We start from the raw sequence: 72089 nt of genomic DNA, 5'->3' as shown, positions 1-72089 counted from the left end.
AAGTCAGTTTTATTCGGTTTTAACCGCAGTTCAATAGTTGCACTGCTCCAGTTAGCCTGTCTGGCTAAAAGTGCACCAGTTCTTCTTCTGGGAAGCCGGGATCAGCTGCAGAGTTTGGCTACTAGAAGTTTGAAGGCTGGACATTTACCTGCTCCCTTGGACTTCCAGCAAGTTTGGGCATAGGACCCCCCCCCCCCCCTTTGTATTGAGTGCCCTTGCAGTATAGAAGGGAGAAGGCATTCATTCATTATATAGCATATCTGACCACTGGCACCAAGTTTAGCAACAGTGTTTGAATGACTGTCAGTCAAGAGCACTTGACCACTACTGCGGGCACGTGCACTTTAAAGAAGCAAGTGCTGGGAAGCGAGATTGCGGGTCACTGGAGAAGGAATGTTCTTTAAAGAAGCAACTGATCACCGAGAAGTCGCTGACTAGTTATGAAGTTTTAATTTCAAACCGGCGTCACCAAGGGTTACTTTTCTGGCCTGGTGCATTTTGTAATGTTTGCCATATGAAAAGATCCTCCAGAGGGTTTTGCTGCTGACGTGTTCCCACCTCACACGTGTGTGCACTTAAGGCTCTTGTGCACCCTGGAGCTGGGCGAGTAAGATGGTGTTTAACCGGTTACCGCAGAGGGGTTCCCCTCCAGTTGCTGTCTTCATGCAGTGAGATTTCTTTAATTTCTGCTGTAATGTTACCATTCGAGTACATTCAACGCTGGATGTTTTTACACGGATGCGAAGGCTAAAACTGTTTTGTAGGGAAAACGTTCATCTGTTGGGTAAATGTTGATTAAATTCTAGGCCATGTTTTTGGATCTAGTCAATTTCCACAGTAACCAGTACATCATAGTCCCTTTCTGGCTGCATCTACCTGGTGCACGTTGTGCAAGTTTGTCACTTGGTGTGAATTTTAAAAACGTTTCTATCCCGGCTCGTCTCCTCCCTTAGGTGCGAGTTCGTGCAGCATGTCCTGGGGGAGTCTTACATCGCCGGCGTCCAATATCAGTACTTCGGAACACAGGAAGATGAGGTAAGGTGCATGGTCAGTTGGGGAGCTTGTTTATTGTGCAAAGGTGGGGTGGGCTCGCCCTTCAGAGTACAAGGGACAGAGGGAGAAGGGCACCTGGGTACTCTGAGTAGAATCTGGTTCAAACTGGTACCATTTGAGGGTGACTCCTTTGACAATGCTGGATCCCTGCCTTTTGCACCTGAGATGGTGATACTCACCTCACTCGCCCCCTGCACCTTGCTGCCATTGGCATTACATTTGAAAGTGGTCACATGGCACACTATTGGGAACTGTCCTTTTTTGTGAACTGTTGTGCCAAGTAACCAATGCCTAAATCCTCAAAGGCAGTCTTGTGACGCCAGAAGGTTTTCTTTTATTTTTTGCCAGGATTGCTAGTGGGATGAGGGTAAGTAAGTTGGTTTGTCCAAACCTACTTACCCTCTGGAGATAAGGAGGGTTGGATTAAAGAAGTGCAGGTAAAGCCTGGGAGGAGGCCTTGGCAGTAGCTGCTCTGTTGAACTGCCCTGGGTGCCACACATTCACATCTGTCTGGGCAGCTGGTTCAAGATGCACTCTGTCTAGTGACTATCTTGTCTCTTTCAGCAGGTTGTGCAGGAGAGCGAGACCAGCCCCGCACAGCACCGAGGTGAGTCCATGGCCTGCGCAGCAGTGTTGGCGTGTCTCATCCTGCTTGTTCCTTGGTAGCCCTGACTGTGGCCCTGTCCTGGGCTCGCTATGAGGCCAGCAGGTTGACCCGCTGAGGTGTCTCCAACCAGTTCACGCAGTGTTGATCCAGAGCTAATTGGTGTTCCATCCGTACAAATGTTAAACAGAAGTCCTTTTACTAGATTCACTCTAACAGGAGGTGAGCTGTCTCTTTAAATGACCTCTGGGTGCCCGTCGGGCAGTTACCCGTGGACCATCTGATTGCCCATTGTGTGGAATTAGTCGTATGGGAGAAGGAACCCCCTCTGATGACTTAACACTTTACTTTTAAGACCCAGCCTGGACCAGTTCCCACCAGAAACACCTGTAGGTCTGTCTTGAGAGAGCAGTAGACCGCCTGACTAAGTTTTAATCAGTGAAGTGACCGACTTCTGACCATGTTGAACTGTAGTCGGCGGTCCTTTTCCTTCTCCCCTGTGAGAGGAGAGAGCAGATTGCAGAGATGGGATGAGTGGAGACACAGGGCGTCAGGACTGTCCCTCTGGGTATAATCCTTGAAAACCAATCTGTTTCCAATCCATAGGAATCCGGTGTAGATTGTGTAGGTTTATCGCTTTACTCTGCTTTTTGCAGCATTGCGTAGAGTCCTAGGTTTCGCTGAAACGAGTACAAGTATCTACACCAGAAATACTCCAAGTCCCACCTACCTCTGGTGCTGGATGGACCCCAGGCCTTCTTTAAATGTTTGTTTTTCAAGCTTTAACGTTCACAGAATTAAACAAGCGGATTATTTGGTGAGTGCTCGACTGAGAGTCTTCTGGGACACTTGTCTCCTTCGATGGACGTTCTTGTGAACTTGTCTGGAGGCCCTCACAAGCTGTAGATGTGCTTTCCATCACCCATGCTAGGTTTCAGGATTCTGCTGGTGCTGCCAACTCTGCACTGGTCTTAAACCCGTTTCACCCACAGACCGGTGGTGCACCCACAGACCGGGAGACAGACTCATTTACTATGAGCGAGAATCTGCTGGAACTTGGTCTGCTGCTGCGTTGGTAACCGCTTCCTCTTTACTGGACCACCTCGCGTGGTCAGTTGATGTCTGTTGGGGAGTGTGCTTCACCTTGTGGGTTATTCACTGTAGTGATTGTCGTGTTTGCCCACAGCTGAAAATCACGAATAGCAGTTTCTAACCATAAATTGATGCTCTGAAAGGACTTGTAGGCCCTGATATTAGATGACCATGACCCAGAATCTGAAGACGCCAAGCCAGGTACTGGTGCTCCATGGGCGAGGTGCACTTGGCCCCCAAACACCTTGCATCTCATTCTCCCACTGATGCTTGGTGCAGCGTCTGTTCCATACACCTTAGACCGGGCTTTAGAAGGTCTTTGATCAGCACAAACACATAGGACTTAACCTTTGCCCCGCTGCGCAGCGCACCGCTGATCCACCAATCACCTATGCGTTTGATTTAGAATCATCCAGCTTCAGTAATTCTCTCCTCTGATAGACCAGATGACTTGTAAGTGGCTCTTCACACACCCCACACTGCCCTGAACCCTTCTGTTAAACTTCCAAGCAGCACTTAAGACCACGCCTCTTTGTGCGCCATGTGCTGTGGCCATAGACCTGCCGCACTGGCTTCTTCCGGGTCACTTCCAGGTTGTGGTTCCTTATCCACCCGGTTGTAGCTTGAATAGTTTGTATCTTTGCCTTTCAGAGACCCCCGAGGAGCAGCTGCACCGGTTGCAGGAAGAGCGCATGTGCAAGGTTTGCATGGACAACCAGGTGTCAATAGTCTTTGTTCCTTGCGGCCATCTCGTGGTGTGTCTGGAATGTGCTCCCAGCCTCGCAGAGTGCCCAATCTGCCGAACCCCTATCGGGGGCACCGTCCGCACGTTCATGTCCTAGCTGCCTGGTGAGTTTTGACCTTTTTTCTCCCTCAAATACTGTGCAGTCTCAATGTATACTGGCTGAAGTACTTTCCTCTGTCCCTTGTTCACCCCAATGGTGGTGGCAAAGACCATGTGAGCTTTGCCTAATGTTGGTCTGTGTAGATCCTGCATGTTTATGCTTGGCGCCGCCACAGTGAAAGTGCCTTAGAATACGAGCCGCAGTGTTCATTGTGAGTGGAGTGATGAAGGGTGGAGGGAAAAGAAGGGAGCGCTATTCCAGTGCTCGGAGAGCTTGTCATATGCTCCTCAAATGTCCTCACTTATGGCTAGAGTTTGTATGGAACTGAAGGCAGAGTATGTAATTTCCTTAATTTTCTGTTTCTTCTCGCTCTAGGTAGCCTCAACCAACTCTGGTTCTGTGCAGAGAAGAGGTTTCATTTTCCCTCTTTTTGGCAAATCCGCGTGGACTTCCCAGGAGAAGCATCAGACCATCAGGAACCACCGTCTCTTCCTGCCCAGTCACCTCTGCTTAACTGGGACTATAAATCTGTGTGTTTTGTTCCCAAGTTTGAACCCTTTAATTTATATTGAAATTATTCTGTTAAATATTGCAGAGTATATCTTATTTATTTAAAAAAAATTATAAACTTTATTAAACTTGCTTGGGCGTATGCGATTTTAGAACTGTTGTGCAATAAAGATTTTCTATTTTGAGTGGCTGATGGAGTCTTGTCCCCGTTCTTTATGTGAAAATGAAGATTCACAAACTGCAGAACATATCAATTCAGTAAAATAGGTGATTAGATTATAATCAAAGTATACTGAAGACTATAGATATTACATTAGAAAATTGATAACCCTAACCTCCAATAGAATTGCTCCTCCTGGAAGAGACATGGAGACGGTTTCAGTGAATGTCCAACCTCTGGGAATCAAAAGGAGACCAGAAAAAACAAAGGTGCATTGAGGGAGATGGTAGAGTGCGAACTAATGTGAAAGTTGGAGAACACGACAAGACACAAGTTTGCTGCTCAATGAGTTTTTGCACTTTGCTGCCTTTATAGTGCCTAAAATGACCGTTATGAGCGATCATAGCCGGTAGAGGTGGGCGCCATTTTTGATTGGTACTAGTGTGGGATCTGTCACTGACTCTAAGTTGGCCCCACCATCTTGGATTGGGAATCCAACAAACTCAGTCCCCAGTCTACCCTAGCTTTCAATTTCACTGAAACCTGTCCACCTCTAGCTAAGGTCTGATGTAATGTGTGGACCCCTACCCTGCCGGTAAGTCATGACCAGTCTTCAGAGAAAAGGGACGGTCTTTGAGGCATAGATTTGAAGGCTAGTATTAGCAATTCACATGGTTAAAGAAACCATATTTTCAAATAGTAATGTCAAACTATATAATTACATTTTTTTTTAATAAAAACTCAAAGTACAAATATATTATCTCGGTAGTCATTTTTGAGTGACTGTGTTCTGGTAGTGTAGCTAAACTGGTGCAGTCAACCAGGTCGATCGGCAAGCTCCAGCCTCGTCCCAAATCTGGCTGAGCAGACGGCGGAGACTTTAACACAAATATCTGGGCCAGAGGGCACAAAACTGATCAATGTGGTGTTTTTGAAGGAAAAACCTTGGCAATGCGAGCCTTGCTTTCAGCTAAGCCATGCAGGCTTGAGTTGGGTGTATCTGGAAATACTTACTAATAGGGCAAGAAAGATGCTTGTGATCTTGGACACGCCACAGCCTAAAGAGTTGATTCAGCTAGAATTAGTGAGTGAGGTTGATGGTAAACCATAATCTTACTGCAGAGTGGGCATTATTGCAACATCTGGCAAAACTATTGAGGCAAAGGTTTACATATCTGAAGGGTACGGCTCATCTACTTATAAAAGGGTAAAGTTAGAAAAATCATGTATGTGAAAAAAATACTTTGTTCTTGCTGGCATGGCTCTCGTCTGGAATACAGCTTTATTTAAATGCTTCTCTAAATCCTATTGTGTGTGTGTGTGTGTGTGTGTGTATGTATGAGTGTGTGTGTATATATGTTAATCGGAGACATGGCCTGACAAACTGAAGAGGGCAGGGCCCTGATAATAAAAAATATATAGGGCCCTGGCATCTTCTGTTTCCCTTTGTCAGCCATGTCTGTGATATAGGTTTCAAAAAGCAACCTATATAAATTGTGATTACAATGTCCTTCACAGAACAAAGCACTCCTGCAGAGATGGGGTTCCCGGTTCATCTGAGCACCCACTGTTCTGTCCCCTACTTTGGGTGGACAATTGGCGGGAAAGCCAAGCTAGGAGGAGAGGTGTTTCCACCAATAGATTGTGGCGTAACAAATTGTGAGGGGGCCTCCCCTGCAAGAAATGCTGAAGGGGTACCCAACACATGGAGGAGGGAGGGGCTTTGTTATGCGCCTGGTTGCTAAGAGTAGCATACACATCTGCCAAGCAAATGATGGCAACACGTACCAACGTTCAGTCTGCACCAAACCCCACATCCTTGTATAGGATTATTTTTTGTGTTAAATGTCTTGTAATTAGAGGAGCACTTTTCTGCATGCTATTTATTTATATTTGTGTTACAAAAACACAAGGGAACCCTCAAGGTAATTAAGGACCTTGGGTAACAGTTATGTAAGTGCACAGTGTTAAACACGTGATCAAAACAATACGATAAATATAGATTCGAATCAATACTATATTTTGGATGTCCAGCCGGACAAACCATTTAATAATGTAATCAAACCAATAGCTTAGATAAAATGCAACATTTAAGTGGGAGACAGTCCTGCATCCTACAGAGAACAAAACATTAACAGTTCTATGCAACACACAAGGACATTTCAAGCAAGGCAAATATAGCTTGTGAGATGTAGATCAAGTCAAGCTTAGTGAAGAGACAATACACTTTTTTACACAGTGGATTAACGTGCAAGCTGTTACATGGGGGTCGACGACGTTTCGATCCTATTCAACAATATTCGGATCCTCATCAGGACAATGAATAGTGCATGCCAGATATTGGAAATTGCCTGTGGAAAAGGAGGAAGGGAGGTATAGGGAAAAAATGGGGGGTAAAGTAATCTGCATTAGATTGGCATCATGGTGACAAACATCCATGCCATGCTCCGCGTCATGCGTGAGGACTCCCAATATCTAGGTGAGTGTAAAACTGAGTGCTTTAAGTAAAGCAAGGCTGTAAAAAAGTGAAGACCGTAATTAACTAGCCGCTGCGAGTGGTGAAGGGATGGTGTTTTAATACTTGCTCAATGGTGTCTTGAAGTAACGTCAATAGGGGAGTTGGCGAGAGAATGTGTAAATGGTGCATGATCCGGGGCAGTAGAAGGATAAGACAGTGCTAATGGAAGGCAACCATGCATAAACGGTAATTGCGGAGGAACCACAAACCTCGAAGGGTATGGGGAGGGTTGCAATTCTGTAAGGACCGGAGGTGAAGACCGGTTCGCGGTTAACCTTAGGAATCCAATGAAAGTGGCGGGAGTTATTGTCCACACTCTTCACTCAGTGCTGTGCCACATTAACAGTGAAAACTTGTCCGGGCACTAAAAGGGGTAAAAGATCTGCGTTAGGCGCATTTTGTTTAAGCTATGTGCACAAGTGCAGAACGTGAATAACTGCGGGTAGGAGCTCACCTTAAGTCAAAAATTACTTCTAGTAAAAGTACATGTGCTCAATGGAACCACATATAATTGCCATTCCGAAATGGAAGCATCTTGTTCGGTAGATGGGACAAAAGTCACAAGCGGTGTGCCGATACACTGTGGAAACAAACTTAAAATTATAAGGAAAAGGCCACCAACTGGATTAATGTTGAAGACAGCCTTGGGATTCGAAAACCACAGAGACTCTTACCAGATATGCCGCAGTGTGCCTCACGGGATCAAGCCGAGTGAAAATGTGCGTGCCCTATAAACAATTGTATGTATAAACTGGAACGTGAACAATGTGTCAAGGGTGCCATCTTGGGTGAGGGAAAAGTGACTGAGGAAGAGCTGGGAAACCAGTGACTGGGGAGACTGGAGGTAGAGCTGGGGGAAAAAAGTGTATTGTGGAGACTGGAGGAAGAGCTGGGAAAAAAGTGTCTTGTGGAGACAGGAGGAAGAGCTGGGAAAACAGTGACTCTGGGAGACTGGAGGAAGAGCTGGGAAAACAGTGACTCTGGGAGACCAAAGGAAGAGCTGGGAAAACCCTAACAGAGGAGACTGGAGGAAGAGCTGGGAAAACAGTGACTCTGGGAGACCGGAGGAAGAGCTGGGAAAACTGACTCTGGGAGACTGGCGGAAGAGTGGGGATAACCGTGCCCCTGGGAGACCAAAGGAAGAGCTGGGAAAACATTGACTCGGGGAGACTGGAGGAAGAGCTGGTAAAACAGTGACTCGGTGAGACTGGAGGAAGAGCTGGTAAAACAGTGACTCTGGGAGACCGGAGGAAGAGCTGGGAAAACCGTGACTCTGGGAGACCAAAGGAAGAGCGGGAAAACAGTGACTGGGGAGACTGAAGGAAGAGCTGGGAAAACAGTGACTCTGGGAGACTGGAGGAAGAGCTGGGAAAACCGTGACTCTGGGGGATTGGAGGAAGAGCTGGTAAAACAGTGACTCTGGGAGACCGGAGGAAGAGCTGGAAAACAGTGACCCTGGGAGACCAAAGGAAGAGCTGGTAAAACAGACTCGGGGAGACTGGAGGAAGAGCTGGGAAAACCGTGACTCTGGGAGACCAAAGGAAGAGCGGGAAAACAGTGACTCTGGGAGACCAAAGGAAGAGCGGGAAAACAGTGACTGGGGAGACTGGACGAATAGCTGGGAAAACAGTAACTGGGAGACTGGAGGAAGAGCTGGGAAAACAGTGATTCAGGGAGACTGGAGGAAGAACGGGGAAAACAGTGACTCTGGGAGACTGGAGGAAGAGCTGGGAAAACAGTGACTCGGGGAGACTGGAGGAAGAGCTGGGAAAACAGTGATTCAGGGAGACTGGAGGAAGAACGGGGAAAACAGTGACTCTGGGAGACTGGAGGAAGAGCTGGGAAAACAGTGACTCGGGGAGACTGGAGGAAGAGCTGGGAAAACAGTGACTCTGGGAGACTGGAGGAAGAGCTGGGAAAACAGTAACGGAGGAGACCGGAGGAAGAGCGGGAAAACAGTGACTCTGGAGGAAGAGCTGGGAAAAGAGTGACTGTAAGGTAGGTCAAGTAAGGAGTCCGTATCTTGACTCTGCCAGTTGGGGTGAGTAAGGCAACTCCGTCAACTGTCGTGCCCAGGAGTTAGGCAACTCTGTCAACTGTCGTGCCCAGGAGTTAGGCAACTCTGTATCTTGTCTTTGCCAGTTGGGGCGAGTAAGGTGATGTCTTGGCTTGCCAGTTGGAGCGAGTAAGGCGACTCTGCGTCTTGGGTCTGTCAAGGAGGAGTAAGGCGACTCTGCGTCTTGGGTCTGTCAGTAGGGATGAGTAAGGCGACTGTCTTAGCTGCGTCAGTTGGGGCCAGTAAGGCGCCCCTGCATCTTGGCTGTGCCAGCAGGGCTTAGTTTAAGGTGACTTCATCTTGGCTCTGCCGGCTTTTTGTCTCGTCAATAACACAGGCATTGTGATTGCCGGTGACAGTAATTTTGCTCTGGATGACACAGGGCCTCACCTGCTCCTGTGGGGCATCACCTCACCTGTCACGTATTTGGTGCTAGATTTCCGGGTCCCTGTGGAAGTAGCTGGGGTAAGTTCTCTGCTGCAAAGCTTGAATGGTGACTGCACAGGGCACACTGGCCTGTTCCCCTCTGTCTAGTGGCCTGTTCCCCTCTGTCTAGTGGCCTGCCCCCCTCTGTCTAGTGGCCTGCCCCCCTCTGTCTAGTGGCCTGTCACCCTCTGTCTGGAGGCCTGTCCCGCCCCCCCTCTGTCCCCTCTATCTGGTGGCCTGTCGCTCCATCTCTGTGGCTGCCTGAGGCCACCGCAGGAGTCCACTCAAGAGGGCGGCCCTCTAGTGCCATCGGGCACCCCACACATCCCCTCCTCCTGAGGGGACGGTCTCTGGTGGAGTCCCCCCTCCTGGGTGTGGGCAGTGCCGCGTGATGTCTGGTGCGCGGGTGGGGTGAGGGGTATATATGTCCCCCTCACCATGCTGACGACCACTTTGTCGTCGCACCGGACACGCCGCGGCCGCTGCCTCGCGGGGGACGCCGTCTCCCACCCTACCACTTACCCGGCGTGGATGGAGGTAGGAAGTATGGTGAGAACGTTGTAATCTTGTACGTTTTTCGTTGCAGGCGGAGTTACAGGGCGAGCTGGAAGCAAATGGGTACAGAAGGGTACCTCTGCACGGCACATAGGGGTGCCAGAGCCAGAGCCCAGGAGCCTCATGGGAGGTTCTTGGAAACCACGTCGGCCCCCCGTTAGTCCTTTGGGCAGTTATGGGCCTGAACAACCGGGGGCTTGCCTTGCTACGCGCCGCCCTCAAAGGGGCGTGAGTATAGTGTCACGTGATCCGGGAGGAGGATCACCAGAAGGGGCAGCATAGATGGTGTTCACCCCAGTGCTGCTCGGCTCATCAGGCGGGCAAGTGGCGAGAACGCTGCCTGCCCTTGGATCGCCCGTGAGATAACCCACCATATTACATAACGTTGTATGTAATAAACCTGCAGCAGTTTTTCCCCATAACAAAATCGGTGTGGTGTGTACTTATTTGCATGCATGCTGGGTGCTGGGGGGTGGGGAGTGTCCCCATGATGGTACTATGTCCCCCTCTGACTGAGCCTGTCCCTCTGTCTGGCGGCCTGTCCCTCTGTCTGGTGGCCTGTCCCTCTGTCTGGCGGCCTGTCCCTCTGTCCGTCCCCCTCATCCTCCTCCCCCCCCCCACACCCCCCCCTGTCTGTTAGCATTATCTGCTGCTCTTGTTGCGAGGCCGGAGGGCCGTGGTGGCCCCGGTTCCCGCTGCTGCCCCAGTCCCGCCAACCCACTGATCTGAAACGAAGACACTTATTCTAGTAACCCGAAGGATTGTTGGTTTTCCTTTCACTTGGTGCATTTTGGCCAGAAATAAACATGCTGCCCCACCTCCCAGGGAGAGCGAGCGTGACATGGACCGGCCAAGAGGGGGCTTTAAACCGGGGCCTGCAGCGGGGAGGGGGGGGCGCCCAGGGCAACCTGCCGGTGTGACCCCCCCCCCAATTTGAAAAGGTGAGCCAGTCCGGGCACTGACCCTGAGCCCCTCCTGCTGTAGGGCCAGTCTGTTTATTTTTAATGTTTAAACCAGTTTGGTTCAATATATTTTGATACAGAAAAGCAGAAGCGCCTTGAAGAGCCCTCGTGGCCATATGGACACCGACCTCTCTATATCAAGCCTTCCCTTCTGCCTTCCCCTCCCCCCGTCCCCTCCCCTGATCCCCTCATCCTGAACCCCAACACACTTGCCGATACCCTAGATACCCCCAACCCCTCCCTCAACTCCGTGTCACAACGCCTCTCGGCCTTCGAGAACCAGATTGCCACAATCTCCCATGGCCTATTGGAGATCCTCTCCAACCTAGGTATAGCCCGCAGACCCTCCAAATGCCCTCCGCCGACGGCCAACTCCGTCAACGCTAATAGCTCTCCTAGGCCCTCAGAAATGCCTAGTACCCAGCTTCACGATCCCCCCCACAAGATCTTGGAACCCTGTCCACAGCAGAATGCTAAAACCGGAGTCCCCTTCCCTAGGTCCAAGACCCATACTCTCTCTCATAATCCTCCTAAGCCCTTATCAGACACAAAACTCTTGACCTCAAGGCCTTTAAGAACAGTAGCACCCATGTCAGCCAGTGAAGCAACCCTGCTAGCCACCGCATACAACATCCCCGCCTCTGATTCTCCCAAATCCAAAATCCAAGTAATCACAGGTCACCGGAAAGACCCACCTAGCACCAAACCTCAGAGGCACCCGGTCCTCACCGCCATACCAAGGGAGACTATAGATAATTCGGCCAGTAATCGGGAGCAATTCTCCCAACTGCTTGTAGATCAGCCTCACTGCACGCAACTGAACTAGCTGAAACCATCCTCACCCACGATATTGACATTGCGTTCCTCACAGAGACCTGGCTAAATAAGATTCCCCTCCCTGCCTTGACTTGCTGGTACCACCCGGCTTCTCCCTCATTACCAAAGACAGGTTAAAGCAGCGGGGAGGAGGGGTAGCTATCATCCACAAGGACAGCCTGGACATCTCGGAAACCACCTCTTTTGATTACGACTCATTTGAGTGCTTATCCACCATCATCAAGACCAAAGATAAGGATTCCCTACTGTGTCACCTGCTCTACCACCCCCCAGGTAAAAACAACTCTTTTGGAGAACAACTTTCCGACCTGATTGCACAAGACTCACTCGGCGACTCCAACAACCTAATTCTTGGCGATCTGAATCTTCGCTGGAACGAGACCCACAATCCCCTAATCCAATCGCTATCCAGCCTCCTCCATAACAACCTGCAACAACATTGCACCAAGGAGACTCATTACAAAGGAGCCACATTGGATGCTATCATCTCAAAAAAGAATTCAATCATGGTCAATCACATCCTCCCCGTCGACTGGTCAGACCACCACTTGATCCTCTTTCATATTAACCACCCCGTTACCTCACACAAACCTCCCCCGGACCCCCCCCCAATGGACTATAAACCTCTCACAAATACCCCTGGATATCCTGGATGGTCAGTTAAGCTCTCTTCTTCTGGCCAACAAAGCGCACCTTTCCACCAATGAGCTCACCGACTGCTACAATTCCGAGCTAGTGTCCATACTCGACAAAGTAGCGCCACTAAAGCTCAAAAGACGTAGAGCTATCCCTTCCAGAACTTGGTTCAACGCTGATCTCAATGCAGAAAGGAGAACCCTAAGAGCCAAGGAGAGAAAATGGAGAAATAACCCAACGGCCATCCTCCGTGATCAACTGAAAGCAGCCCGCAGGAAATACAACAACCACATCAAAAACAAAAAATCCAGCTTCTTCCGCGAGGCACTGGACAAAGCCAAAAACAGACCGAAGGAGCTTTACAGCATCATCAGACAACAAACCTCCAAACCACTGTCCTCTTCTGTACAGGCGTCCAAAGAACTATGCGACAATTTCGGCCACTTCTTCGACAACAAGATCACAAGAATTGAACTTTCACTCGACCTCAACAATTCACACCCCAAGAAGACCAGCTCGGCCGTCCCTCAGGCCATCTCTCCCGGCGCATTGAGCACCCCCTGGCTTAGCTTTCGCCCTGTTCCAGATGCAGAGATGATCTCACTGATCGCGTCCTCCAAACCAGCATCACATATCTCTGACCCCATTCCTCCCTCACTAATCATGAAAATGAAACACTCTCTTGCACCTATATGGGGCAAAATCATTAACAGCTCCCTAAAAAGTGGAGTGGTCCCTGACTGCCTAAAAATGGGACAAGTTACCCCCCTGCTGAAAAAAACAGGCCTTGACTCAACAGACCTGAACAATTTCAGACCAATATCTAACCTCCCTCTACTAGCCAAAACATTGGAACGCTGGGCACTCCTGCAACTGACTCAACATCTGGACAACATCAATCTCCTAGACCCCCTCCAGTCTGGCTTCAGACAAGGATGCAGCACAGAAACAGCGATGCTGAACATCATAGACGATATCCACGGATCTCTGGATTCAGACAAATGCTGCCTCCTCATTCTCCTTGACCTTTCTGCAGCATTCGATACGGTGGATCACAAACTCCTCACCAAGGCTCTTCAAGAGAGAGCTGGCCTCGGCAAAGTAGTTCTCAAATGGTTCTCCTCATTCATACACAACCGAACACAAATAATAAAAATCAAGAATTTCACCTCCGAAACCCAGCAGGTCAATAAGGGTGTCCCCCAAGGTTCGGTGCTCTCGCCTCAGCTCTTTAACATCTATATGGAACCACTTTCCAAGCTACTCAGGAAAGCCAACATCCGCTTTCACCTCTATGCGGACGATACACAAATCTATCTGGAAACTTCCTCTCTCACTGACATCCAAAACTAAACAATGTCCTGAAAGATGTTCAACAATGACTGACCAACAATCACCTGAAACTGTATCCAGACAAAACTGAGACACTCCTCATCTCGAACAAGGATGACAACCCTCAAATCACCGAATGGCTAAAAGCAATTGATGCCCTCAAAGGAAATCTTACTCTAGCCGACTCTGTCAAATCTCTTGGCATCGTCATAGACCCCAAATTAAACATGACAAAACACATCAAGAACGCGGCCAGAGGTGCAATCTCTAACCTCAGACTTTTGAAGAAGATCAAACCCTACATCCCGAACAAGGATCTCAAAATTGCCACGCAATCTCGGGTACTGTCAAGACTGGACTATGGGAACGCAGTCCTAACAGGTATCCCTAAATCGAGATTGGCTCCGATCAAAACAACATTACATGCTGCAGCTAGAATGATTACCGGCATCAAAAAATCAGATCACATCTCCCCAGCACTCAAGGAACTCAAATGGCTCCCAGTGGAAATGCGAAGCAACTTCAGAACGGCCTGCCTAACCCACAAAGCTCTCCATACAGGCAAACCCGAATACCTGGCAAAAAAAACTCAAAAAAGCAGGCCAAGCCAGGAATCTGAGAAGCTCTAACTCCCTCCTGGTCATCCTACCTAAAACCAGAAAGAAAAGAACAGCGGACTGCTCTTTCACGGGAAACGCCCCTAAAATGTGGAACTCCATCCCCCCCCCCCCCGCACATCAGAACTATTCCTTCTTTTGTGGCATTCAAAAGGCAACTCAAATCCTTGTTCCTGATCCGCTCCCTCGGTTGCGGATAACCGGGGCCAGCAAGCAACCCCTGAACTATTGTGACTACAACTAATCTTGTAACCAAAGAAGTTCGGCAGCACAATCATGTTCCGCTTACTATGTTACTCCTTGAATGCTAATACCTTTCATAGGTCATGTTTATGCAGATCTCTGTCTTTCTCTTACTGTAAAGCGCTCTGTTACCTCCGGGTCTTGACAGCGCTATAGAAAACTACCTAAATAAATAAATAAATAAATATCCCCCCCACGTGATCCTGCGGGCTGCCCCCCCCTCGAACCCGGACGGACATGGTCCTGCTGTCTGTCCCAATCAGTCACCCCCCCCACCCACCCCCCCCCCCCAGGGGCTGCCAGCTGTGGTCAGAGCCTGCAAAGGCCGGGCTGCTCTGGTCCATCACAGGACTTTGTGCGCGTGGTCTGGGCCAGGAGTGTTCTTCTCTCCCTCCCCCCCCCCCCCCCCGGCCTCCTTTAAAGCGCCTCTGCTCTGCTCATCGCCCTTTGACCTGTGCGGAGCTGGGATACAAAGCACTATGGGGGGGTCCTGTTTTTTGGACCGTCCCGACATCGGTAGAAGCCGGGCCCCCAGAAGCCAGCGGTATTAAAGAAATTTGGGGGGCACCTCCATTAAGGACCCCCCCGCGCGCTTCGGATGGTCCTGACCTCTCAAGCCACGTGCAGCGCCGGGGGTGGGGGCCCTGGAGCGCAACCCCCCCACCCCACCCCCCCGCGCGGTGGCTATTGTTACGCCACTGCCCCCAGCCGAGGCCCCCCCCCCGTATGAGCTCCGTTCAGGGGGGCCGCGGGCACCGACCCAGGGAGGGCTCTGCCAAAGCTGATGGGGTGAGTGGCGGGTGCCAGGACCCCCAGGGTGGCAGGGCCCCAGGGTGCCAGGACCCCCAGGGTGGCAGGGCCCCAGGGTGGCAGGGCCCCCAGGGTGGCAGGGCCCCAGGGTGGCGGGGCCCCCAGGGTGGCAGGGCCCCAGGGTGGCAGGGCCCCCAGGGTGGCAGGGCCCCAGGGTGCCAGGACCCCCAGGGTGCCGTGACCCCCAGGGTGGCAGGGCCCCGGGGCCCCAGGGTGCCAGGACCCCAGGGGTGCACTGCCCCCCTCCCTGTCTAACCTCTACCCCCTGAAGCATCTGTGCCCTCGGCACTCCCACCGCGCCCAGGACTATGACCTCCTGTCCCGAGGGGCATCACTGACTCCGCCCCGGCCCCAGCAGCCCCCAGCGCAGCCCCCAGCTCCTTCCAGCTTGTTTGAGCTCCAGGCCACGGTGGCCCCCTCCTCCCGAGGCCCAGTGTCTGCCTTTGTTTGCCCTGCACGTGGCCCTCCCTCCCTCCCCTCTTGTGTGCACATGACCCCCCTTTGTGTGCACATGACCCCCCTTTGTGCGCACGTGACCCCTCTTTTGTGCGCACGTGCCCCCCCTTGTGCGCACATGACCCCCCTCTTTTATGCGCACGTGACACCCTCTTTTGTGCGCACGTGCCTCCTCTTTTGTGCGCACGTGGCCCCCCTGCTCCAAACATTGTCTGTTCGCTTCCAGTTTTCACTGCAATAACCTTTGTTTTCCTTCCTGTCCTTTTAGGCTGTGGCCAGAGGCGGTCAGCTGCGGCAGCCAGTGCTGGGACCTCGGTGACCAGGCCGTGGCGACCAGAAGCGCCTGCGGGCCACCTCAGCGCACACTGTCCGCGGGTTGTCCGTGGTGGTTGGAAGTCTCCCTTGGACTCTCCCTGACTGACCATCAGCTGCTGGCCTTCAGTCCTCTGCTGGCCTTCAGTCCTCTGCTGGCCTTCAGATCTCCAGCAGGATGAGCTACTACGAGAAGCGTCGACTATCCCTTCCGCGTGATGGCCTGCACGGCTCGTCCAGCTCGGACAGCCTAGCTCAGCAAACTGTGGACTCTGTGCTCAATAACCTGGTCCCAGGATGGGACGCCTCGGATTGTAGACGAGCCTCCATGTCTAGTGAGGAGGACCGGCTGTGGACATTCCAGAACTGGCCGCCCTCTGCACCGGTCTCGCCGCTAGATCTGGCTCGCTCTGGCTTCTTCTACCTGGGGCCTGACGACCGGGTCCAGTGCTTCTCCTGCAGAGGGATTCTGAAGTGCTGGGCCGCAGGGGAGAGCGCCATGTCTGAACACCGGAAGTTCTTCCCAGACTGTCCCTTTGTGCTGGAACGGGAGGTATGCAACCGACCGAGGGCCCAGCCCAGACGCAGGTGTCCAGACTGCACGGATGGGCAAATCATGGGTCACCTGCAAAATATGTACACTCAGGACTCCCCCGCCATGGACCACCCAGCCCACCCCGATATGGTTCGGGAATGGGCACGCCTCGCCTCCTTCCGATACTGGCCCCTACATGCAGTGGTACAGCCACAGAAGCTGGCCGAAGCCGGCTTCTTCTACGTAGGTAAGTGGCACCTGCCGGCATTGACACCTTGGTTGGGGTATAGTTCAACGTTATTGCACCACAATCCCTATACACTGCCTTCCCACTAGTTGCATTGACCCCATTCTGCACCTCGTCCTCCGCGCTATCAATTTTATACATGATCCGTCATCTGCTCCCGTTCTTTGTTACTTTGAGTCTTTGTAAAGCGCACAGTCCCCCATGAGGAGATTTGGGGGCGAGTAGGGGCTTTGGGTATACAAAAGAGAATTACTCAGGCGATCCATTAAGAAAGCACGCAATCTACCAATGATGGTGGCGCCATGTCGTACAGTTTCCACTTTCTCGGTAGCAACTGTTCATTTGTTGGACAACATAAACGTTGAGATGATGCCAGATTGATTCTATGCCCCTCTCTCGAGATGTCAGCCTGCAGACCGGCTAGCTCAGTGCCACCATATGTACCCCTAAACCGAGTAAGGTAACAAATGGTTTGGGCAACCTCTACATGACAACCCTGACTCCCCAAGGAATCATGGTAACCGATCTAGATCCTTTTCACTCGGTCACTCGTGCATACCAAGAAAGATGCACCAGGAATACTCGGAGGTACTGCAATATTTATTGAATGAACCTTTGTGATTCTTGTATCGAATATATTCACTGGGATGATCAGTAGACCGAAGCAGATACGTGACTAGCACTGTAAGCTCAGTGAAAAGAATAAACAATTCCACCATTGTGCTGAAACCATGTGAATATACTGGCAGAGGTGTGGTGTATGGTGTATTCCTCCTACGATGCGCTCCCTAACCTAGTTGTCTAGGGCGAGTGTTCTGTCAAGAATCCCCTACTGGACGATCGAAGTCCCCATTACCTGAAGGTGAGTGTTTGCAGGTCCCCGTCTTGGTCACGTGTTGGACATCATAGGGGTAAACGGAAACAGCTGGGCTGGGATTGCGAAGACCTCGCAGTGATAGCAGACTGCGCCTCCGATTTGAACACAGAAATGCCTGTGTGTGTATATATAATCCATGCTTCCGTGTTGAAGCCCCAGCCTGCTGTGATTGTTTACCCTCCTCTGATGGCTATGGACGAATAACAAATGTTTGAAAAATTTACGATCCAGTCTTGTACTAAATGTTCATACTTACGAAGTGGAAATGTAAGCGATAAGGTGTCACACAGGCAAATGGTTCGATTCATTGTGTAGGAAAGAATGTAACTTAAACATGCATGTAAAATGGCAGTGATTCTTCCCCCTCCTCTGGAGTCTGGCTGCGGTTATGCACGGTTTGCACTCTTCTGGTGAGTTGCTTGGTGATTTCCGGTGAATGTGTTCCCGTAGTCCAACTTGCTGGTGACCTTGTCATGAGTGATGGTTTTCTAGTGTTGCTTGGGACCCCTTTGAAGATGCCTGGACGGTGTAGATTTGTGTGCAGCCCTGGTCCGTTTCCTATTGATTATTCCAGGGTTCCGGGCTTGTGTGCTGGCAGTCGGTCGGACTTCAGCAGGCCGCCATTTGGAGTCCCGTGGTGAGGTGTTCTTGCTGAAGAGCACTACTTCGGTCTTGTCTGTGCTGAGCTTGAGAGCGGTTCATCCAGTTAGTGACTTCAGTTGTGCAGGTGGTGTTGGTGGTCCTATCCGAGAGGGCGCGTGTGAGTTGCATGTCATTGGAGAAGGAGAGTATGTTGGTGGGCACAGATTGCATTGGTCAGAGGGATCTTGTATGCGTTGATGAGGGTGGGGCTGAGCACTGAACCTTGAGGCACTCCACAGATGAGTTTGCGGGCTTCCGAGGAGTAAGGTGCCAGGCTGACATCTTATGCTCTATCCGTTAGAAAGGAGCAGATCCAGCGGAGAGTAGGTCCTTCGTGCCAGTCTCATGCAGGTGCCGGATGAGGGTGGGAAGTGGGACTGTCGAAAGCTCCCTTCGCCCTTTCCTCACACTTCACTCGCTCCCCTTACCGTTCTTCCCCATCTCTATAGCACAACTTTTGTCCTTTCCTGAGGGCTGAACTACCCACCTAGTGACAAATTTGAAGTGTTTGTAAGCGCTAACATGTAATCCCTACCAAGACTTGCCCAGGGTCATGGCAGCCTGTGACCTTTGGAGAGGGTGGGCCGGATTGTCGCTATTAACTGTACCTTTGACATTGTCAATACCATTCTCACCTTCTTTGATCACCTGCATATTCGTATCCTGTAAATTTACTATGGAATGCTCTGTCTCTGTCCCTACATTTTTGTCAATACGTAAACGTTTGCGCCTCACCTATGTTTTCAATGGTATCTGTTTCGAGGGCCGTTCTTTTCTTCATCGCCTTTTGGGGTTTCAAACGCCATCTGCCATGAACGCCTGTGTTCTTTTTCCTTTGAAAAATAAGTTCTGGAGACAGAACCCACTCCCACCCCCCCCTCACCTGTTTAAACTGGTCTCCTGCCTCATCTATTTCCCCTTCCTCCAAAGATTCAGACCCTTCTTCGGCCCAACTGCTGCCTACCACCCCTGTAACTTGTTCTCTTCCTACTCTTTTGCTCCCACTCGGAAGCTCCCCATCACAAACATTCCAATTAATAGCTTTAGCATAATATGCTGCTCTTTTTTTGATCCAACGGAGCGGGAAATTTCGCTTGAAAGTTTTGCCCGTATTGACCTCGTGCGTTGCAAGCCGCCAAAGACCTGTTCACCACTGCTTTACTGCCCTTTATTGTGTTTGGCCCCATCTCTCCCTCGTGGGGTTGCAAAGCTCTAGGCTTTGTAACCTCTGGACTTCCTGCGGTTTTTAAATTAAGTAATCTACTCTCGTTATGTATTTCCTTAGGAATCCATACCCATTGACCCTCCGTCACTAAATTAGTATCATTTCCTATACTTGTATTTTTAGAGCTGAGTGCATTCATCTCATTATCCACTCACCTTGACTTATTTGCATTCACCTCCACTTTTTGTTTGCGCACATTTACAGCCACTTTTTTCCGTAATGGTGTAGTTTTATTTTTTAATATTCTGTCACCAGACTCACTTGACACTATTGGTGACCAACACGTTTCAGCCTTAGACTCCTCTTGTTCGTACATTGATTTAAATTGTCTCTTCCCAAATATAAATATCTTTTTAGGTCGAGCCTGGAGCAGCGCATGCGCTGCTCTGCCTGACTTTTAGTACGGGGGCTTCAGAAAGCTCACCACACGCTTGTGTGAGTCGTTTTGTTTTCCTCACTTTCCTCACAGGCTATTGGGCTTTGCATCTGTCTATCTTAGAAAGACAGCACGCAATTGGGCCTGCTCTGGAGACCACTCTCACCGATGCCAGCTCTGGAGATCATCTACACTGCCACCCGCATGGCTATTTACAGTGATGCCAGAGTGAAGGCCGCCTACATTACTACTGGGAACTGCTGCCAGCCTGACCCCACTTCACCGCTGACAGCACCCGCGCTGCTGCCAGTCTGGAAACCGCTGCCCTGCTGCCAGCCTGTGGTCGTCACCTGTACTGCTGCCAGCCTGACGACATTGCTGCCAGTCTTAGATCACCTGCGGGGCTGTCTGCCTGGGACCACATTCAACGCTGCCAGCCTGAAATCACCTGCACCGCTGCCACATGGAGTTAATCTCCAGTGCTGCTACGGTAGAGAACACCCTTATACCTGCCAGCCAGAGATCACCTGCTGTGCTGCCACTTCGAGATCACCCCTCATAGCTGCACGGCAGAGACCACCTACACTGCTGCCATCTGAGATCCCCTGCAGGGCTGCCAGGCTGAGATCATGAAATGGTGAGATCAACCACCCGTGGTGCTCCCAGGCTGAGATCCCCCCCGCATACATGCTGGGCTGAGATCCCCCCGCATACATGCCGGGCTGAGATCTTGCCATGCTAAGATCACTCACCTGCGGTGCTCTCAGGCTATCACCTACAGGTTGAAAATCTCATGCAATGCTGGGATTCGGTGACGGCCATATTACTGCTCGTCTTTAACGGGGCCAGTGTAAAGTGACCTGCTACCTTAGGGGCAGCCATTTTGGGTTGCCTGGCCTTTTATTCCTGCCCAATGGGCTTCCGGCCTTCTAACCGGTCATTCTCAAGTGCACGGTCCTGTGTTTGTCAAGTTCCTATCCCTTTAAACATGCGGATCTTAGGCAACCTGACAGACATCTAACCGTGCCCGTGTAGTTCTTTCGTGAGCTTAGCGTGCCCCACCACCATCGCCTATGGCAGCTGCATCACTCTCCACTGAAAGCATCTGGATTTCTAAACTCGAGCAAGCGGAAAACCTGCCCCAACAACATGCCCAGAACGCTGTGAGTATGTGTACTGTCTGTGTGACCCCAAAGAAAAGGGGCTGAGCTTGCGCGTGCGGTATGAATATAGAAGAAGAGCTGTTTTAAATAGGGGTTGGAGGGTGTATCGTTGCATATTTCAAGGTGGGGCCACAGAAGTGCCTGTTTTGGCATGCCTGCGTGTGCTTTGACAATGAGGTGAAGGCTCAAGATAAAGACCTTGTGTTAATGGGTTTAGAAAGGTTGTCATGGGGGGTGGGGGGGAGTATCTCACAAATTGCGCACTTCACCGGATTTGCATCTTTTTGTCTTGGTTGTGAAATGGTCATCCTGTCCTCATCCCAAACACGTATGAGTTTCATTGCGGAAGGGCCCAGATACCACTCAGTGATCCCCGTCTTTGCATAGGGTGAAATGGTATATTTCTATGCCCATTGGTCCATCTCAGTCTCCGCTCAAATTGGCCAATGTCCTTCTTCACAGGCAGTGTATGTATACAGTGTCTCGCGGTCACCCATTGGTCCATCCAAGCGTTTTATCTTACTGGTCGGCTCAATGTCGCCTTGCTCATTGGTTCATTCCTAGTAGAGTGTTGGCAGGGCTTTAAGTGGGATTAAAGTGCGGGGGTCTTTCGAGGGGCATGGCCAATGTAATTAAAGGTGTGGCTTAAATACATGTATGCTGAAAATCTGTGCTGCAAAGCGATACAAAAGGGGATGATGGACGGAGCGTTTCAACAAATCAAACACTCACCCCCAGTCAACTGATCTGGGTTTAATCCATCACCATTCTTTAGTTCCCTCAGCCACCCCAGTTCAGACATGGCTATATGCAAATCAGTCTGACCCTGTGCCTCATGGGAACAGTACAGCCCGAACTGCCAAGCCATGTCTTCCCTGGACCGGAAACAAGCATCCTGGGACCGGTTTCGGATTCATAATCCTCATCAGCCAGGCTATCTTGAATCCAGTGGCCAAGTGAACAAGGGACTCACGTCTGAGCATACCCTGCCACACTTAGGGCAAACAAAGCGATACAAAAGGGGATGATGGGCGGAGCGTTTCAACAAATCAAACACTCACCCCCAGTCAACTGATCTGGGTTTAATCCATCACCATTCTTTAGTTCACTCAGCCACCCCAGTTCAGACATGGCTATATGCAAATCAGTCTGACCCTGTGCCTCATGGGAACAGTCCAGCCCGAACTGCCAAGCCATGTCTTCCCTGGACCGGAAACAAGCATCCTGGGACCGGTTTCGGATTCATAATCCTCATCAGCCAGGCTATCTTGAATCCAGTGGCCAAGTGAACAAGGGACTCACGTCTGAGCATACCCTGCCACACTTAGGGCGAACAAAGCGATACAAAAGGGGATGATGGACGGAGCGTTTCAACAAATCAAACACTCACCCCCAGTCAACTGATCTGGGTTTAATCCATCACCATTCTTTAGTTCACTCAGCCACCCCAGTTCAGACATGGCTATATGCAAATCAGTCTGACCCTGTGCCTCATGGGAACAGTCCAGCCCGAACTGCCAAGCCATGTCTTCCCTGGACCGGAAACAAGCATCCTGGGACCGGTTTCGGATTCATAATCCTCATCAGCCAGGCTATCTTGAATCCAGTGGCCAAGTGAACAAGGGACTCACGTCTGAGCATACTCTGCCACACTTAGGGAGAACAAAGCGATACAAAAGGGGATGATGGACGGAGCGTTTCAACAAATCAAACACTCACCCCCAGTCAACTGATCTGGGTTTAATCCATCACCATTCTTTAGTTCACTCAGCCACCCCAGTTCAGACATGGCTATATGCAAATCAGTCTGACCCTGTGCCTCATGGGAACAGTCCAGCCCGAACTGCCAAGCCATGTCTTCCCTGGACCGGAAACAAGCATCCTGGGACCGGTTTCGGATTCATAATCCTCATCAGCCAGGCTATCTTGAATCCAGTGGCCAAGTGAACAAGGGACTCACGTCTGAGCATACCCTGCCACACTTAGGGCGAACAAAGCGATACAAAAGGGGATGATGGACGGAGCGTTTCAACAAATCAAACACTCACCCCCAGTCAACTGATCTGGGTTTAATCCATCACCATTCTTTAGTTCACTCAGCCACCCCAGTTCAGACATGGCTATATGCAAATCAGTCTGACCCTGTGCCTCATGGGAACAGTCCAGCCCGAACTGCCAAGCCATGTCTTCCCTGGACCGGAAACAAGCATCCTGGGACCGGTTTCGGATTCATAATCCTCATCAGCCAGGCTATCTTGAATCCAGTGGCCAAGTGAACAAGGGACTCACGTCTGAGCATACCCTGCCACACTTAGGGCGAACAAAGCGATACAAAAGGGGATGATGGACGGAGCGTTTCAACAAATCAAACACTCACCCCCAGTCAACTGATCTGGGTTTAATCCATCACCATTCTTTAGTTCACTCAGCCACCCCAGTTCAGACATGGCTATATGCAAATCAGTCTGACCCTGTGCCTCATGGGAACAGTCCAGCCCGAACTGCCAAGCCATGTCTTCCCTGGACCGGAAACAAGCATCCTGGGACCGGTTTCGGATTCATAATCCTCATCAGCCAGGCTATCTTGAATCCAGTGGCCAAGTGAACAAGGGACTCACGTCTGAGCATACCCTGAGCACAGTGTGCCACCCGTCTTGTATTTTGCTCTTTTTGACATTGCATCCAGATATGATACAACAAGTAATGTCATACCTTGTCAGGGCTATTGCCTTTGTCAATGGTTGTTAGTTGCATAAGCTGAATAAGCAGCAACTGTGGCTTGTATATAAGATTGAAAAGGCTTCCACTTAAAGCCCTGGTGACACCACAATGCTGCTGCTCCTGAGTTTCAAAAAGAGAAGGGAAATCCAGAGAGACAATGACTCTCCTTAACTCCGGCGCTCATGACGAGCTCAGCTTGTCATGAGGCACAGTGGCGCTGTGCTCATGATGAGCTGAGCTCGTCATAATGGCCGTGGAACGCCCACGTGGGAATAATTCCCCTCCTGTGCGGGGCGTTCCATTAAGTAGGCGGAGTTGTGACGAGCTGAGCTCGTCACGAGCACCACGGCGCGGCGTGCGGCTCCCCTCCCCCCGCATTGCGGGGGAATCAGCCCCGCGGCGAAGGTGTGAAAGGATTTCCCTTCCCCCTACAACGCTCACCTGGCATGATGCCATGCTGTAACTTCTCCACTAGTGAGGTGAGCAGTGTGAGCAGCGCACATCGATGTGCCTGTTGTCACTGCAGTCTGGAAAACAAGCATTGGCCTAGCCAATAGGTCTCGCCTTTGGGACCTTATAAGTTTTTAGCCACGCAACAAGTTGATGTTGTTGCACCAAGGATATTGTGTTGCATAACTAAATACTTATAAGGTCTGAAAGGCGAGACCTATTGGCTATGCCAATGCTGGTTTCTCTTTGAAAGACTCCTCATTTTTAATTTGAATTGCTCACAATGTTCACCAGCTGGGGAAGTTGAGCTAATTCGCAGTTGTCCTAGATGTTGTAGTGGGGGCAGGTCTCCTTTAAAACTTCTCTTCTTATACATAGAATAGCTTGTTTCATCGCCTGTGTGGCGCGACCCTGCCTCTCTTAGAGGCCTTTAGAACCTTTCTGGCAGCCAGGGCATGTGCAGTCTTTCCCCTCGTGCCTTTATTTCCATCCAGTGATGGGACCGGAGCCTTCACTTGATTGACAGGCATCGACAGCCGCTGACACGCTGCTTGCTGCCTTCCACGCCTGTTTTTCAAAGCTCACCCATGCCTCCGAGCACACCGGGGACTATTAAATCCTCCCTGCACGCCTCAGAGGGCGCGCAAAGCCTCCCTAAGGGAAGCTCGGCTTCCATACTGTCCGCCCGAAGCTACCCGGAGTGGACAATCTGAGGTTGGTACCCCCAGGAGCCCTCATTACAAAGGCATCCCCAGCTCCGAGGCACTGCCACAAAGCGTGATGAGCTCCACAGACCCCCTTATTTCTGTACCCCAAGGGTTTCCTATGATGAGCTGCTCGGCCGGGAGCGCCGCACCGCGCGCTCAGACCGCATGAACTACTCTTGGCACCTTTGCCTTTCCCAGGTCTTCCGAACTTCCCATGGAAAAGACTCTGGTTTGATGGCTGAACCTGCTGGGGCTGCTAACGCCATGGCATGCCCCGGGCACTCCAAGGATGCCCCCCTGAGCCCTCCTGCCAGGCCCGGACTGGTCACTACGGACACCGGGCAATCCCCCGGTGGGCCGCATGGGTGGGGGCCGTTTTTGTTACAGGGCTGTTTTTTCAGCTAAGCCTTCCCTGGCAAAGAGCTCGGCCGCACCCCCAACCCCCGGGAAGGGGGGGGGTGCGGCCGAGCACTTTGCCAGACAGGGCCGGTTTTGGTTCCCAGTCCGGCTCTGCCTCCTGCGCGTACTGCCTGCAGGGAGATCTAATAATTTAAAGACCAGGCCCTACCAAATCAGCCTCTGAACCCACAACCCTGGGTGAATACCGCTCCCAGTGCCATCCAGCATCAACCAGGACGATCCACCGGTTTGTTGGGAGGCTCGGGCTGGAGTGATCTGGCCAGAAACGCAGGATGTGGCGTCCACGCTGAGACAGGGGCCGCGTCCTCGGCCCAGCAGCTGTGGGCAGTCATGGAGGCACAGCATCGCTTGGCACCCAGGGGCCATGAATTTTATTTTTATTTTTAAAGTTTTATATAGCGCTAGCTTGATCCGTAAGTATCAGATCGCTTTACATACACATAGTAAACAGCAGAAGGATGATACAATTACATAGTAGGCAAACCACAGACAAAAATACAGCATGGGAAGTAAATATGCAGTGGAGCGGAGGGGGCGAGAGCAATAAAAGAAAAGGCGAGAGTGACATGGTCCGGTCACCCACTAATTCTTGAGAGTCCCGAGAGGGAGGAGACAACTCGGATAAAGAGGACGACGTTGGTTGACGTTGGTCATGATAGTATTTGTTTAGGAGATGGAGTTTGAGGTCCCTTTTGAAACAGGAGAAGGAGGGGTGCATCTGACGACTCCAGGGAGAGCGTTCCATAACCTGGGAGCGTTGCCAGAAAATGATCGGTATTGGGTGGTTTTCTTTTTCAGTTTCGGAGGAATAAGAAGGAGTGAGTTGGAGCTTCTTAGTGTTCTGGCTTGACCTGCTCTGCTCAGTTTGTTGTTTAAGTAGTTGGGGTCAGGAGAGTGAAGGGTTTTGTGTGTGATGCAGGCCAATTTATAGATGCATCTCCCTTCCATGGGCAGCCAATTGAGGCAGTTGAGAGCTGGAGTGATGTGATCAAATCTTTTAACTCCAGATACGAGTCGAGCGGACATGTTCAGCACTGCCCTTAGAGGGGCTAGGGGAGCCTTAGGAGTCCCTGTAAGGATGGCGTTTCCGTAGTCGATTTTAGAGAGAACTAAGGATTGGACTACTGTCTTGAAGTCATCGTGGGGTAGAAAAGGTTTCAGTTTCTGAAAGCAGAGGAGCACACTGGCACGGCATGTTGAAAATGCCCCTGTGCGAGGTAAACACCGCTTGTTTTATCACATCGACATACGCAGCTATCGGTTTATTGGGAACGAAGCACACCTGCAGCAATTTTTTCCACCAAAAAGTTGTCTTGGCTGCTTATTTATGTTACATGTATGTTACTGCGGGAGGGCTGGCGAGTGTGGCCGATATTGGCACTAAAGCTGGCGCACCCCCATTTGGGCTCATTTCACCCCCCCCCCACTGAGTGTGCGTGTAACCGCGTGCACCACCAACCAGTCATTATTTACAATGCTCCCAACAAGCTCGCCGGTGCCCCCGCCCCGTGAAGACTTTGGGGGAGGAGGTGCCTCTCCACTCGGGGCGCACAACCTGTGCAACCTCGACACTTGGGCCCTGTAGCTGCAAATCCCATTCCAGCCAGGCGCCAAGGACCCCCTGGGGGTGGGGAAAGGAAAACCAACCAAATGCAGTTACCACCTTATTGAAATGCGCCAGCGCCCACTGTCGCTGGGACAGGGGGGGAACCCACACCCCCGGGTAAAGTCGCTTCACTACCTGCCTCACACTTCTAGGCCACCGGGGGGCATGTGAAAAAAAGGAGCCAAAAACTCTCCTATTTAATGCTGCTTTGTTTGATTAAACCCAGATCTGTTGACTGGGTGTGAGTGTTTGATTGGTTCAGATGCTCCGTCCATCACCACCCCCTTTTGTACCGCTTTTGGCCACCATAAGTGTGGCAGGGTATGCTCAGACGTGAGTCCCTTGCTCACTTTGCCACTGGATTCAAGCAAGCCGGGCTGAAGACGGCTGAAATGCCAGAAACCAGTCCTAGGAAGCTTGATTCCGGTCCAGGGAAGGCATGGCTTGGCAGTTCGGGCTGGACTGTTCCCATGAGGCACAGGGTCAGACTGATTTGCATACGGCCATGTCTGAACTGGGGTGGCAGAGTGGGCTAAAGAACGGTGATGGATTAAACCCAGATCTGTTGACCGGGTGTGAGTGTTTGATTGGTTCAGATGCTCCGTCCATCACCACCCCCTTTTGTACCGCTTTGTTTAAAGAGGTCACCTGCGCAGCCGGAAGTCGAGGAGTTTGTGCCCCCTTTGCCCGTCCCAACCCCCCCACCCCGCAGGTACCCATGGGCATCCTGCGGAGGCCGGACCAGGGAACAGGCACTTTGGACGCCAGATTGTTTGGATTGCCCCTGTGTCCCTGAACTCGTCAGAGGGCTGATATTCACATGATAACCTGCATGCAAGGCTTGTTGTTGCATTCATACGTCACACAAGATATACCTCAAATGTCCAGACCTATTGATATGTATGTATGCACTATTTCTGTAACGGAACCCTGTGCGAGAAGCTGCAGGGCTCACTACAGGGTCAATGACTTAAGGCAATGAGAGATGGGCGAGGAAGCGGGTTTGCGGATGGTTAATGCATTGTGATATTTTTTTGGTCAGAAAATGCTTTATTAAAGAGAAAAAAGAAATAAAAAGCATTTACAACAAATGAAAAGAAACATCGATTCAATCCAAGCTAAGATTGAAAAATATAATATGGGCTAATACACAAATCTAATCAATAGAAGGGAGAAAACAAACGTATAAAAACCATGTAAAGTAAACATAGCATATAATAAACGATGAACCTAAAAACTTGAATTGAAATCTATAACTATAATGCTGAGAGTGCATTTAAAAAAAAAATTATAAGCAAGAAAGAAGAAATCAGTAAAGAAAGAATAGTGAAAAGAAGAGGGACTTTATGACCTTTGAAAAGGTGAACCTTCAACTTTTATCTAAATGGAAGCAAGGTAGGGTCAGTCCTGGGGACGTTGGTCCCAATGCTGGGTCCATAGATGGAAAAGTCCCCAGCCGTCTCTTGCTTTTTTTACAGCAGGATTGCTCAGCGGGTTAGTGTCACTGTTCTTGTCCAGCTGGACTTTCTGACTTCTTTCCAATGCATTGAACAAAGTCCTTGCACGGGTGGGTTAGAAATGCAACTCCTGCGTCCCTGTGATCTCCCCCCCTTCTGATTTCTTATCATAGCTATGTTGTGTTTAAACTTGTGCATAATCTGATTATCAAAATGAATACAATATTGGGTCTGTGGTCTTTCTTTCATGTAGAAGGTAATTCTAACACTTACACTAAGTCTGGTTCTAAAATTGGGCATTTTGACTTTTGCTTGTAGGACACCTGGGGATAAATTTATGAAATGGGACCTTTTGGGGGACTCTAAATGATCCTCCTAGTATGGAAATGTGTGTTTTACTTCACTCGGTCATTAATTCTTTCTCTGTATTGAACACCGAATAATTCACATACGTTTTTCTGTAGTCTTCACTGTAATGTTCTGAATGTTGAATGCATTCTCAACTTTAGATTGGTTAATATCCCTTCTACGCATATTACCATCCTCATCGGAGGGTTTTCTGAGCACCCCTATGTATATTAGCTATCTAGAGTGTCCTAATATTCCAACCTCTAGCGAAGGAAGAGGCGCAAATCTAGGTACTGACATGGAGGCTGCCGTGAGCACCAATCCCCGGTCACTGACTGAACTTGTATCCTCTGCAGGCCACGGGGACCACGTCAAGTGCTTCTACTGCGACGGAGGCCTTCGTAACTGGGAGGTGGACGATGATCCCTTGATCCAGCACGCCAAGTGGTTTCCCAGGTAAACTGATTTTTAGACCAATATGAGATGTGGTTGGTTGTGGTGGAGAGTGCTGGCCCCATCACTGGGGCATTTCCCTGCCAGCACCTACTTCCTGAGCTGGTCCAATGAATGCCCCATATGCACGAGCCTTCAGGGTTTGCGTCCTCCGATTTTAACGCTTGCAATTCTAATTTCCCAACTTGTTGACATGTCTTGATTTTGTGAACTGATACCAATGGCAAAAAGTTATTCTTTCACCTTAAACCAACATGAGGACTGGGTGAGAAGAAACAGAGGGCCACTTGGACAAAACAGTAATAACAAATTGAGAGAGAGGGAAGAGGACACTCTTGGTCCCCCTGTTAAATCTTGTAAAACAACAAAAGAGTGTCGTGAGAGAAGTGTGTTAGCACTAGACACGGAGAAGAAATCTCCCTGAAGAAGTCACAGTGGAAATCAGCGTTTTCTTTTTTAGGAAGCCCTCACTCACCACCCTGGGTGGTGACATGCTTCATCATCGGGCCCACCAGGAGAAGCCGAATGCCTCCCTGGTGTGCTACAACACCAGATTACTGCGGAGCAGGTTCTTTGTGGCAAAAGTGTCAAAAAGAAATGTGAATTAAAAATGTCAGAAACTGTACCATACGGAAATTTATTTATTCAATGGTCAGTTTGACATAAGTAAAATATGTGTGGGAAACCTACCAGTTAATGACTCGGTTGTTTCCACTTAAAGTGGGGTCAACATGTTTCTGCCCGTCTATGTGTCATTTACTGGGCTTTCATCAGGACCGTCAGGTGGTGTACCTCGGCGGTATGGGCACACTAAGGCCCACCCTTACCAGAGGACGTGAAAGTTAAAAACAAGTGTGTAAAATAAAGTGCAAAAAACAAACAAAAGTGATGGGAAACCTTCAATTTGAGGTCCCTGTACTGTTTGTAATGCACAAGATCCACACCCCATGGGTCTCGGGAGGGGGGGGGAAGCGACTGTGACTTCTTCAGGGAGATTTCTTCTCTGTGTCAAGTGCTTACACACTTCTCTCACGACACTCTTTTGTTGTTTTACAACACTTGGACAAAACCCCATCACACTGGTCTCTTTCCCTGAAGCAGCAATGGTTGTATGTCTGCCTTTTATTGTCCTCTGTGACAAAGGTGGGGGCAGTTGGGGGAACAAACACTGACAACAGAAGTAGGGAGGGCTGTTGAGGGGCAAACCTGGACAACAATTGAGGACTGGTGGAGGCAAGCAACATGAAGAATAGAGGAAGAGGGCGGTTAAAGGGTAAGGTGGACTGCGGAGAAGGGGAGAGTGCAGGAGGAGCCAGCAGAAAGACGCACTCTGGTAGACTGCTTAAACACAAAGAAAAAAGTTGCACCTACAAAAATGACCAGCGGAAGGAGATCAGAAATTCACCCACACTCCAAGGGAGGGACAAACTCAGTGGAAGGAATCCTGACAGCTGACCAATAAGAAGCAAGGAAATAAGTGGGACTGAAGCCAACCAATGGTAAGCAATGGGCGGTCTCTAAGCCCACTGATTGGAAATGAAATCTATCAGAGAGCGCTTGAGCGTTGCCTAGGTGAGACACCAGCTTTGAGCGACATTTCTACCTCCACGCTTCAAGCGAATGCTTCTCCTGGTCAGACAGTTTTTTAAGAGGTGGTGATAGCAGCCTTGCAGGATATCCACTCCTTTCACGCCTCGATGCCGCTTCTAAAATCTTTGCATGCCCCTTACTGCACGCTGTTGAGACTTTGGTAACGCTGTAGGGTTAAACCTAGGAGCTGTGGGCTTTAGACCCCACAATCTACTGTAGGCCACTCGTCTGCTTGAATTCTATCTTGTGTAAAGCTTCAGGTTCGCAAACAGGGGTCTCTTTTAATTGCCTTCCACACAGTCTGGCTCACGTCCATGTGGGCCCCTGGGAGGACAGAACCACTAGGGTGAAGGTGCGTAAGTCCCAAACGGTGTGTTTAATGGATGGTTTACCTGCAGCGCTCTCCAGCCAGGCTAATCCTCCACGGTTGAGGGGAGTCGGTCAGCAACGGATCCTATGGCCATGATTGGCTGTCACGCATCACGCGTCACGCGTCACGCGTCACGCGTCACGCGTCACGCTCCTGATCTTAAACACTGACCACTGGCCCCGGAGCGCTACTGCATAAAAAGATAATGAGCAATTGTATCCATGCAAGAATTGGTAGACATGAAACCCATCAAGCTGATGTGTCAATGGTGTAAACTTTGAGGTGGTTCCAAACATCTGGGTTTTAGCAACAAATTGTGTTTCAAAACATGTAGACCATGTTGTTTTTGCAAAGGTAGAAACGTCAGTTTTATTAGGTTTTAACTGCAGTTCAATAGTTGCACTGCTCCAGGTAGCCTGTCTGGCTAAAAGTGCACCAGTTCTTCCTTCTGGGAAGCCAGGATCAGCTGCAGAGTTTGGCTACTAGAAGTTTGAAGGCTGGGCGTTTACTTGCTCCCTTGGACTTCCAGCAGGTTTGGGCATAGGAACCCCTCTTGTATTGAGTGCCCTTGCAGTACAGGACGGAGATAGCATTTCTGACCAGAGAAGGCACCTTAAGTTTAGCAATCAAGTGTTTGAATGACTGTCAGTCAAGAGCACTTGACCACGACTGTGTGCACTTTAAAGAAGCAAGTGCTGGGAAGCGAGATTGCGGTCACTGGGGAAGTAATGTTCTTTAAAGAAGCAACTGATCACTGAGAAGTTGCTGACTAGTCCTGAAGTTTTAATTTCAAACCGGCGTCACCAAGGGTTACTTTTCTGGCCTGGTGCATTTTGAAATGTTTGTCATATGAAAAGATGCTCCAGAGGGTTTTGTTGCTGACGTGTTCCCACCTCACACGTGTGTGCACTTAAGGCTCTTGTGCACCCTGGAGCTGGGCGAGTAAGATGGTGTTTAACCGGTTACCACAGAGAGGGGTTTCCCTCCAGTCGCTGTCTTCATGCAGTGAAATTTCTTTAATTTCTGCTGTAATGTTACCATTAGAGTACATTGAACGCTGGATGTTTTTACATGGATGCGAAGGCTAAAACTGTTTTGTATTAAATCGTTCATCTGTTAGGTAACTGTTGATTAAATTCTAGGCCATGTTTTTGGATCTAGTAAATTTCCAAAGTAACCAGTGTATCATAGTCCCTTTCTGGCTGCATCTGCCTGGTGCACATTGTGAACGTTTCTGTAACTTGGTAGGAATTTTAAAAGCGGTTTCTATCCCTGCTTGTCTCCTCCCTTAGGTGCGAGTTCGTGCAGCATGTCCTGGGGGAGTCTTACATCGCCGGCGTCCAATATCGGTACTTCGGAACACAGGAAAATCAGGTAAGGTGCAAGGTCAGTTGGGGAGCTTGTTTATTGTGCAAAGGTGGGGCGGGGGGGGCTCACCCTTCAGAGTACAAGGGACAGAGGGAGAAGGGCACCTGGGTCCTCTGGGAGTAGAATCTGGTTCAAACTGGTACCATTTGAGGGTGACTCCTTTGACAATGCTGGATCCCTGCCTTTTGCACCTGCGATGGTGTGATACTCACCTCACTCACCCCCTGCACCTTGCTGCCATTGGCATTACATTTGAAAGTGGTCACATGGCATAATATTGGGTACTGTCCTTTTTCGTGAAGTGTTGTGCCAAGTAACTAATGCCTACATCCTCAAAGGCAGTCTTGTGACGCCAGAAGGTTGTCTTTTGTTTTTTGCCAGGTTTGCCAGTGAGATGAGGGTAAGTAAGTTGGTTTGCCCAAACCTACTTACCCTCTGGAGATGAGGAGGGTTGGATTAAAGTAGTGCAGGTGAAGCCTGGGAGGAGACCTTGGCAGTAGCTGCTCTGTTGTGAATGTGTGGCACCCAGGGCAGTAAATCTGTCTGGGCAGCTGGTTCAAGATGTGCTCTGTCTAGTGACCATCTTGTCTCTTTCAGCAGGTTGTGCAGGAGACGGAGACCAGCCCCGCGCAGCACCGAGGTGAGTCCATGGCCTGCACAGCAGTGTTGACGCGGCTCATCCTGCTTGTTCCTTGGTAGCCCTGACTGTGGCCCTGTCCTGGGCTCGCTGTGAGGCCGGCGGGTGTATCCTCTGAGGTGTCTTCACGCAGTGTTGATGAAGATCTCATTGGTGTTCCATCCGTACAAATGTTAAACAGAAGTCTTTTTCCTAGATTCACTCTCTCAAGCAGGTGGTGAGCCGTCTCTTTAAATGACCTCTGGCTGCCCCTCTGCCTAATACCTCTGGACCATCTGATTGCCCATTGTGTGGCATTAAGTCATCAGGTGGGGTTCCTTCTCCCTTTTGACTAACACTTGATGTTGAAGAGAAGACCCGGCCTGGAACTGCTTCCCACCAGAAGCACCTGTAGGTCAGGCAGTCGATTAGTCTTAAGACAGACCAAGTTTTAACTAGGAAAGCAGCTGACTTCTGACCATGTTAAAGTGTAGTCAGAGGCTGTTAGACATGGGGTAGCATGCTGCAGAGCGGGCGGGCCAAACTCCTGAGGACATGTGTGAAGCATCCACGCAGTACACACAGACGACACACCAGGCACACCACAAAAAGAGACACAACACCAGTTTTGGTGAAAAAGAATAACTTGTGTATTTTACCAAACCTACACAGGTAATCACAATTATCACTATACTGCGCCAACTGGCGCCAGGGCAATATTTGCAATGGGGATTATTTACAGGCAGGGCCAATCGGGCCGCTGCCAAAATAATTGGGAAAGGATCAGGGATAAATTAAAAAGATAAGTCCATCAGTTGCAGTGCTAGAATAGAAACACATGAAGCATTCTCAGTTGGCATAAGACATTAGGCTTGAACTCCTCCGTGTGCACCTTAGGGGAAGCGTCAACCCATGGTGCACGGCATAACACGGGGCCTAGAAACCTTCCTTCGCATGAGCACCTCCAACTTGGGGGCCTAAACCAGTAGCATGAACACATTTAACATGGGGGCATATACCATCAGCATAAACACATTGGCAGTCTATCAGCATATGGCACCCTGGATCTAAACACATGAGGGCTAGACACACTAGATCCAGCGGAAACCTAGATTACCACAGCCTGATATCAGGCAGACGTGTTAGGCATAAATCCTGAGCATGATATTAGCAACCAGTACCCGCATCAAGGGGGAACCATTACCAGTGGCGTAAAAACACAACATTAAGCAGCATTGCCGGCATAGGTGACATTGGGCAGGGTCCTCTTCTCCTGGGCACAGTTGTAGCGCCTTGGCAGCAAGCAGAGTACAGTCAATACGAATAAGGCACTCTGGCAGCACCACAATGCAGCACACATGCAGGGGAATTGAAATATAGCGCTTTGACAGCACAGCGCTGCAGGCCTAAGCTCCTCTTCCCCTGGCACCCTGAATATAGCGCTTACGATGTGCTCAGTCCCACCAGGGGCTTCAGGGACGACAGGTAGCGCTCCTCACCAGCAATGCGAATATAGCGCTCACGAGGCGCTAGGTAGCTGCCATAGATTAAGGGTTCCACCTAAGGACATAGGGCCCACGCTCCTCTCTCCTCACTGGCCATCTGCATATAGTGCTTGGGCAGTACAGCGCTAGCGTGCAAGCAGGGGGAGGGTACAGGCAGTCCACATGGACGCTCCCGAGGCGCTAGGTCACACCAGCAGACTCTGGGACAACAGGTCGCGCTCCTCACCTCCTTCTGGGCGCAGTCAAAGGTGCTCCTTGTCAGTCAGTCAAATCGCTCTCCTTTTCCAGGCACTAGGGAGCAGTCAGGGCCCAGGTGTAGCGCTCACGAGGCGCTAGGGCAGGAGAGCAGGCAGGCAGTGCTAGGCCAGGTCAGCGGTCAGTGGGTACTCATCAGTACAAGAGAGCAGCTCCTCTGGACCATCATTCTCTGTAACGTGGCACTCGTCCTGGTACAGCAGCCTGAACTCCAGCAACGGCTCTCACTGGCCCCGTGGACAGTGGAGGGGTACAGTTGGGCTCAGGGGCCAGCACACAGGCCCATGCGGCGGCACCCCCTGGCAGCAGGTCCCCTCACTCTCAGGTCCACGCTCTGACTGAGCACATGGCATCTCTACTGCTCTACATATACACCCCTCCTCCCACCTACCAGAAAGGGCTGGAAGCTTCTAGAAGGTCCCTGGCAGTTCCAGCCTCAACTGTCACTGTGGGGGGAATGTGGAGTACCTTGTCACTTCAAACACTAGACCGCTAACCCACCTCAGTCAGGCAGCACAAGCAGACAGAAATGGCGTCCATTTTAAAAGTGACATTTTACAAAGGTGCATTTATACAATGGTGAAAATGACTCTGCGCACGCCATTGCGCAGCATGTATCTCTGCATACCGCACCACACATGACCTATACATTCCTCTACCATGGGGGAGATATAGGTGCATACACTATTGCACAGCATTTAACATTTGCATTTGAAATACATCCACATGACATGTTGATTCCCACAAAAGCGATACAATTCAGGGAAAAAGGGCCAAGTCCAACAGAGGCCCTTCTCCTTCTGCTCACCTGTGAGGAGAGAACAGATTGCAGAGATGGGATGAGATGGGAGAGGTTGAGACACACGGTTTCAGGACAGTCCCTCTGGAAATAATCCTTGAAAAACAATCGGTCTCCAACCTATAGGAATCCGGTGTAGATTGTGTAGGTTTATCGCTTTAGTCTGCTTTTTGCAGCATTGTGTAGATTCCTGGGTTTCCCTGAAACGAGTACAAGTCTCTACACCAGAAATACTCCACGTCCCACCTGCTTCAGGTGCTGGAAGTGATAGAGCGCGCAGGTCACCCGACCAACCAAATTTACCATATACGTATCGGGCCCATAAAATTCAATTTATCATATACATTAATCGGGTAACCTTACACTCTACTATCAGTATCCTAGTTCCTTCCTATATATCTCTCTTGTACCCGACTTACCAATCCACCGTTACGGGTACCTAATGACCACGATGAATCAGGGAGCTAGCTGTGAAAGAAAGGCAGACACCAAAATACTTATACTTTATATATTCTATTCGTACTATAATAACCACAAACTCAGGAAGTTTTGAAAACCTTTATCTAAAATTCATCAAGCTCAGAAAACATGAGGTTTACAACGAGCAAGCAATCGATAACCAGAATTACAAAGAGCACGTATCCATAAAGGAAGTAAATAAAACCAACCATTTGTGAATCTGAAGGAAGGTAAGAACAGGGAACATGCTAGACAGCAGTTTCAGAATTTAAACTTATTTTGGAGAGACTAAAAGACGGGGAAAATAAAGAGCATACTAGAATTTCATAGTGAAATATTTCCCCATAAAGAGAAACTATAGGAAAATGCAAATAGACCATACTAATAAACCGGTGCAATTACTTGAATCGACTAAACAATGGGTAAGGACAAGGAACATCTATGTATCATGAACTGAAAATGAATTTACTAAGGATGGGTAAGAAAATGGAACATGCTAGAATAACGATAATTTTATATATGACTTGTTCATTCAGTAGTTTGCGGAAAAAGCATGGAAAATCATTATATGCAAGGTATGTCTTTATTAAAGCAAAAAGACAGGAAAAATAGAAAGGTGCAGTATAGAGTTTCAGCACTATATTTACCTAGAATGGTGTGAAGACCCACCCTGGCCACAGGTCAGTTAAGAACAGGAGGGACCCCAAAGGAAACCCGTAATCAGTAGGACAGCAGGTGCAGAATGGACACCCCAGGACAGGACAGGAAACCCAGATTAGGGTCAGGACAGGACCACCAAGGCAAGACCAGCACCCGCAGTTTGGAAGAAACGCCTGCGCTCCACCCTCTCTGCAGCTATCGGCCAGAACCCCGATTGGGTTATCGATTTCCCCAGCAAAGTACTCCGCCAGCACTTAAGGTTTAAAACCTCTCGAGTCTATGGAAATTTCGAACAGAGTGCTCCGCAGCCCTCTGTATCAAGTCACCTATTGAGTGTGTTGGGTCAGTGACAGGTCAGCTCTTCAGACAAGTCGGACAAATTCTCTAGCTAAACCTAGGCTAGTTATACTGTTTTCGGGTCAGTGTACCACCCCCAAAATGTTGCAAGTGTCAGAATCCCCAATTTCGATTGGTCCTCAAGTAGGATAGGTCAACACACCAATCACATTTCAATTCTACAAGCCTATATTAACATATTCTGGGACCGCCTATTGATTTTGGGGTTCCCATGACATACTCTACAGAATACAATGAATAAAATACATTTGTTTCATTTGCGGGACAGTTTAGCTTCTTCTGCTAGGTGAGGGTGCATCTTCCCAGGCACATCTTGGCTGAGACCTCTGGTTGGCAGGGATTCAATGCCACCGGCAGAAGACTGTCATGCGCAGAAAGGTTGTTCAAGATGGATTCACGAGTGTCTCTCAGACCCTCAAGAACGCGGTACATGAAAAGTAAGCGAAAACAAATTAAAACACAGAAATAAATGATTACACTGTATACCATGAATAGCTACTCTATACCCCTTACCTTATATAAACTATTGGCATTAAGGTTTAGTGCAAATAAACTACAACACGAAAACATCAGTGCAAGCTTCACCATGTGAGGACACCAAGCGGCCATATTAATGCAATTGCGCAAGCGCAAAGGTTCCCACCAGAACTGCAAATACGTCACGTCACGTGAGTGTGACTAACGCATGCGCAGAAGAAAACCCGCCAAGCAGCGGCCATTTTAGGGACAAGCGTTATTGAGTTAGTAAACACATAGGCAAGCGTCTCTAGGGCGTTCCCAATGTCAAAATAAAAGGAAATTAGTAAGACAAACAGGTTGGATTACTTTGTTACATATTACTCGAGGTTCATGAATTCAAGCAAGTCGCGTAATATGCGAATCCTTGCTCCATCAGAAGGACCGCAGGCCTTATTTAAATGTTTGTTTTTCAACATTCACGGAATTAAACAAGCGGAGTATTGGGTGACATTACAAACCTAGTAGTGGCTGGGTAAGTTTTGCGCAACAACAACTGCTGTAATATTCTCAAAATAAAGCGGCTCAAGGGAACAGGGGGAAGCGGCCACCAGCGCCCCCAATATTGGGTGAGTGCTCAAGGGAGAGTCTTTTGGTACACTTGTCTCCTTCGATGGACGTTCTTGTGAACTTGTCTGGAGGCCCTCGCAAGCTGTAGATGTGCTTTCCATCACCCATGCTAGGTTTCAGGATTGTGCTGGTGCTGCCAACTCTGCACTGGTCTTAAACCCTTTTCACCCACAGACCGGTGGTGCACCCTACGGTTGGAGTTGTAATGGTCACTCCTGCACATATTGCATAGCCGGTTCTTTGTTTTTATCCCCTCGTTAGCTAAACTAACGACCCAGCGGTCTCACTGGGTCGAGATTTTGTAGCCGGTCCAGAGTTTAAGAATGGTTGTGTTCGATTGCAAGCCTCGCACTGCAGAAGAGTATGAATGATTTTATTTTTACTGCACCGTTACATAAACCCATTTGCAATATGACCTGCATACAATTAAAAAGAAGTATATTCTACTCTATTGGTGCATGCAGATCCAAAACTCCCAGCCCCATGGTTTTAGTATCTGAGCCCCTAGTAGAGCGGGTCGTTTTCAAAGTCCTTCCCTAAACATTACCTTAAAGTATGAATAGTGCCTGCCCACCTCCCCTCGGCACAAGACCCCGGTACACTAGCAAGCTTTACCTGCTGCACACCTGTAGTAATCCGGAGGGAGGATCTCAAACTGCTCCAGCCTGGACCGAAACCTTCTGATGGAGCGGTGCCTCTTACCTCATATCCTTGAGATGGCCAGAATCCGGCGGTCATCTGCTTTTTAGGTCTAAACCCACCAGACTCTGCAGCCTTGTGCCACGTGTTGAGATCCTCCAGCATTGCGCAGCCGGGCAGTGCTGCCCACCCTGGGTGCTTCTCGTTACGTCTTGTTTCCCTCTGCCTGGGACACTGTACTGCGTTTGTGCGAAGCTCTGTGTGGGAAAGTCTTCTGTGAAGTGTGATTGGTTCAAGATCTTTTCTTTCCCTGCAGTGCTGGAGACTTCTGAGCAGGCGATGCAAACCAGGCAGACCCCAACCAGGCAGACCCCAGCGAAGGATGAAGGTGATGTACAGCAGCATGAGCGCTTAGGAGAGGGTTGGGGTGCTTTGGGAATGACCCGCTATGGGCCGCAGAGGTATTCAGTCTGTTTCTGCAGAGCGACCCAGACGTCATCACTGGCACAAAGCTGTGTTTGACCTTTGCCCTTTCCTCCTTCACCTCTCATGGCTGGTAACACTGGGGCTTGAATACTGGACCCTCTTGCTGTATATTCCAGGTTGCTGTGAGGGTCTTTGCTCTGTCCAGTCCTGGTCAGCATCTCCAAGCTTTGTCTGCCCTTTGGATGCATGTGAACCATGGAAGGTGGGGGTGGAAAGTTCAGGACTGTAGTGTACCCCATGTCATGGAGGTAATGGCAACCTTACAGACAACAGGGGCGGGGAGACTTATGACTGCAGGGTGAGTTCAGCTTCCAACAGAGTTCCCAAAGGGCTCCTGAGAACTGTGGCCCCCACCCAGCTCCAGTTTACGTCGCTCCATTTTACAGGCTATTGGCGATTCCGGAGTGTACATCCAGTCTGGCCTTTGGTTCATGAAAGGACAGAAAAGCCATAACGATACATGGAAACTAAATGTCCTTTCCTCCCCTGCCGCCTATCAAAGCCCTTTAGTCACCAAAGGATTTGTTGGCATGAATACGGCAAACCCATCCTCAGAGGAGATCTGCTCTATTAGTCCAGCTCTCTGGCAGATTATCTGTAAATTGAATGACCTAATGTATTCACCTAAGTTCTTAAAGAAGTCTTTCCCCAGTTGTTGTAAACTGCCCCGCTCACCCATCAGTGCCTCTGTAACCTGCATGGGTTGTTTGTGCTCCTTTAGTGCCCCCCCCCCCATTCTAGAGGCTGGGTTTGCAGTGTACAAACACCCACAATAAATTGTGTACATTGTCATTCTTTCCATTTTAGAGCTGACATGGAATCCATCGTGATGGGCGTTGGGAAGTAGTTTGTGATCCCCGCACAGTTGTGTCCCTCCACCCGAGCTGGGCCCCCTGTTCTAAGGCTGGGTTCAGATCTGCTGAAGGGATCTCTCTGCTTCTGAGGGCCAGGTTGATGCCATGCCTGGAGGGCACCCCAAGGCCTGCATTGGGTGATCTTAAGCACGATTACTACCAGGCCGGTGACCAGCTCCATCCCCCAAAGACATCTGTTCAATGCCTAGATCAGAGGTGTCTAGCATAGCTTACGGAGGCCCCATCTGCACCAGATCTTCGGAATATCCGTGTTCTACGACTCTACATGGCCGTAATCCTGAAAGTCTGGCACGAAACGAGCTCTCCCATAGGTCCTATATCAACACTCAGCCCTTAAAACGTTGGGCAGAAATTTTAACTTGCTTAGCTATAAAGAAATCCTATTTATATTGTTGACAGTTTAAGTTACTGTCCGAATGTGTTAGTTAAACCTTTGACTTGACTCTTGGCAAGCTGCTACTTCTATATTCTCTATATCCCTAGAGACCCACTCAAGTTCAGCGACTTGACCAGTCTGATCCGTGTGCTCGCTAACGGTGGATGGGTCTCAAGGATCTACGCTCTTCACTCTGACTTCCAGGCATGTCGTAGTGCCTGGGCGAGGGACTTGGGTGTACCTAGCAGTGATGAATACTGGGAAATCCTCTGAACTGCAGACACTAAAATCCTCGACAACCTGCTGATTCCATACGTCCCGTCTCGCCCGTTGCGCTCCATGGGGCAGCACTCGGTCATGGTGCCTCGTATTAAACGCTGTAGAGCGGGGGGACGCTCCTTCCGCTATCTGGCAGCAAAACCGTGGAATTCGCTTCCGATCCACATTCGAGAACTGAATGACCTACTGTCCTTCAGGAAGGCAGTTAAAACTCATCTCTTCCCTCCCAAAAAACAAAAATTCTCCTGGTATTTGTCTTACTGAACCTCTATAGCTGCTTTTTCCCCTTTGCTGCTGTAAAGCGCCGGGACGCCCCTTCGCTGGGGTAGCGGAGCGCTATATAAGTAGTTATAACATAACATAACTCTTGCACTTCTGGTTCAGAACAAGGACGTACTAAATCCAAGCTGACTCCAAGGCTTTCCCCCAGCTGAATATCCCGGTTGCCCCGCGGATTCACGTCTCCATGCAAACCTCATATCTCTTGCTTGGCACTGCCCAAGATTACAGGAATTTGGGTCACTGTCCTTGTCGGGGATCAGGTCCGCGACACAGATAAACAGAATCCTCAGGAGCGAAGGAGCCCCCACTCTCCCCTAGGGTGCAGCCAGATCCTACCAAATTGGGAACAACAGAATACTGACTACCACCCTCAGGGAGAGAAGAGACCCTTCCGGACCACCAGGGAGAAGCGCAGCGGAATCAGCCAAGGAAAAAAAGGAATCGAGGAAGGCTAATTCCCAGCTTCTGCAGGTTAACATAAAAAACAATAAAGAAAGAAAGAAACAGTTAATACACAAGGTCTTTCTTTCCACAGTATATTACCTTTAACTCAATAGAATAGGCTGATTGTGTACTCTCACAGACTCACCAACTTTAGAAGTGTCCCAGGGAAAGGAGAGGTTTCTGCATTCATAACATCCGATTATGGAGCTGGCATTAACGCGGTCTGCTTAAGTGGCGATGAAATCATAGAGAGGCAAACGTCTGCCCAAAAGTAAAAATAGTACCAGCTGAGAGAGTTTTATAATAGTCCTGCCTCAAGCGCTTGAGGCATAAAGTTCACTTCCATCAATAACCAAAGAAGCCTGATGAGAAACCTTTGAAGTGTCTGGTGGCTTCTGAGTTGGCTCCACAAGAACCAAACAAAAGGATTACCACTGTTAATGGCAGCAGTCCGAAAGTACGATTAAAAATGTCTATATTGTGCGCAAATGAGAGGAGAAGCAACAAGGTACAGTTTGCTCTTGAGGGTGAGAGCAACTTGAATGAGCGCTTGTAACGCTCTCATTAAAACAATCGCTACAGAAAAAACATCGGTCTCGAGACACAGGGGCGGCCTTAGGCATGTGCAAGCTGTGCACCTGCACAGGGCCACCAAACCCCAGGGGCCACCACGCCAATATATATCCTTAATATAATAATCCTCCGAGGATGGATACATATATGCGTGGCGGCCCCAGTGGCAAGGATTTGGCAGCCTCCGGCGCTGTTCCAATTCTAAACACCCTGTCCCCCTCTTCACAGGCCTCCGCGCTCAGCCCCGCCCAGACCCCCTCTTCCGGGGCCCCCTACCTGCGCTCCCTGCCCAGGGCCGCCATGAGCCAAGAGCCACCCCTGCGAGACAGGGTGCGGCTTTCCTAAAAGCCCATATTTAAACAATACCAAAAAGACAGCACGTCTTCAAGCTCAGCTTCAAGTCAAAGAAGCAAGCTCTGTAGATCAAAAAACAAGATGCAGCCGGTAAAAGAAGGAACAGCGCTGCCACCATCGGTCTTTCCTCGGGCTGATTACAGGGAGATGATTACACTCTCAGCGCGTCCTCGTGCTGAAAGGTAGACCTTAGAAGAGTTAGGCGAAAATGCCGCGCGACCGCACGCAGCAAGGCGAGAGTCGGGACAGCTCGCTGTGTCTTGAAAACGCTCCTCCAGAATCGAGGTGAATCGAGGGTGTTTCTTCTGAGCTGCAAGTCTCCAACAAGGAAGGGGGCAGAACCAGGGGTCGTGGGCATACAGAGGAAGTAGCCAAGCACCTTGGAATGGGGTTGGGTTACTTTTAAGGCAGTGATGGAACTGCTCCCTCACACGGTGCTGTATGGGATAGCACACAATCAAACCTCTCACCCATGCCTTATGGGAGATGTGGTGCTAGTCAGGAGTTTAGAAACCCAGTGCAGGAAGCTAGATGTGGAACAGTCCTTGCCAAAATTGCCCATAATCAACAAACTCTTACCTCTAGGTTGGCCTTATTCAGTATTGCTCATGATCGAAGCTCATTCCTCTGGGATGGCCTTATTCAGTATTGCCCATGATCGAAGCTCATTCCTCTGGGATGGCCTTATACAGTATTGCCCATGATCGAAGCTCATTCCACTAGGATGGCCTTATTCAGTATTGCCCATGATCGAAGCTCATTCCTCTAGGATGGCGGTATTCAGTATTGCCCATGATCGAAGCTCATTCCTCTGGGATGGCGGTATTCAGTATTGCCCATGATCGAAGCTCATTCCTCTGGGATGGCCTTATTCAGTATTGCCCATGATCGAAGCTCATTCCACTAGGATGGCCTTATTCAGTATTGCCCATGATCGAAGCTCATTCCTCTAGGATGGCCTTATACAGTATTGCCCATAATCGAAGCTCATTCCACTAGGATGGCCTTATTCAGTATTGCCCATGATCGAAGCTCATTCCTCTGGGATGGCGGTATTCAGTATTGCCCATGATCGAAGCTCATTCCTCTGGGATGGCGGTATTCAGTATTGCCCATGATCGAAGCTCATTCCTCTGGGATGGCCTTATTCAGTATTGCCCATGATCGAAGCTCATTCCACTAGGATGGCCTTATTCAGTATTGCCCATGATCAAAGCTCATTCCTCAGGGATGGCCTTATTCAGTATTGCCCATGATCAAAACATTCCTCTGGGATGGCCTTATTCAGTATTGCCCATGATCGAAACATTCCTCTGGGATGGCCTTATTCAGTATTGCCCATTATCGAAGCCCATTCCTCTGGGATGGCGGTATTCAGTATTGCCCATGATCGAAGCTCATTCCTCTGGGATGGCCTTATTCAATATTGCCCATGATCGAAACATTCCTCTGGGATGGCGGTATTCAGTATTGCCCATGATCGAAGCTCATTCCTCTGGGATGGCCTTATTCAGTATTGCCCGTGATCGAAACTTATTCCACTAGGATGGCCTTATTCAGTATTGCCCATGATCGAAGCTCATTCCACTAGGATGGCCTTATTCAGTATTGCCCATGATCGAAGCTCATTCCTCTGGGATGGCGGTATTCAGTATTGGCCATGATCGAAGCTCATTCCTCTGGGATGGCGGTATTCAGTATTGACTGGCGCACTTCTCAACGTTCTCCTGGACGTACCAGGATTCCTTATATAAATGATCCAAAAGGTCAACAGTTCAAGGTATCCAATAATCTTATTTAATTCATAAAATGCTTGGATATTCATTTCCAGTCCATATGACTCTAGATTTTCATTTCATATCAATTCACAAATTACATCGTCAGTCCAATGCATTTCGGAGCCCAGTCCTCTAGGATGGCGGTATTCAGTGATGTATCTGGAGCTGGAGCTCCTGTGTAGTCTTGATGGCCTCCACTAGTTTTACTTACCAAGCGCTGAAGAGCTCCTACCAGACCTTTAGGTCTTCTTCCCCAGGACCTTCCCTTAATTTTCCCCACCCTACTGCCTGCTCTTGTGATATTTGGCACCCACCACGTACATACCTTTCAGAACTCACACAACACATACCTGACTCCCAACATCCTGACGTGTCTGCAGATGTAAATTACAATAACATTTTCATTTACCATGAGTGAGAATCTGCTGGAACTTGGTCTGCTGCTGCGTTGGTAACCGCTTCCTCTTTACAGGACCACCTTGCGTGGTCAGTTGATGTCTGTTGGGGAGTGTGCTTCACCTTGTGGGTTATTCACTGTAGTGATTGTCGTGTTTGCCCACAGCTGAAAATCACTAATAGCATTTTCTAACCATAAATTGATGCTCTGAAAGGACTTGTAGGCCCTGATATTTGATGACCATGACCCAGAATCTAAGACTCCAAGCCAGGACCTGGTGCTCCATGGGCGAGGTGCACTTGGCCCCCAAACACCTTGTATCTCATTCTCCCACCAATACTTGGTGCAGCGACTGTTCCATACACCTTAGACCGGGCTTTAGAAGGTCTTTGATCACCACAAACACATAGTACTTAACTGTTGCCCCACTGCCCAGCGCACCGCTGATCCACCAATCACCTAAGCGTTTGATTTAGAATCATCCTGATTCAGTAATTCTCTCCTCTGAAAGACCAGATGACTTGTTAGTGGCTCTTCACACCCCACACTGCCCTGAACCATTCTGTTAAACTTCCAAGCAGCACTTAAGACCACGCCTCCTTGTGCCACGTGCTGTGGCTATAGACCCGCAGCACTGGCTCCTTCCTTGGTTACTGCTGACTGCTTCCGGGTTGTGGATCTTTATCCTCCCAGTTGTAGCTTGAATCGTTTATTGTATCTTTACCTTTCAGAGACCCCCGAGGAGCAGCTGCACCGGTTGCAGGAAGAGCGCATGTGCAAGGTTTGCATGGACAACCAGGTGTCCATAGTCTTTGTTCCTTGCGGCCATCTCGTGGTGTGTCTGGAATGTGCCCCCAGCCTTGCAGAGTGCCCAATCTGCCGGACTCCTATCAGGGGCACCGTCCGCACGTTCATGTCCTAGCTGCCTGGTGAGTTTTTACCTCTTTTCTCCCTCAAATACTGTGTAGTCTCAATGTATACTGGCTGAAGTACTTTCCTCTGTCCCTTGTTCACCCCAATGGTGGTGGCAGAGACCATGTGAGCTTTGCCTAATGCTGGTCCGTGTAGATCCTGCATGTCTATGCTTGGCGCCGCCACAGTGAAAGTGCCTTAGAATGCGAGCCGCCGTGTTCATTGTGAGTGGAGTGATGAATAGTGGAGGGAAAGGATGAAGTGTGATTCCAGTGCTCAGAGAGCTTGTCATATGCTTTACAAATGTCCTCCCTCATGGCTAGAGTTTGTCTGGAACTGAAAGCAGAGTATGTAATGTCCTTAATTTTCTGTTTCTTCTCGCTCTAGGTAGACTCAACCAACTCTGGTTCTGTGCAGAGAAGAGGTTTCATTTTCCCTCTTATTGGAGAATCAGCGTGGACTTCCCAGGAGAAGCATCAGACCATCAGTAACCACCGTCTCTTCCTGCCCAGTCACCTCTGCTTAACTGGGACTATAAATCTGTTTGTTTTGTTTCCAAGTTTGAACCCTTTAATTTATATTGAAATTATTCTATTAAATATTGCAGAATATATCTTATTTATTTTAAAAAAATGATAACCTTCATGAAATATACTTTGGAGTGTGCTATTTTAGAACTGTTGTGCAATAAAAAAAAATCTATTTTGAGCGGCTGCTGGAGTCTTTTCCCCGTTCTTCATACAAGAGGCCTTTCAGACATGCCGTCCGTGGGTCTTTTCACGACCACTTGTACGAAGGGCTTCCAGCTGCAAACTCCCTGCTTCCCTGAATGTAAAACTTCAAGATCACTAGAAAGGCTAAAATGATACTGTGGAATGGCCGCCGACGCGCTTCCAGAACTAGGATCCGTAGGGAAAATGGAGACTCACCCACAGCAGAACATACCAATTCTGTAAAACCGGTGATGCGATTATAATCAAAGTATACCGAAGACTATAGATATTACATTAGAAATGTTCTTAACACTAACCTCCAATAGAATTGCTCCTCCTAGAAGAGGCATGGAGACGGTTTCAGTGAGTGTCCAACCTCGGGGATCAAAAGGAGGCCAGAAAAAACAAAGGTGCAGTGAGGGAGATGGTAGAGTGCGAACTAATGTGAAAGTTGGAGAACGCGACAAGACACAGTTGTCTTTGCACCTGGCTGCCTTTTATAGTGCCTAGAATGACCTTGAAGAGCTGTCATGGCCTGTAGAGGTGGGTGCCATTTTTGATTGGTACTAGTGTGGGATCCGTCACGGACACTAAGTTGGCCCTACCATCTTGGATTGGGAACCAAGCTGACTGAGTCCCCTGTCTCCAAGTTCCCTGGCTACCATAGCATTCAATTTTACTGAAACCTGCCCACCTCTATCTAAGGTCTGGGTGGACCCCTACCCTGCCGGTAAGTCATGACCGGTCTTCAAAGAAAAGGGAGTGTCTTTGAGGTATAGATTTCAAGGCTAATATTAGCAATTAACATGGTTAAAAGAAACAGTATTTTCAAATAGTATTGTCAAACTATACTTGAAAAAAAAACTCAAAGTACAAATATATTCTTGCTGGCGTGTCTGCGTGTGTGTGTGTGTGTGTATACATATATATATATATATATGTATATATATATATATATATATATATATATTCACTGAAAAAACCATAGGTTTCACACCAGTTATAGTTAGGTGGAAATTTTACTCGCATAAAACCATTGAAATTCCCATGTTATAGTTAGTTGGACTCACTATAACTTGCACGTGCAATGCACTGCTGATGACGTCACATATTACATCACTCATGACATGGTCAGTGACATCACGCATGACATCACTGATGACATCTCAAATGACATCACTGATGACAACATCCTTGTGACAAAGTGGCAGACCTCCTATCAGCATAAAATAACCTTTGGCACACATTCAAAAATAGAAACTAACATTTTCTTAAAAAAGGAGAACCCAATACCAATTACAACAACTTATTAGGTAATTCCTACATCTACATACACATCCACTCATTCACCAACAGTTCTATATAGTCACTCATGCATGTACTTACTCATCATATGTACTCATACACCTATACATCCTGTTACACACTAATACTCATCCATATAGTTACTCACACACAAATTCACACATGCAAATAAACTATCAAAAAAACATTTACTTGATTATACTGCTATATACACACCACTACACATACTTCTACAGAAACGGAAACATATTTACTCTCTTAAACAATCAATTATAAAAACACATAATCACTAACCCACCCATACACACAATCATCCACCCATACAGTCTTGCACCCATGCTGTCTTCAAAATACATACAAATAGTGAGTCACTCATTCATGCATCTGTGCTCTAAGTAATATCCCCCACCGAACCATACAGACACTGATACTGATACTCAAAAAAACAATTAATAACCCATATACACACTCATGTAGCTACTCGCCAACCCATGCAGCCACTTATACACAAAGTGAGACACAGATACAGATATTTAAATATTTAAACATTACTCGCTAATATATGTATTGACTAAGATACATTTAATAAGTCAGTTAACCAATCAATTTTACACAAAAAAAATCCATTTAGACATTTATTTACCCATTTATTCTTCCATCAACCTTTAGATATACATATATAAAAAATATTTATTTATCAGAAAGATACACATTCACTGGATGATGTCATCCGTGATGTCACTGACCATGTAATGAGTGATGTAATATGTGACGTCATCAGCATTGCATTGCATGCGCAAGTTATAGTGAGTCCCACTAACTATAATGTGGGAATTTCAATGGTTTTATGCGAGTAAAATTTCCACCTAACTATAACTGGTGTGAAACCTATGGTTTTTTCAGTGAATTTAATAGGTTTTTTAAATGCTAATTCCTAACTATAACTGGTGTGAAACCTATGGTTTTTTCAGTGAATATATATATATATATATATATATATATATATATATATATATATATATATATATATATATATATATAATTTCTATGGCAAAATGAAACCCCTCATTTTGTTCCTTTTCAAATTAAATGTATTAAGTGTTACCACTTTATTCCAATCAAGATGACTTCAGGTGTGCCATACTTTTGTCATAAGTAAGACTGTTAGCGTTCTAGTTGTTCTTTAGAACACTCTGGGACATTCTGTCATTGGGCTATAGTTGGGCTACATCTGGCTGATATTTGGGCTACATTTGGGCTCTTTTGTTTCTGGTGGCCATCTTGGGAGACTGCATATCAGAATTTTATTAATGAAATATGAGGATTTGAGAAGTCACTCAAAATGTGCCCTAATTTTTCTTTCTTCAGCACTAATCATAATTTCTATGGCAAAATGAACCCCCTCATTTTGTTCCTTTGCAAATTAAATGTTTTAAGTGTTAACACTTTATTCCAATCAAGATGACTTCAGGTGTGCCATACTTTTGTCATAAGTAAGACTGTTAGCGCTCTAGTTGTTCTTTAGAACACTCTGGGACATTCTGTCATTGGGCTATAGTTGGGCTACATCTGGCTGATATTTGGGCTACATTTGTTTTTTTTTGTCTCTGGTGGCCATCTTTGGGCTACATTGGGCTACATTTGGGCTCTAACATATATATAGCCCAATGTAGCCCAATATATATTTTTTCAAAGTTAACTTTCGTAAAAACCACTGGAGCATATATCTTGAGACATAGCAAAGGCACATCGGGGTACCAGTCCCTACAATTTTGCCAAGTTTGGTGGAAATCCCTTCAGCCGTTCGGGCTAAAAGTGAGTCCAACCGCCCTATGGAAATTAACATGGGGAAAACACGTTTTGGGACCCCCCTTTTATCTCGGCCCCCGCTTGACGGATCCCCTCGAAACTTTCAGGGAAGGAGCGGAGCGCAGCGAGGCAAAGTTAAGGAAAATTACAGGCAGATTCCTCATTCGGCGCCAAAGTTATTCTCAATAGAATGTTGCGGATTTCCTATGGCAAACGATCCTAACTATAACTACCTACTGGCGACCGCCAGTAGGTAATATATATATATATATTACCTACTGGCGGTCGCCAGTAGGTATATATAGTTAGGATTTTTTCTCTATGGGATTTTTGAAAATTCTATGTCTAATAACTTTGGCGTTTGTGGACGGAATTGGCTGAAATTTTCAGGAAAATGGCACATTTTGTTTCTGAGCAGCCCTTGAAAATTTGGGGGGGGGGGGTTCGTCAAGGGGGGGCCGAGAAAAAAGGGGGGTCCCAAAACGTGTTTTTAACATTGAGTTTTCCATAGGGCGGTTGGCCTCACTTTTAGCCCGAACGGCTGAATGGATTTGCACGAAACTTGGCAAAATTGTAGGGACTGGTAGCCCGATGTGCCTTTGCTATGTCTCAATATATGTGCTTCAGTGGATTTTGAGAAATTAACGTTCAAAAAAAGATATATATCTGTAACAGCGGACCGGGCAGCGCTCCGGTTCGCGGACTTTTCGCGGTACGGAGCTTTGTGAAGCGAAGCTGATTGGTTCTCCGGCGTCTGTGAACATTCCAAACAGTCCGTAGCGGCCGCCATCTTGTCTCTCGGTAGGATCGAGAGACAAGAGGAGGCCAAAGCGAAGGGGCAAATGACCATAAGGGGGCATAGTAGATCCTCGCTGACCCCCTAGGTTTGATGTGGAGGTTTTAAAAGGGCCCCGCGGGGCAAAAAAAATAAATAATAATAATAATCGAACGGCTGAATGGATTTGCACGAAACTTGGTAAAATATTAGGGACTGGTAGCCCGATGTGCCTTTGCTAGGTCTCAATATATGTGCTCCAGTGGATTTTGAGAAATTAACATTCAAAAAAAGATATATATCTGTAACAGCGCTCCGCTTCGCGTAACGGAGGTTTGCGAAGCTGATTGGTTCTCCGGCGTCTGTAAACATTGCAAACAGTCCGTAGCGGCCGCCATCTTGTCTCTCGGTAGGATCGAGAGACAAGAGGAGGCCAAAGCGAAGGGGCAAATGACCATAAGGGGGCATAGTAGATCCTCCTTGACCTCTTAGGTTTGATGTGGAGGTTTTAAAAGGGCCCCGCGGGGCAAAAAAAATAATAATAATAATAATCGAACGGCTGAATGGATTTGCACAAAACTTGGCAAAATTGTAGGGACTGGTAGCTCGATGTGCCTTTGCTAGGTCTCAATATATGTGCTTCAGTGGATTTTGAGAAATTAACGTTCAAAAACAAGATATATATCTGTAACAGCGCTCCGCTTCGCGGAGATAAAATTATCTCTGTATTACTTAGCTGTTGCTAACACCAGTTAGCGACGGCTAGTAGGAGATAGCGACCATCTTGGGCCCCACTTTGCATGTGAGTGATATTTATCACTAATGACATGCAAAGTGGGCATGCCAAGATGTTAGCGACTGGAAACAGTCGCTAACATCGCTATCTGCTATTACCAACTTTTGGAAATATTCGCGATAAGCGCGAATATCTCCAAAAGCTACCACCTGCCCTGAGCAGTTCTTAGCCATGTTATCCAATGGGAGGTGGATAACATGGCTAAGAGCATTAGCTCGGTAATGCATGAATATCGCTGAGTTTTCAGCGATATTAATGCATTGCGGTCGTTTTTTATCGTATTTGCGATAAACCTTGATAATAGCAAGGTTTATCTGCGATAATTTCTGAAGATGCTTAGCGGTAAAAAATTCGTTGCTAAGCATCGTTAGGGATAAATATCGCTTAACTTTGGTAATATGCCCCAACGTCTGTTAACGTTCGATTCGAAGGAAATCAGGAAGTGTTGAAAAACATTGTCTGCGCCATCTTGCCTTTTTTCAAATGCCACACTTTTGTCGTGCACGGCAGTCATTTTAGATGCCTTGACCAGACCCACTCTCTGCACGCTGTCGATCCTTAGCATGGCTCCCCACCCTCGCAAGCATCTCCCCCAGGCAGTGGTCACCCCCGCTCTCTGTCTTATGCATGGGTAATAAACCACCCCCCATCTGCGCTGCTCTTCCCTGAGAATCACACCCTGTGCCCGCCCGACACCTCCCTTTCGCCCTATTCACTACCGCACCCTCTGACATTCCTTTTCCTCTGTGTCCGATTGTCCAGGCCGGTCCTAGGGTATCAGCTAGCCCTGCAGATGTAGTTTATGGCCCCAGCTGTAAAGAATCACCCCTCTTCAAAGGAGTTATAGTAGATCAAGGCCCACACTCTATGAGATCCGTCACAGCAGACGCGTTCCTATTATCTGAAAACCATCCTGTATTGTGATTGGGGAAGGGACCGAGCCTGAAGCGGAAGATTCCAGGGATGACTCTTTGTACATCAAAGTTTTTACAATTATGTGTCAGATTAAAAATATATAGCACTCCAACAAAGTAGTAAGATTATAAAACTTTAATAACTTATAAATATATACAAGAAAACAAAACCAGTAATAACATATAAAAAAATTTAGGGAAAAACAACGAAGTAGCGGTCGGCTGTGCGAATAGTCCCAACGCAGCACAACGTCCAGATTTCACTGATTTCGGAATCCGGCGTGGGGCGTCGTGGGGGGTGGGTCATCAGTAGCAAACTGTTGTGCGAATAGTTCCAAGGCAGCAGAACGATGGCACCAAGGTGATGTCCAGTAAGTTGCCGCACTGGTTTTGATATCCTACAATGCTGCTCCGAATAACGGCGTGGGGCGCCCCGGGGGAGGCGGCGTGAACGGGCCTCTCCAGGTGGAGTCTCGTCTGTTGTAGTGGGGCGCCCCTTTACCGTTTCAGTTGCCATTCCGTCCGCTTTTGGTCCACTGTGTCAAAAGCCGCAATTCAGCTGAGTTGCGCCCACTCTTGCGGTGCAGCGATAGGCGGCTGTCACAGGACTCTCAAAATGGCGGCAGGCTGTTTCCTTTTTGGGCCTGGTCCACTGAAATGGCCCTGGGACACCTTGGAAATCGGACGCTTGTCTGCTAGGTCTTGGACCCCATTCTCGAAAGCGTCCCCTCCGCCTTGAGGATTCATCAAAAGTTTTGGGGGCCCCCGACTCCTGCAGGCTTCTGGTGGGGAGCGGCTGCCATGATTGCTCGCGGAATGACTACGACGGAGCCACGAGATGGTGGTGCTTTCATGGTGACGCCAGCTTCAGTCTGAAACATCCAGAAACAAGGTGGGGCTTTCATCGTTTGGGGGAAAAAAAAAGTTTTCATCCAATGAAAAGTGTTGTTTTTAGGTCATATGATCAAGCCTTCCATCATTAGGAAACCAAAAGTAAAATGAACCAATGAAAAGTTTTATAAACAAGTCACATGACCTGTTATGCGGCATAGGGTATAAAATGCGGAGAAAATACGTTGGCACGTGAGGCGGCGTCAGTAGCGGACCGATGTGCGAATAGGCCGAAGGCAACACAACGCGCCAAGATCCGGATGGCACCGAGGTGGTGTCCAGCAAGTTGCAGCACTGGTGTGGCCATCCTACAATGCTGAAAGTCGGCGTGGGGCGCCCTGTTGGCCTGTGAGTTCGCGTCAGTAGCGGACCGATGTGCGAATAGGCCGAAGGCAGCACAACGCGCCAAGATCCGGATGGCACCGAGGTGGTGTCTAGCAAGTTGTCGCACTGGTGTGGCCATCCTACAATGTTGAAAGTCGGCGTGGGGCGCCCCGTTGGCCTGTGAGATGGCGTCAGTAGCGGACCGATGTGCGAATGGGGCCAAAGGCAGCGCAACAATATTTTCTGAATAGAAGACACCACAAGGCGCTGAGAAGCCAAGATCCGGATGGCACCGAGGTGGTGTCTAGCAAGTTGTGGCACTGGTGTGGCCATCCTACAATGGTAAAAGTCGGCGTGGGGCGCCCTGTTGGCCTGTGAGATGGCATCAGTAGCGGACCGATGTGCGAATGGGGCCAAAGGCAGCGCAACAATATTTTCTGACTAGAAGACACCACAAGGCGCTGAGATGCCAAGATCCGGATGGCACCGAGGTGGTGTCTAGCAAGTTGCCGCACTGGTGTGGCCATCCTACAATGTTGAAAGTCGGCGTGGGGCGCCCCGTTGGCCTGTGAGATGGCGTCAGTAGCGGACCGATGTGCGAATGGGGCCAAAGGCAGCGCAACAATATTTTCTGAATAGAAGACACCACAAGGCGCTGAGATGCCAAGATCCGGATGGCACCGAGGTGGTGTCTAGCAAGTTGTGGCACTGGTGTGGTTATCCTACAATGGTAAAAGTCGGCGTGGGGCGCCCTGTTGGCCTGTGAGATGGTGTCAGTAGCGGACCGATGTGCGAATGGGGCCAAAGGCAGCGCAACAATATTTTCTGTATGGAAGATACCACTAGGCGTTGAGATGCGAAGATCCGGATGGCACCGAGGTGATGTCTAGCAAGTTGCTGTACTGGTGTGGTCATCCTACAATGCTGAAACTCGGCGTGGGGCGCCCCATTAGCCTGTGAGATGGCGTCAGTAGCGGACCGATGTGCGAATGGGGCCAAAGGCAGCGCAACAATATTTTCTGAAGAGAAGACACCAAAAGGCGCTGAGATTCGGTTACCACCGAGGTGATGTCTAGCAAGTTGCCGCACTGGTGTGGCCATCCTACAATACTGCTCCGAATAACGGCGTGGGGTGCCCGAAGGGGGGGGGGGGAGGCGGCGTGAACGGGCCTTCCTAGGTGGAGGCTCGTCTGCTGTAGTGGGGCGCCCCTTTACCGTTTCAGTTGCCATTCAGCTGAGTTTCGGCTGCTCTTGATGCTACAGCGACAGGCGGCTGCAACAGGACTCTCAAAATGGCGGCTTGTTCTTTGGATTTGGGCCTGGTCTACTAAAATGGCCCTGGGACACTTTAGAACTCGGACGCTCGATTTTTTTTTTTCCTTTCCTGTACATGCAAAAAAAGGTAAATGCCCGGTACGTTACACGCTTCATCTGCCACGATGTACTCTCCAGAGGAACCAAAAAAATATATAGTTATGGTAACTATACCATGCATCGTCATATGGAGAGGTGGCACCAATTAATTATAGTGCTGCATAAAAGAGAGATTTGGAGGAGAACCCCCGACCTGCCAGTACATTCATCAAAGAAGTGGCACTGACAGCATCAGAGGCAAGGGAAATGGTCCCAAATATTTAGAACTTTGGAAAGATTAAAATGACATGTTTAGATTGTGGCAAATTAATTTCATGTGGACAGATGAGTGTTACTCTAATAAATACAGCATATGAACATCATCATAGTCGATGGTTGGTAGAGACATTTTGACTATATCCTGGACCTGCCCGTCCTCACCCAAAATGGCGCCGGAATAAATGGGACTCGTAACTCCTTGTTGTGTACTGGTTGCAGAACCTTGAAATCACGAGATACGTATGCAGTTTTGAAGCATATGGCGGGCGGGGACGAGAATTGATTGAATATTTCGACATCCCTATTGATATTAAGTTCTGATGTGTTATTGATTACTGTACTATTGAAAGTTCGAATTAACGTCACCCATGGTACTTGCCCGCAAATGTATATCTAGATAATTTTATTGTAACTGGCCCTGTCGTATTTTAATTATAAAATGTACGTCCACCGATTCCGCAACTGTTAGACACCTTAGTTCTTGCAACCTAATGGCCCGCCCGTTACGTTCCTCTACAGTGTAAATGTCTACTCATCATATACGATTACAGTTTGCTCCGTGGCCGGCCCACGTGGTTATAGGCTCGTATTTGTATAATGAAATTTTCACAATAAAGGTTTTTAAAAGAAAACATGGTAGTAGTATATACATTGGTAAAGTTTTTAATAATAGTCACTGTTTTAGAATCATTAAAAGGCAAGTGAAATAAAGCAGACCAATTACATGAAGGGTAAAAGGTATAATACGCAGGAACGCAGTAAAGATAAATGGTCAAGGGCTGTTGTGTTTTCTACTCCTGCAACATAAAGTGATCGATAAGAATCTCATATTCAGGCGTATCGGCGACTAAGACAGCAGGTCGACCCTCTTTTGCTCAACGGCTCCGTCATGGGACGAAGAAACGCTCTTTTTCTCGAAAAAAGAATATATTTTACTTGCAGGACAGTTGTAAATTTTCCGGGAAAGTACATTAGCCTGGAACATTATAACATATATTTAAGAAAAAATAATGTTCGGAAGTAATAAAAAGCGTAATTTTTAGGTCATATGACCAAGCCTTTCATCATTAGAATAAGAAAAGTAAAATGAACCAATGAAAAATTTTATTAACAAGTCACATGACTTGTTATGCTTACGTTACGCGCTGCGCGTCGCGCCCCGGATGACTTCCGGATGCGCTAACGCGGCGCGTCATATGACGCATTACGCGACAACGCAGGTCCAGAATATAGTCAAAATGTCTCCACCAACCAGCGATCGGAACACAACCCCTTTCAGCAGGCTAAATAGTTCTGTTAAATGACAACAGAAGGGACAGGCAACAAGAACCATCAGTCAAAGAGGGGAGGGCTAGTTCTTCTTTACCGGGTTACATTGGGGCGCTACCGGAACTGATCGAATTGGTAGTCTACAGTGTTTCTGGATGTTTCAGACTGAAGCTGGGGTTAGCATGAGAGCACCACCATTTCGTAGCTCCGTCGTGGCCATTCCGCAACCAATCATGGCAGCCGCTCTTTATCGTTATTTTGGGCGGGGTGGGTGGCGGAGCTGAGCTGTTTTGCAGCCATCATTGTGTGGAGTTCAGTTCATCTCACTAGTTTTGTATTTGTCATGAGGGGTTGTTCCTAATGTTTCTATTTTAGCGACGTCAAAAAGAGATCCCATTAGTGGCCTACTGATTTTGCTCGATTCCTTTTCTTTTTTTTTACACGATTTTTCGTTATCTGCAAAGACTAAACAGAGTATTGCGACTCTGTGTCTGTTTGTAAATAGAGAAGAACCAAAGAGAACCAATTCTAAAACAGTAAATGCTTGGATAATAATCAATCAAATGGAGAGAGAAGCAGGCACGACGTATTACAACGGGGGCAAAGGCCTGCGTTTACTACCTTTCACTATCTGCAAAGAGAGAGTACTCCTAATAGAAATGAGGGGGAGGGCAATATTCAAAGCAGATCAGTGTGCATAAACACGAAAATGTTTTCACTTACCACGTACTTGACATTCGACAGCTTATGATATTTGCTATTAAAAAACCATTGAAATTCACTGAAAAAACCATAGGTTGTAGACCATATATAGTTAGGAATTAGCATTTACAAAACCTTTAAAATTCACAGAAAAAACCATAGGTTATAGACCATATATAGTTAGGAATTAGCATTTAAAAAACCTTATTTTACTCACACAAAACCATTGAAATTCCATATATAGTTAGTTGCACTAACTATATATCGCGCACCCGCAATCCACTGCTGATGATGTCACATATTACATCATTCATGACATGGTCAGTGACATCACTGATGACATCACTGATGACATCTCAAATGACATCACTGATGACATCACTGATGACATCTCATTTGACATCAATGACCACATCACTGATGATATCATTCATGTGACAATACAATGCATCTCCTCACATTTTAATATAACCTCTGTTTCACCCAGTGTTAAATACAGAGTATAATTTTTGAAACCATTGACACACCAATACTAGTTACTACATACGCACTCACTGATTCCTACGTCTACACACACATTCACTCATTCACCCATACAATCATTCATACATACAATCACTCATCTTTACAACACTATCATATGCACTCATACACCTATACAGACACTCACACTCTGCCACTCATCCATGGAGTTACTCACACACCTAGTCAGTCCTGTAAAGAATCAATCACACTTCCATTTTCTTGTCTATACAGTTAAACATAGAGCACCTTACATTTTCAAACATATACTAACACATACTTACTTTCTTATACAATCATTGATACAAGTACACATTGATCTGCAGAGAGTCACACACCTCCCAGCCAGCCACACACACACTCAGTCTCCCATACAAATACTTGGACAATCAATCAATAACCCATATAGTTAATCATATAGCTACTGATCAACACATGCAGCAGTTTACAGAACAACAGACATAATGATGCACAAATTAAGACAGTTTAGTCACTAACCCATGCACTCAGTGAGACACATTTAATCACTCACTCATACATTCAGTCATGCACCTACTAAATCCTTCGTCCAGACACTTATACATCTACTCATTCTTCAATATGTAAAACATATTTAAACTTTACAGAAACACACAGTCACTGGATGATGTCATCAGTGATGTCATCAGTGATGTCATTTGAGATGTCATCAGTGATGTCATCAGTGATGTCACTGACCATGTCATGAATGATGTAATATGTGACATCATCAGCAGTGGATTGCGGGTGCGCGATATATAGTTAGTGCAACTAACTATATATGGAATTTCAATGGTTTTGTGTGAGTAAAATAAGGTTTTTTAAATGCTAATTCCTAACTATATATGGTCTATAACCTATGGTTTTTTCAGTGAATTTTCAAGGTTTTGTAAATGCTAATTCCTAACTATATATGGTCTATAACCTATGGTTTTTTCAGTGAATATATATATATATATATATATATATATTGCAACACCAATTGTCCTGTCACAGAGGGAGCACCTCAGAGTTGGTGCCAGAGTCGAGACCAGAACAGTGTCTCGTATTGTATTTTACACGAAAAAAGTTACTCTTGCCACTCCGCTTGGTAATTCACATTAGTTTATTTCACAACTGTGATGGCCTACGCGTTTCGAACGTATAGTTCCTTCTCACGGCAGTGTCATACAGTTTGTCCCTTTTTGCTTTCCATATTTATATTATTTGACATTTGCAATGCATTCTGGGATATGTAGATTACACAATGCTTTGTTTGTAACTTTAATCAGTAACAATTTGGCAACGTTAACGCCTGCTGTTGGTAAGCACGACTGTATGTTAATGATGTCTTTTCGCAGAGCTTAACTTTGTGCAAGGTGTAGACCAGTCAATCTATTGTTTAAGAACACTGGTTGTATAAATGGCGATATCTGAATTTCTGAGGCATCGCGACTTATTACCGCACTTGACTTACGGAGCGGTGCTTGGTTATTCTGGGCTAAGTGCCCTTCTGTTATAACTTTATTTATCGCGTGCGCGTTCTTAGTATATGTGTTATCCCATTATGCAGCGCTTGATGTGGTTTGTCCGGTATTAGGCTTAGCAGTGTGTCACTATACTGATATGGCTATTTATCAGTGTTTGATTGGTGACTGTATAGTTTACAGTAAGTTTAAATTAGTGTGTATAGTGTGTAATTGTTTCTAGGGCTGAGTGCCCTTGTCACGGCTAATGAGCTGCCTCTAATACTTGGATTTTTAGCCAATTATATAAATCATTTTTCTAAGTCAGTAGTCCTTGCATACAATACATTTTGCTTCAATTTTCATGCTTAAACTATTTGACATGTTAATTATTCAAAGTCTTTTTTTATGTATTCAGTTGGATTCAAAACATTTTCATTTCTCTGTGACAACACTCCTCTCTCATTATAGGTGGACATATAATTCCTCGTCCCCATTTAGTCCTGCTGGTTGTCCTAATAATATGTCTTTGAACAAGACTTAAACTAATTTTAATTTTGCCTCTTATCATTAGTGTTCTATTACTGAGAACTGTCATGACATAAGCACCTTGCTTATTTTTGTATAGTACTCTGTTACATTTTCATAATAAACCTTTTTCATTTCTAATTAGACCATAGAACCTACTATTTTCAGTATTTTTGATAAGCTGAGTTGCACCTTAATTGGGGCAAATTACCTCATGAAATTGAGGTTTAACGCCAACTCCAGTCCACCTACTCATGGGCGTATTATTGGGATGTCTTTGAAGTGTACGATTTTAGGGTTATACTGCAGCCACACTATCTAACGGTATGCCTATCAGATATCTGTTTGCAGTGTATAATGCATACCCGGGTGGTTGTAGTTTGGCAATTGTGACGGAAATGAGAGGCCTTTATGGGGAAAATAAATGATGAGAGGAACGTTACATCTCGATGTCGTAGAATGCCCCCCTTTCCGGCTCAACTCAGCAGACCCTCTCCGCCAACCATATGTGTGATCAATAACCAATTTGTTAGTGACCATATACAGTACTTTACTGCCCCTGGCTAGTTCATGCTATAGAAATACCCACATATACACATGAAAGGCCGCACGCATCACTCTTCTCCCTAGGAACGCAGCTCCTGGGAGACCCAACATACGGTTGCAGGTACCACGAGTCTTGACAGGGTGTGGCCGCCCAACAACACTTCTATGAAGGAGCCTTTCAATATGTGCCGTATACAACTGTATCAAATAACACAAGAAGGCCCAGCGTAACACAACCTAGGACTAATGCAAACTGGGAGCATGAGGCTGTGGCACTGGGTGTCTTTAGGTTAAGAAACAAAACTAGCCCCGTGATGCATCATGGACATACCTTTAAATGTCTGAGGGGAAGAGTTGAGGAACACAAGACAAGCAGTATGCAACTGGAGGAGGTATGAAGGAACTGCATCAGCTAACCCTCCCCAGACCTCATTTAACGCCAAACAAACTGCGGCTCAGTACGACAGGGACTATGTATGCACGTGGCTGAGACACTGATTTGCATGATGTAACTGATGCGTTTCCACGCAACGTTTGAGGATCTGATTCAAAATGGATGGGTGAGGATGTGGAATCAAAATGCATTGCAAAACCAAAGGTGGTGATGGACGGAGTGTTGACAATACAAGCACTCACCCCCAGTCAACTGATCTGGGTTTAATCCATCACCGTACTTTAGCCCACTCTGCCACCCCAGTTCAGACATGGCCATATGCAAATCAGTCTGACCCTGTGTCTCATGGGAACAGTCCAGCCCAAACTGCCAAGCCATGCCTTCCCTGGACCGGAAACAAGCTTCCGAGGACCGGTTTCTGGCATTACAGCCGTCTTCAGCCCGGCTTGCTTGAATCCAGTGGCAAAGTGAGCAAGGGACTCACGTCTGAGCATACCCTGCCAACTTATGGCGAACAAAGCAAAACTAAAAGTGGTGATGGACGGAGCGTTGACAATACAAGCACTCACCCCCAGTCAACTGATCTGGGTTTAATCCATCACCGTTCTTTAGCCCACTCTGCCACCCCAGTTCAGACATGGCCATATGCAAATCAGTCTGACCCTGTGCCTCATGGGAACAGTCCAGCCCGATCTGCCAAGCCATGCCTTCCCTGGACCGGAATCAAGCTTCCGAGGACCGGTTTCTGGCATTACAGCCGTCTTCACCCCAGCTTGCTTGAATCCAGTGGCAAAGTGAGCAAGGGACTCACGTCTGAGCATACCCTGCCAACTTATGGCGAACAAAGCAAAACCAAAGGTGGTGATGGACGGAGCGTTGACAATGTTATGTTATGTTATGTTATTCGAAATTTATCAAGCGCACGGTCACCCAGGGGTTTCATGGCGCTAAAATGAGACAGATGGTAAGCAATACCCTAACCGTGCGCTTGCTTGAATAACCAGGTCTTCAGAGCGCCCCTGAACTCCGCCAGCTTAGTGCAGCTCCGGAGTGACAGGGGGAAGGAGTTCCAGGTCTTAGGGGCCAGATAGGCGAATCGACATCCGCCAAGTCGTTTCTTTTTTAACATAGGCAAGGTGAGGAGGGACAAGTGGGCAGAGCGGAGGTTGCGGGTCGGTTCATATTTATTTATCAGATGGTTGATGAACCTAGGACTTTTGCCATGAAGGGCTTTGAAAATCAGGCAGCCTACTTTAAAGGTAACCCGGTGGGCTATGGGAAGCCAATGAAGAGTGGCTAACAGAGGTTTCGCCGAATTCCTGCCATTCCTTTTAAATATTAATCTGGCAGCTTGATTTTGAACAATCTGCAGGTGTTTAGAAAGAGCAAGGGGGAGGCCTAAATAAATGGAATTTGAAAAGTCTAGTTGGGAGAGGACCAAGGCAATTACCACCTGGATAAGGGCAGAATGTGTGAGCAGATGAGCAATTTTCTTGATCTTTCGCAACTGGAAAAAGCTGGAAGAGATCACCGTTCCGACCTGACTTTTCAGTGAAAGGTCGGAATTGAGGGTGACCCCGAGGCTCTTCACCGACTGAGAAGGAGATGGGGGAGATCCCATTGAGGTCGGCCAAAAATGAGGGCCCCAGCTCATTACACTATAGCCTGGGAGTACCAGCTCAGTCTTTCCAGGGTTGAGCTTTAGATGGTTCTGATCCATCCAGCCCTGAATGTGCAGCATAGTAATCTGGAATTCCTCGACAGAGTCCGTTGAATTTAGTGGGAATACCAGCTGCAGGTCGTCCGCATAATTGTAGACAGTGACCTTCCTGTTTTTTAGGGATTGCAGCAGCGGTTTAAGGTATAAATTAAATAGGAGGGGGGATAATGATGAACCCTGCGGAACACCGCAGGTGGTGGAAAGTTTAGGTGCCATAAAGTTCTCGAGCTTGACTGCCTGGGATCGATCCTTCAAGAAGGACTTAACCCAGCCAAGAGCCGAGCCGCTAAGGCCGGCTTGTTCGACACGGTGTAATAGGATGGTATGATCCACCGTGTCGAACGCAGCCGACAGGTCCAGGAGTACAAGGGCCTGGTGTATGCCATTATCGGCGTTGGACCTTAGAGTATCCTGGACAGCGAGGATCACCGCCTCCGTGGAATGTGCCTGGCGGAATCCGGCTTGGTTTGGCTCCAGGTAGTCAGATGTCTCTATAAAATTGGAAATGCAGCTAGCCACATGGGCATCGAGCAGCTTAGCACCATACGGGAGGAGAGATATGGGACGATAATTTGATAAATTGGATGAATCGGCACCAGGTTTCTTAATTAATGGAACTAAAGTGGCGTTTTTAAATGAATTGGGGACTATTCCCTGTGATAAGGATTTGTTCAAGAGGGGGAGTATTCCTTGAGGGAGTGTTGAATAGACTTCCTTCAATATATGTGGAGGACAGGGGTCATTGGGGGACCCAGACTTTACACGAGTCATCAACTCCACCAATTTGGGTGGGTCAATAGGAGGAATAGCCTGAAGTTTGTGGGAGTTTCTACAGATTTCCGCGCTAACTACAGTGATAGGGGAGGTTTGAATACTATCCTTTATGATGGCAATCTTCTCCTTAAAGAAATCATTAAGCTGATTACACATCAATTGAGTCGGGGGTTGAGAAGGAGAGGTTCTGACATCGTTACATAGATTGTTTATGACTCTAAAAATTTCTCTCGATTTATTTTGGGCGTTGGAAATTTTTTCTGAGAAAAAGGCTGCTTTAGCAGATAAAATGGAGCTCTTGTAATTCCTACGGGCTGTCGTATATAACAATCTATCTTTATCAAGGTACCCGTGTCTCCATTTTCTTTCCAGTTGGCGGAGTTCTCATTTTTGATTTTTTAGGTCTGTAGAAAACCACCTGTTGGCATCCATACGACGAGCACGAGAAAACTTGGTTAAGGGAACATGTACGTTACAGGCAGATAAGAGCCAATCAGTGAGTGCTTTGTCCATCAAATTAATATCAGGGGCAGAAGTCGGAAGAGAATTAGCCATGGTAGATAGAAAATCTTGGGTGTTTAAAGATCTCCATTTCCTGACTAACCCTCCCATGGGCACAGGGTTTTTTAAGTTACCCTGAAAGGTGATGGAAAATTGCAGTAGATGGTGATCAGACCATATACAAGGTAAGGCCGTGGGGGTGGAAATAGGGATATTATATGACCAAATCTGTTCCAAGATATGTCCTTTTTCATGGGTAGGAGTCAGGACATATTGAAGGAAGTTCAAATTGGAGAGCTCAAAAAGTTCTATGGCATGAGGTCCTGCTTCCAAGTTGTTATACCAGTAGTTTAAATCCCCTACTAACTTAACTTTATCCTAATCAACGACCAGACTGGCCAGTCGCTCAGACAGGGAGACTGGAAAAGTAGGCATGGTTATAGGTGGACGATAAATCAATACCAGCACCATAGTTCCTTTGTCAGTATCAGATTTGATTACTAAATTTTCAGTGTCTGGTAAGTCCAAAGAAGATAAAGTGGTTTTTAACGCTGCGGCTAGTGTGGGCTGTCCGGGAACGTGGGGATTATCAACCATAGTCCCGGTCTTTAAAAAAGGCGACAGGGGAAGTCCTCTTTGTTATCGACCAATATCCCTGATCGATTCAATGGTTAAAATTATGGGGAGAGTCTTGCTTCAACGACTAGTAAGCTGGTCGACTGAAAATAATATTATGTCGGCTTCCCAATATGGGTTTTGTGAAGGCCGGTCCACTATAACTCAGTGCCTTAATTTGTTTCTTATCTTGAATAAATACACTGTTGTACAAAAAGGAACAATTCACCTAGCCTTCATGGATCTGTCGTCAGCCTTCGACTGTGTTAACAGAGGGAGGCTGTGGCAGACCATGAAGGACAAAGGCGTTGACAGGGGGATTGTGGATTTCCTTGCGGACCTACACAATGACACAAGGGCCAATGTGAGGTTCTCAGCGAATGGGGATATCACAAGCAATTTCTGTATCAATAAAGGAGTACGACAGGGGTGTATCCTGGCCCCATTTCTTTTCAATTTTTACATAAATGACTTAGAGTCTGAATTGCAAGAGATAAAATCAGATTGCCCGAGAGCTGGTGCGAGGGGTATTCCACTACTTTTATACGCTGATGACGCGGTTTTAATATCACGAACAGAGAAGGGTCTCCAAGCACTTTTGAATGCTTTTAATCATTTTATGTCTGAAAGGGACCTTATGGTCAACAATTCGAAATCTTTTATTATGCATGTTGGCCGTCAACCAAAAAAGAAGTTCGTTTTTAAATTAAATGATGTTGTGATTCCTGTCACTAATACGTTTTCATATTTGGGTATTTTATTTGATACTAAGCTAAGTTGGGCTCCGCATTTGGCCAGGAAGAAGGGTGAACTGATCAGAGTGAACGCATCAATCTTTAATTTTGCCAGTAAATTGGGGAAAAAACCGACAGAGGCCATGATGCAACTATATAATGCTAAATCTATATCTACCGCAGTCTACGGCAGCGAGCTATGGGGCTATAAAAATAATGAACAACTGCAAATAGCCGAAAATAATTTTTTAAAACGCTTGCTGTGTGTCCCAGGTAGTACACCGAATTTAGCTGCACATGAAGAGCTTGGTTGTCAGTATATTTCAGATATTGTTGGTCTGAAACCATTGTTATGCTGGGCAAAATTATGGTTAAGTGAGGATATTCCCTTAACCCACCAGATACTGGAAGATCTTGTATCAATGGACTATGCTATGTGTGTACCCTGGCTCAAATATTTGAAGTCCCAATTTTTGAAGCTTGGCCGCCTAAATTTGTTTGAAAATCCGAAGGATATAGTTAAGGGTGATGTGCCAGCAATTAAGAGGGCTTTTTTTATGAACTGTAGTGCCACAAGAGATGAAGTTGAGCTTCTGAAACCAAATGTTAGAAAGTACATTATGTTAAGAACCTGTGACACCATGGAAATGTACCTAACATGCTCCTTTTCCTCTCATGATAAATTTTTGCTGACACGATTCAGGTTCAACATCTTTCATCATATTTTAATTAGACCAAAGCTGGACACTTTTAAAAAACCTGCAGCACCCTGTGGCTGCGACGGGAAGTCTCCACAGGATATGCTGCATTTTATATTTTTATGCTCATTTTATGAGTACCCCCGGAGGCGGTATCTTGTGACTCTTTTAAGAAAATTAAATTTTAAACAAATCAGACCTGCCCTTGTATATCTACAGCTATTGCATTCTGATTGTGTTCTTCAGGTGCTAGAATATTTAAAATTATCAGTGAGAATAAGAAAATGCCTAGATGAATAACTGTGATTCTAAGCTAGACGCACTATTTTGCACTTTTTCTGTACATGGGCTTAACCTGCACTTTTTCTGTACTGCTCTCGTCCACTCACTATTTTAAGAAACTGTTATGTCTTATGTATTATCTCATATTGATTTGTCATTTTTGTAATGCTTTTAAATGTAATGTATAATGTATTGTACTTTTATGGATTGCAATATATCCGAAATAAAGTCAATTTTGAATTTGATAAAGTGGTGAACGTATGATCTTTGTGAATGATGGCGGCAACGCCACCACCAGGTTTTCCTGGTTTTCTGTTCACTGACAGGATGTAATAATCTGCCGGTAAGGCTGTAAGAATATCCGGTAAGGAATCTGCTGTGAGCCAGGTTTCGGAGACAAACAGTATGTCTGGTCTATCCGATTTGAGCAGTAGAAAGATGTCTAATTGATGTTTTACCAGAGATCTGGTATTAAGATATAGACAGCGGAGGGCCAGAGAATTAGGACTTAAAGAAAAGCTAGTGGAATTAGAGCTTTGAGGTAAGGTACAAGATGGCTCCTGCATAAAATGGGGGGGTAGATGTTATTGGCCTTTAAGCGGGCACATGTAGTGGGATCAAGAGAGGGAAAGCCAGAGTTTTGTAAAGAGCGAAGTTGAAGGGAGGTGTACCTGGTAATTTCTCCATTCTGCCTAGTCCCTTGGCCCGTCCAGGCGTGGACGGGCGCAGACGGGCTTGCCTTAGGCGTGCCCGCTGCGCTCGTCCGCTGCGCGTCCTTGAGAGGCACATGATTATATGGAGGCGAGTAGGAAGATAGGGGCGTGGCCTCGCAAGAGTGGGCGTGGCTTGTGCGTGGCCCGGGGAGATGGCGGCAAAATTAACCTGAGCTCCGTGTCAGCGCTAAAGTCCGCTGCGCGTCTGCTCTAGGAAGTGCCCTGTCACAGGTATGAGTGCTCAGGGGAAGGTGGTGAGATTAAAATGAAGCAATTTAGACACAAGTAAAAACAATAGCAACAGTACGATTCTCCCGGCTTTCCGCCTCAGGAGTGTGGAAGGTCTCTGGCACGCTCGTAGTCAGCGCGGGTTAAATACGGCAGAGAAAGGGGCGTGGCCTCGCAAGAGTGGGCGTGGCTTGTGCGTGGCCCGGGGAGATGGCGGCAAAATTAACCTGAGCTCCGTGTCAGCGCTAAAGTCCGCTGCGCGTCTGCTCTAGGAAGTGCCCTGTCACAGGTATGAGTGCTCAGGGGAAGGTGGTGAGATTAAAATGAAGCAATTTAGACACAAGTAAAAACAATAGCAACAGTACGATTCTCCCGGCTTTCCGCCTCAGGAGTGTGGAAGGTCTCTGGCACGCTCGTAGTCAGCGCGGGTTAAATACGGCAGAGAAAGGGGCGTGGCCTCGCAAGAGTGGGCGTGGCTTGTGCGTGGCCCGGGGAGATGGCGGCAAAATTAACCTGAGCTCCGTGTCAGCGCTAAAGTCCGCTGCGCGTCTGCTCTAGGAAGTGCCCTGTCACAGGTATGAGTGCTCAGGGGAAGGTGGTGAGATTAAAATGAAGAAATTTAGACACAAGTAAAAACAATAGCAACAGTACGATTCTCCCGGCTTTCCGCCTCAGGAGTGTGGAAGGTCTCTGGCGCGCTCGTAGTCAGCGCGGGTTAAATACGGCAGAGAAAGGGATGTGGCCTCGCAAGAGTGGGTGTGGCTTGTGCGTGGCCCGGGGAGATGGCGGCAAAATTGACCTGAGCTCCGTGTCAGCGCTAAAGTCCGCTGCGCGTCTGCTCTAGGAAGTGACCTGTCACAGGTATGAGTGCTCAGGGGAAGGTGGTGAGATTAAAATGGAGCAATTTAGACACAAGTAAAAACAATAGCAACAGTACGATTCTCCCGGCTTTCCGCCTCAGGAGTGTGGAAGGTCTCACAATAGAAGCACTCACCCCCAGTCAACTGATCTGGGTTTAATCCATCACCGTTCTTTAGCCCACTCTGCCACCCCAGTTCAGACATGGCCATATGCAAATCAGTCTGACCCTGTGCCTCATGGGAACAGTCCAGCCCGAACTGCCAAGCCATGCCTTCCCTGGACCGGAAACAAGCTTTCGAGGACCGGTTTCTGGCATTACAGCCGTCTTCAGCCCGGCTTGCTTGAATCCAGTGGCAAAGTGAGCAAGGGACTCAGGTCTGAGCATACCCTGCCAACTTATGGCGCCAAGAAGAACCGCTCCGTCCGACCCCTGCGGCACCCTCTGTGGCAACCCCCCTCCCCTGGTGATGTGTAAGGGGGGGCTTCGCATCCATTGTCATTCTCATGGCCAAGGAAGAGGTGTCCCAGCAGCTCTGAATGACAAAGCGCCTAGACGGCGACACTCCAGCGAGGCGCTTTAACCCCCTGGCACCAGTGTCTGCAGCTTCTACAAACTGCAGAAACATCTCAAGCTGGAGCCCACCCTATCAGCACAGGGCGCAGCCTAAGAAGCCAGGCAGACTTTGATGTGAGAAATAAACATCTTCAAAGCAGCAACCAAGTCACATTCTCTTCACCCCATGTGATGGGGCTGCGCCCCACATAATAAATCCCCTCAAAAACACAAAGGCATATTGCAATTCAATGTGGTGTTTCTTTCTTCAAGCAGAGCATAGAGAGCTCGGATATGATCATTCATTTATGAACAAATGTTGACAATTTGCCAATGTTTGTGTGGTAGAATTCCAACCAGGGCAACAGGGGTGAGTTTTGGAGCCAGTGGCACCAAGGGCTCTCTGGGATAAATGGAGTGGCTACTACCCTATCCTAGAAAAGAGTGAGGTCACCTACTTTGTAGACCTGGGCACTAGCAGGTCCCACAAAAGGGTGTTTCATGTGCACCGCCTCAAGCTCTATTGTGACAGGGCTGATGTGACCATGTTGATGGTTACTGATGATCAGGAGACAGAGTGAACCTCTTCCTGACCTTCTCCCCTACAGTTCCCAAGATGGGTCAGTAGACGAAGTTGTTTATTCAGACAACGTCTCTGCCAAACAGCAGGCTGATTGCAGGCAGGTTCTGCAACAGTATGCCCAGCTCTTTTCCTTGACCCCTGGTCAGACCACATGGTGTACCCATGATGTGGACACTGGAGAAAGCGTGCCTGTCAAAACTAAAATCTATCGCCAGTCTGACAAAGTCGAGGAAAGCATCAAAGCTGAGGTCCACAAAATGTCGGAGTTGGGGGCCATTGAGCCTTCTGAGAGTCCTTGGGCCAGACCAGTGGTCCTGGTCCCCAAGCCTCATCCACAGGGAGGAAAGAGAGAAATTAGGTTTTGCATGGACTACAGAGGCCTCAATGCTGTCACCAAGACCAATGCACACCCCATCCCCAGAGCTGATGCACTGATGGATAAGTTAGGGGGTGCCAAATACTTAAGGACCTTTGACTTAACTGCAGGGGACTGGCAGATTGGCATGGCCCCACAAGCAAAAGAAAAGACTGCATTCTCCACACCCGATGGGCACTTACAGTTCACTGTGATTCCCTTTGGTCTAAAGGATGCCCCTGCCACCTTCCAGAGGTTGTTGAATCAATTCCTTGCTGGGTTGGAAGGCTTTAGTGCAGCTTATCTAGATGGTACTGCTGTCTTTAGCTCCTACAGCCACCTGGATAAGGCGTTACAGGCCTTGCAATCTGCAGGCCTACCTATCAAGGCTTCCAAATGCCAGATAGGGCAAGGAACTGTTGTATACTTGGGCCAGCTTGTAGGTGGAGGCCAAGTCCAACCACTACAACCCAAAATTCTGACCATTCTGGATTGGGAAGCTCAAACCACCCAGACCCAAGTCGGGCATTTCTTGGCTTGACTGGGTATTACAGGAGGTTTGTGAAGGGGTATGGATCCATTGTGACACACCTGACAGAACCACCTCCAACAAAATGCCCAAGAAAGTGAGCCCCCCACACATATTACTTTAAAGCCCCGGGGGTGGCGGTCCCTGGAGCTGGGGGGCCCTTCGGGCCCACATCACTATGCAAAGATTGCCCCCGGGATTTGGCCCACCCGGGGGCTAATTATTAACGAAGTGCGGGAGCCCGTGCTTCGTTTTTTTTTCGCGGCCCGATCGGCTCAACCTGCATGGGTTTTGACGATTTTTTTGCACATTTTGAGTGACTTCTCAAATCCTCTTCTATTTCATTAAATAATTCTGACATGCAGTCTCCCAAGATGGCCACCAGAGACAAAAGAGCGCAAATGTAGCCCAAATATCACCCAGATGTAGCCGAAGTATAGCCCAATGACAGAATGTCCCAGAGTGTTCTAAAGAACAACTAGAGCGCTAACAGTCCTACTTATTACAAAGGTATGGCACACCTGAAGCCATCTTGATTGGAATAAAGTGGTAACTCTTAAAACATTTAATTTAAAAAGGAACAAAATGAGGGGGTATATTTTGCCATAGAAAGTATGATTAGTGCTGCAGAAAGAAAAATTAGGGCACATTTTGAGTGACTTCTCAAATCCTCTTCTATTTCATTAAAACATTCTGACATGCAGTCTCCCTAGATGGCCACCAGAGACAAAAGAGCCCAAATGTAGCCCAAATATCACCCAGATGTAGCCCAATTATAGCCCAATGACAGAATGTCCCAGAGTGTTCTAAAGAACAACTAGAGCGCTAACAGTCTTACTTATGACAAAAGTATGGCACACCAGAAGCCATCTTGATTGGAATGAAGTGGTAAGTCTGAAAACATTTAATTTAAAAAGGAACAAAATGAGGGGGTTCATTTTGCCATAGAAAGTATGATTAGTGCTTCAGAAAGAAAAATTAGGGCACATTTTGAGTGACTTCTCAAACCCTCTTCTATTTCATTAAAAAAATTCTGACATGCAGACTGAAATATGCACTTTGAATACCAGCAGCAGACTTCCCTGGAGAGCAGTAGCTTTACTACAGTGATCTAATGAGCAACTAGAGTGCTAACATTCAGAATTTATGGCAAATGTGGGACACATCTGAATGCCTTCTTGATGGAACCAAAGTAAACAAGCATTGAACATGCAATAGATCTCACCCTCGTTTAAGTTAAAGCCATTCTGTTTGTAATGAGGTGGCTTTTAGGTTTGCTTTTATTAGTGTTTTTAAAACTTTCATGTAAATAACATGCATATGTATGCATATATGTATATGTATACATGCATTTATATTTGTATTTATATAGATATGCAGATTATATATGTTTATATATGTATGTATATATATATATACACATACTTATATATAAATGCATATGCATATATATGCATATATATATGTGTATATGTGTATATGTGTGCGTGTAGAGAGAGGTAGAGAGGTAGAGGTGTAGAGTTAGAGAGGTAGAGGTAGAGAGGTAGAGACTAGTAGAGAGAGAAGTAGAGAGAGGTAGATAGGTAGAGAGTAGAGAGTGAGTAATAGAGAGTAGAGAGTGAGTAGTAGAGAGTAGTAGAGAGCAGTAGAGAGAGTAGCAGAGAGTGATTTGCAGTGAGTAGTAGAGTGAATAGTAGAGTGAGTAGTAGAGAGTGAGTAGTAGAGAGTAGTAGAGAGTAAGTAGTAGAGTGAGTAGTAGAGAGCAGTAGAGAGTGAGTAGTAGAGAGTAGTAAAGAGTGAGTAGTAGAGAGTGAGTAGTAGAGAGTGAGTGGTAGAGAGTGAGTAGCAGAGAGAGAGAATAGTGGAGAGTAGTAGAGAGTGAGTAGTAGAGTGAGTAGTAGAGAGAGAGTAGTAGAGAGTGAGTAGTAGAGAGTAGTAGAGAGTGAGTAGTAGAGTGAGTAGTAGAGAGTGAGTAGTAGAGAGTAGTAGAGAGAGTAGTAGAGAGTGAGTAGTAAAGAGTAGTAGAGAGTGAGTAGTAGAGAGTGAGAAGTAGAGAGTGAGTAGTAGAGACTAGTAGAGAGTGAGTAGTAAAGGGTGAGTAGTAGAGAGAGAGTAGTAGAGAGTGAGTAGTAGAGAGTAGAGAGTAGTAGAGAGTGAGTAGTAGAGAGTGAGTAGTAGAGAGTAGTAAAGAGTGAGTAGTAGAGAGAGAGTAGTAGAGAGTGAGTAGTAGAGAGTAGAGAGTAGTAGAGAGTGAGTAGTAGAGAGTAGTAGATAGTGAGTAGTAGGGAGTGAGTAGTAGAGAGAGAGTAGTAGAGAGTAGTAGAGTAGTAGAGAATGAGTAGTAGAGAGTGAGTATTAGAGAGTAGTGGAGTAGTAGAGAGTAAGTAGTAGAGAGTAGTGGAGAATATTCCAAAGTTTTGCACAGCACCACTTGCACAATAAGTCCAATCAAATCATATCACTTAGAATCCTTATTGAAGCGCTGAATCTTGGTGTATATTCAAATGCTTTTATTTTCCTTAAGTTTATGTACCACAGCCAGCCGACGCGTTTCGTTCTGTACAACAGAACTTCTTCAGGGCGTTCTTATTTCCTTCAAGTTATGTCGGTATCCTGTTGTCATATAACTAGATATTTCTTCCAAATGTT

General features: G+C 47.6%; 2 protein-coding genes across 3 annotated transcripts in view; both read left to right on the top strand.

Annotated features, from left to right (window-relative positions):
* LOC144797669 (baculoviral IAP repeat-containing protein 7-B-like) overlaps window positions 1–4294 on the top strand; it is an 18921-nt gene extending 14627 nt beyond the window's left edge. Inside the window, exons 3-6 of one of the 2 annotated variants that reach the window (XM_078668387.1) lie at window positions 954–1035; window positions 1621–1660; window positions 3401–3598; window positions 3970–4294. In XM_078668387.1, the coding sequence (XP_078524513.1) occupies window positions 954–1035; window positions 1621–1660; window positions 3401–3591 (313 nt within the window). In that variant the 3' untranslated portion in view covers window positions 3592–3598; window positions 3970–4294. Of the gene's footprint in view, window positions 1–953; window positions 1036–1617; window positions 1661–3400; window positions 3599–3969 lie in introns of both variants that reach the window. The other variant, XM_078668386.1, reaches the window with a different exon arrangement.
* Window positions 4295–15984: 11690 nt separating this feature from the next.
* On the top strand, window positions 15985–45721 carry LOC144798199 (baculoviral IAP repeat-containing protein 7-B-like). The gene is made up of 6 exons (XM_078668947.1): window positions 15985–16806; window positions 29155–29254; window positions 32504–32585; window positions 33177–33219; window positions 39272–39343; window positions 45531–45721. The coding sequence occupies exons 1-6, from the start codon at window positions 16203–16205 to the stop codon at window positions 45719–45721; spliced, it is 1092 nt and encodes a 363-aa protein (XP_078525073.1). The 5' UTR covers window positions 15985–16202.
* Window positions 45722–72089: the final 26368 nt, after the last annotated feature.

The sequence above is a fragment of the Lissotriton helveticus genome, chromosome 12 (assembly GCF_964261635.1).
Source record: "Lissotriton helveticus chromosome 12, aLisHel1.1, whole genome shotgun sequence".
Lineage (NCBI taxonomy): Eukaryota > Metazoa > Chordata > Amphibia > Caudata > Salamandridae > Lissotriton > Lissotriton helveticus.
Note: the sequence above shows the minus strand (reverse complement) of the source record. Positions and strands in the feature narration are given on the sequence as shown.

Bases quoted from the DNA above. Each gene is read 5' to 3' on its own strand.
- LOC144798199 (XM_078668947.1), top strand. From the start codon at position 16,203: ATGAGCTACTACGAGAAGCGTCGACTATCCCTTCCGCGTGATGGCCTG. The intron at 16,807-29,154 runs GTAAGTGGCACC...TATCCTCTGCAG, and splicing joins AGCCGGCTTCTTCTACGTAG to GCCACGGGGACCACGTCAAG. The intron at 32,586-33,176 runs GTAAGGTGCAAG...TGTCTCTTTCAG, and splicing joins TCGGAACACAGGAAAATCAG to CAGGTTGTGCAGGAGACGGA.